General features: G+C 30.1%; 4 long non-coding RNA genes and 1 pseudogene across 7 annotated transcripts; 2 read left to right on the top strand and 3 right to left on the bottom strand.

Moving 5' to 3' along the window:
- The first annotated feature begins 16,557 nt into the window (after positions 1 to 16,557).
- LOC124957239 lies at positions 16,558 to 17,616 on the top strand (annotated as a pseudogene).
- A 15,004-nt stretch (positions 17,617 to 32,620) lies between these two features.
- LOC124957435 lies at positions 32,621 to 37,911 on the bottom strand. Its single transcript, XR_007103539.1, has 7 exons — positions 37,777 to 37,911; positions 37,083 to 37,194; positions 35,329 to 35,533; positions 35,033 to 35,134; positions 34,743 to 34,901; positions 34,471 to 34,615; positions 32,621 to 32,695 (listed from the first exon to the last, which is right to left on the bottom strand). It is a non-coding gene; the product is annotated as an uncharacterized LOC124957435 (long non-coding RNA).
- Positions 37,912 to 51,830: 13,919 nt separating this feature from the next.
- Positions 51,831 to 55,258, bottom strand: LOC124957265. Of its 2 annotated transcripts, XR_007103478.1 has the most exons (4): positions 54,644 to 55,258; positions 54,238 to 54,521; positions 53,597 to 53,691; positions 51,831 to 52,139 (listed from the first exon to the last, which is right to left on the bottom strand). It is a non-coding gene; the product is annotated as an uncharacterized LOC124957265 (long non-coding RNA). The 2 variants fall into 2 exon arrangements; XR_007103477.1 differs by having other exon boundaries at positions 54,238 to 55,258.
- A 7,807-nt stretch (positions 55,259 to 63,065) lies between these two features.
- Positions 63,066 to 65,430, bottom strand: LOC124957361. Its single transcript, XR_007103499.1, has 3 exons — positions 65,274 to 65,430; positions 64,671 to 64,885; positions 63,066 to 64,600 (listed from the first exon to the last, which is right to left on the bottom strand). It is a non-coding gene; the product is annotated as an uncharacterized LOC124957361 (long non-coding RNA).
- Positions 65,431 to 67,946: 2,516 nt separating this feature from the next.
- Positions 67,947 to 71,495, top strand: LOC124957362. Of its 3 annotated transcripts, XR_007103502.1 has the most exons (4): positions 68,035 to 68,554; positions 68,677 to 69,226; positions 69,401 to 69,614; positions 71,082 to 71,494. It is a non-coding gene; the product is annotated as an uncharacterized LOC124957362 (long non-coding RNA). The 3 variants fall into 3 exon arrangements; XR_007103500.1 differs by having other exon boundaries at positions 67,947 to 69,226; positions 71,082 to 71,495; XR_007103501.1 differs by having other exon boundaries at positions 68,035 to 68,960; positions 71,082 to 71,495.
- The last annotated feature ends 594 nt before the right edge of the window (positions 71,496 to 72,089 follow it).

The following is a 72,089-nucleotide window of genomic DNA, read 5'->3' as shown; positions in this document are numbered from 1 at the left end:
GAACGAATCTCGCGAATTAACCGATAATTACTCTATACGCGAGACTATGAATATCGTGCCACGATTCGACCGAAAGAATATGACTGTAAACACATTCATCCGTGCTTGTAGGAGAGCACGAGAAATGATGCCCTCGACTTTTGTAATCATAGCCACCAATGGTATGATCAATATGATCAATAACTCAAAAGGCGTAACATACACAACTATCGTGAACTGTGATATAGAAACTTTCTGTATAATAAACTTTCTGTGTAATAAACTTTCTGTGTAATAAACTTTCTGTGTAATAAACTTTCTCTGTAATAAACTTTCTGTGTAATAAACTTTCTGTGTAATAGATTACGTCAGATCTTCGGAACCTATCCTACGCATGAACATTATAGGTCAGAATCACGAAACATGCGTAATAACGAATCAATGACAGACTACATAGGACGAGTTAAAGATCTGTACCAAGCCTTGATAGATGAGATACGCAGTAGACAGGGAATAACCGAAGACAAACAATGCGAAATCGACGATCTCACCTTACAAAGTAATATAGTATATAATAATAACATCGTTTGATAATACCGCGTTTTTGTAGAAACCTCTCAGACGCATACGACCAGGCATTAGAGTTATACGCTATGATGGAATATGAGAAAGAATGTAGGAGAGATTTCTCGTTTCTTAGGAACGATATAACGAATCACGTTTTCGAAACAATAGAAATAAATCAACACGTGTCGTACACACGTCCTCTCCTCCTAAGGAATGTACATATTGTAAAAGGATAGAACACACACGGGAGGAATGCTTCAAATTTAACCCGTTGAGCGCCATGCCGATTTTGAAGGCAGTCCCCGTCAGGCCACGCGCGCCACTTAGAAGCGCTGGTATTGTAGGGCCAATGTCTCTTATCGCAGTAGAAGAGAGTTTACGTTTAGAACGACACGCCCATAGGCATTCATTCATTCGACACGTTACGCGCAAAGTCCGTTTTGTTTTCATTATGGAATCGTGGACGATATTTCTATTACGAATAAACCGTCTATTGCAGTCCTTGGCCTCGTGTAGACAAAAATTTTCTTTAGCCCTGACTGTCGAAATGTCAGTCCGAGAGTATGAAAGTGACAGCAGCAGTGAAATAAGGTTTCCAGACAAACGGCGTAGAGTGGATATATTTTTATCATTTAAGGAAGAGGAGGAGATTGTTGGAGAATAGCATGACCCGAGGGGCAATCAGCCTAAGATTGTGCCATTTACACATCCTCCTGGGTTTGTAAGTGAAAACTTATATAGGGGATCAGACATACCCGTAGAAAGCAGCTATCTATTATTTGTGCCGGATGAATTGTTCGAGAAAATTGCCGAACAAACAAACTTATATGCAGCAAAGAAATTAGAAAGTGGACACGTGCATCGCTTGACAATGTGAAGAAGAAACAAATAAATCTGAAATAAAGAGATTTTTTGGACTAATTCTATGGATGGGATTAGTAAAACTAACAGCTATACACCAATATTGGTCCAATGATCCTGCCTATATGCAAACATTCCCAAAAAAAGTGATGTCAAGGAACAGATTTGAACTGTTACTAAGAATGCTACATTTTGTAGACAACCACAACAGTAATGGTTCGTTTATTCAAAATACAAACAGTTATAGATACTTTGGAAACCAATTATCAAAAATATTACAATCCATCCGAGGACATATGTATTGATGAATCCTTGGTTCTCTTTCTTGGCCGCATTATATTCAGGCAATATTTGAAATAAAAGCGCCACAAATATGGAATCAAAATATTTAAATTGTTCTGTGGATCGGGATATACGTATGCTTTCCGTGTATACGAAGGGAAAAATTTAGAAAGAGAAAACATTACGCCCACTAACATCGTAATGTCTCTTTGCAGAGATCTATTCCATAAGGGACACACATTATACACTAATAAGTGGTACACGAGCCTAGAATTAGCGGAAAAATTGATCCACAAAAACACCCATTTTGTAGGAACATTGCGTTCAAATAGACAAGGAAATTCGCAGCAAGTTATATCAACAAAATTAAAACGAGCAGAAATCATAGCGAAAGAAAATAATCAAGGAATAACCATTTTGAAGTGGAGAGATAAAAAGGACATCCTAGTTCTATTGACAAGGCACTCGTCAGAAATGGTGAATGTTCAATGCCGATCAGGAAACAAGATCAAACCACGAATTATAGTAGATTACAACAGAGGAAAGGCAGCTGTCGATTTATCCGACCAAATGAACTCCTATAACAATCCGTTACGCAAGTCCACAAAATGGTGTAGAAAACTAACCTTCGAACTATTATTGAATACTACGGTTGTAAATTATTAAAAATTACAGAATTCCGGAAGAAATTAGCAGTATATCTTACAAATTGTGAAAAGAAGACATTCCATCGGACAATATTGCAAGAAGGTCTAGAAAACAACACCAACTACAAAGAAAACCTGGAAACGTTTCCAAAGTACGAAGATATTGTAAATCATGTTACGATAAAAATGTAACAATAGATAGTAGAGAAATGGCCAGGAAAAAAACTAAGCGAGTTGTCACATTTTGTAATATCTGTAAAGGAGAACCGTTTTTATGTTTACAGTGCTTCAATGAAATCCACTAATCCTGTAATGTGTCAAAATTAAGTAAATTTTGAATAAATTTTCTGCAATTCCATAAAACAGTGTAAATTTTATATAATTCTATATCATGTTACACGCTGTCAGCCAGCGGTGGTTGACGCGGCCTAAATGTAATTTCAGTGTCAGGCACCACTGGCTGACGCGGTCTAAACGGAAAGTTCAGTGTCAGCCACCGATGGCTGATGTGGCGCTCAACGTGTTAAGAAAGAACAAAGGACATAGAACATAGAAAGACCTTTCAGGAATAGTCACCCCCTCCTCGACTTCCGTATTCTCGTCAGCCTTCCACCTCCCGATCATTCCCTTACCGTTCCCCCACCACTCCAAACAAAACTACCTCAAAGAATGCCAATATTATAAAAACTTCGGACATGTAATAGAGAAATGCCGAAAGAATAAATGGTACGAACAACAACCGGAAAACGGCAGCCTCCCTTCGTTGAAGGACGCGACCTCGGAGGCGACCGCACAGATGCGTCCAAAAAGAACAGTAAAAGTGGACGAACCCTCCACGTCCGCACAATTAAGTTAAAAAATGACCCGAGTAATCCTTCTATCGCCATAGCTTCCAAGGACTTGAAAACGGAAACAGAATTTTTAGTAGATACGGAATCTGAACCAAACATCTTAAAAATAGATATGACCGATGACGATTTATTATGGGACGAGTCAAACAAAATAAAATTATCGATTTTTATGGCTATTCCGTGGAATTTCACCCCGTCCCAAACTCCTTTTCATATCCCTCATGGCGGCATAATATAGGCTCGGATTTCTTTAAAAATACAGCAAAGATATATTTCATAAAAGAACAAGTAGAATGGCACAGAATGATTATGCAATTTGTAAAACCGAGAGAGATAGTCATTGTGGCTCGCACTAGTAACATCCTAAAGATTAATATCAAGAATAATAAAAATAAAATGGGCTATGTGCCCGCAATCGATTTAGGAAAAAGAATATTTGCAGGAGAAGCTTTAGTTATAAATGACAACGGCAAAGCTCTTATGAAGGTTTCCAACACGAATGAGACAGACGTTAAAATTACGATACTAACGATCAAACTCAAAGAATTCGAGACGTGAATATCTTTTCAATCTTAGGGCATAAGAGGTCGTCTACGACAGATTTCAACGATTCAATCAAGTGATTCTAAGGAGAAATGCATAACACTAAGCGCTCAGCCACTCCAATCTCTCATCTTCCTACTCCTAGACTCGAGGCAAGCGAACTCGACACGCATTCCACATCTCTTCTAAAGCGAGATAAGGATGCCGAAAAACTTAAACAAACACACCTTGCACATACGATTGAGACAAAGAAAATCTCAGCTATTACAAAGGTCGTCGAAACCTCTCGTCTTTCCTCTCCTAACCACTACCACGGTACAAGTCCCAATAAATTCGAAGAACGCTACACGAAAGCTTTGCAAAATATCAAACTAGAATCAATCAATAAAAAAGAGAAGGAAATTGCACAAACTATGATAAAAAAATCATTAGAATTATTTCATTTACCTGGAGATAAACTCACGTAGACCTACACAATAACTCATAAAATCGAGACCACAGAATCTATTCCGGTCTCCGTACGGTAGTATCGTTTTCCTCCAATCCACGAGGAGGAAATAAATAAACAAATCAAGGAATTACTGAAGAATGACATCATCCAGCCTTTAGCATCGCCCTATAACTCTCCATTCTGAATCGTCCCGAAGGAAGCCGTCGCGAACTGTAACAAGAGATGGAGGCTCGTTATATACTATAGAATGTTAAACAAGCAAACAGTTAAGGACAGCTATTCCCTCTGCCCAATATTACTGAAATATTGGACCAATAAAGAAGCGCCAATACTTTAGTACTTTCGATCTCGCTTCAGGCCTACATCAAATCGCAATGAGTAAAGAGAACGCACCGAAGACGGTCTTCTCGATAACATACGGGCAGTATGAATTCACGCGGATGCTCTTTGGTTTGAAGAACGCCCCGTCGACCTTCCATGCCTCATGAATTCGATTTTTACGGGATTACAAAGAAACGAACTTTTTGTATATCTCGATGATCTTGTCATATATTCCAGCTTTCTCACCGAACAAATTGTAAAATACCGCAAGTTATGCGATCGTTTAATGCAAACAGGACTGAATTTACAACCGAAAAAAACAACTTCTTACGAAAAAATGTAACTTACCTAGGGCATATCATTATCTCCGCCGGAGTGAAGTCGAATCCAGGAAAAATAAGAGCGGTAAGAGATTTTCCTGTACCCAGAACACCAAAGAACATAATACAATTTTTAGGATTAACAAGCTACTGCAAACGGTTCATACCAAATTTTTCTGCCATGAGTAAATCACTAACAAATTTATTAAAAAAACAATCAAATGAAAAAACTTGATCGATTAAAAACGCGACAGCCCATGATTATTACAGACACGCCCGGGAAGGCGTTTGACAAAATCTTTTTAGACATCGTAGGTCCGATGCCCACTACGAGGGCAAAAAATAATTATATATTAACTATTCAAGATCTGCTTAGCAAATATTTTTTCGCGATTACTCTCCAGCAAGCTTCTTCAGAGGAAGTCACAGACGCATTCATTAAGAATGTAATATGCCGTTTTGGATCATTAAAAGGAATCTTGACTGACCAGGGCAGTGATTTTATTAGAACTAATGAAAGCAGTTGCGAAGAAGTTTCAAATAATTCATTATCACACTAACGCGAATCACTCGCAAACAAATGGCTTCATCGAACGTTCTCATCACGTACTCATCGAGTTCCTCAAGCACTTTATCACCGAAAATAACGATTGTGATAATTGGGTCGACATAGCAATGTTCTCCTCTAATACGAACGTGCACGAGGAACCGATGAACAATTATATTTGGTCAACTAGCTAGGACACCCAACGAGTCCATCTACAATGACTTACAGAATGAAACATACGCGAATTATTTGGGCGTATTAAACGAACAGTTCAACAAATCTCAAAAGGCAGCAAGACATAATTTAATCTGTTCAGAATATAAAGCAAAAACGTACTATGACAAAAAGCAAAGAGTCGTTAATTTTAAAGTATATGATAAACTGTATCTTTTAAAAGGAACGCAAAAGTGGAAATTCGATGATAGACATATAGGACTATTTGACGTCATAGAGATCAAGGAAAAAAATAATATAAAAATATATACCCACAAAGGCATTCGCATAGTACATACCAAATAATAGATAAAAACTCAGTAAGCTAGTTTAATTTCCAAGGTCGATAAGTCGACATTATGGAAATCTGCATCACCAACACGCGGTTTCAATAAGCGCAGCATGGCGCAACAGTCGCTCTCCTTTCCATGATGACGATCGATAAGGCGGCTCCCCACAACATCGATAGTCGATAAGAATTAGCATATAAGCAGCGCAAACAGGTGCGTCAGTATCAGTTGTTCTCTCCTACGAGACAAATCAAATATAAAACCTTCAGTCGAAACCATAAATATTCTTTTTATAATACTAACTTTAGTAAGAATAGCAGTGGTCTTAGTCGGATATGATTGTGCAACAATTTCATTAAATATCTCCACATTTTCTCTTCTGGATATAGCCGATTGTGAGATACCAAATCTACAAACTATCAACAACTCCGTCTACGTACAGCTATTACAAGCAGCCAACTACAATTCGGTAAAGTACTGCAGTGCAGAGTAGAAATCGACAGAACAATATTTCATTGTGGAATGCACTCCCACAAATCCATCGTCCATAATGGACGTTAGGAGTATTTATTCACATTAAATCACCATCTATGCCAACAAGTACATTCAACAGGAAGTCTCTCTTTGAGTCTAAATGCCTACATAAGAGAATTACTCAATGACAAGGCAGATACAATAAGTTTAACTATTAGCGGCACAATTACAATCGATGGAACATGCAAAGGATCTCAGTATAGCGACCCCTATGAAACTTGGGATGACGTGGTAGTTCAAGCCTCTCTCAGGATAAAGCTACGCGACTTATGCTACAGTCAAAGAAAAGACCATGTAATACATCTTGGAACGGGAACCGTCTGCGCATTGGATGAAGAAGCTCGCCTCAACTCGGACGGAAGCGAAAGCTATTGGTCGACTCTTCCAATCGACAGCTGTGGTTTCCACGAATACAAAGTACCATATGAAGGACCAGCAACGAAACTAGCACCTTCGAAATCGTCACAGGGTCCCATTCCTTACACAATATCCACTAAAGATATTACTTTCGCCCTGAGGAAAGCCAATGAATTTGTCTTATGCGGTTATTCCATAATCCGAACTCAACATCCAAATTTATTTATCACGGAAACATCGTTTGGGGAAATATTCAAAGGAAAACTTGGATACTTTTGCATACATGAACCCAAAGTTTATATACGTAGAGAGACATCTAAAGACACAGCGTACATCAGTATATATAGATATAACTAGATAGAAATTCATCCTCAAACAACAAGTACTCAAGGATCTACTCTCTCTAGTTACAATAGCACCAGATGAAATGGCATACACTCTTATGAAGCAACCAGGATACATGACAGTAATAGCTGCCGACGTAATATATAAATGTAATCCAGTACGAGTAAAAATCAGGCAGACCGAAGAATGATATAGGAAATTACCCATTTCCTATCGCAATAATTCATACTTTCGAGCGCATCATCTTAAAGGAAGCATCACCGAAGGATTTCAATGAACTATTACCAAATATGTATAATTTACATGGCAGCTGGTATAGAGTCACAACTAAATTAATAGAGTCAATACCTCTTCCGGTGATTAAACTCTTAACGAAACCAAAATGGAGATATATCGATCCTGAACATCTCGGAACGAGCTACTCCACTAAAGATTTAAGTAAACTACGGTCACACATAATGGAACCTGCAGAGAAACCTGCCATCCTCGACACCCTCGCCAGAGGAATCAGCGGCAGACAAATACCTTTAGAGAAAATATCTCTCTATAATTTCATGGACGACGAATCACTAGACAAGATTACGTCAAGCACAAGACAACGTCTATGGGGAGCATTCATAACCTTCGGATTGAGCAGTTAACTTTATCCGCGACTTTTCAAATCATTGTACTTTATAATTTTGTACTCGTTATACATTAATAAATACAGTTTTGTCCGTATTCGGTGTGGATATTTACTTGAATAATCCCGGTTGCGCGTATCGTAGTTCATTCGAGATTCTTCTAATCGTCTTAATTCAAACCTGTAAGGTTTCGTATCTCTCCGATTCGGGAATCGATTAATTAAGCGAACTCTTTACCGCGCAATCGACAAATTCTCTCACGTGGTATTCTTTCACACTTAACTATTCAACCTTAAAATCTCAAATTCATATTTTCGTTAGAGGTGCGTACGGCGTACGAATGATAACTTCCTATCAAATCCTTCACTAGTGATACATATGGTTCGCACGAGTATGTCCTTATCAGTCTTTCTCATAAGAATTCTCACAAATGCCGAGAATGCGTCATGCCGATAGAAAGTATCACTTGCGTCGACTTCCCGCGACATTACATGGTACCCACATGTACTTTACCGACGTCATTGGGATTTATCGTAACGAAGAAGCTAACAAGAAGAACGGGGTACCTTACCGCCTCATCCCGATCACGTTCGACAGGAAGGCTGTTCCAGTTCCTCATTTACCACACCCTGACCCGAGAACACCCAGGTATTTGAAGATCGAAGCATAATTCTTCACGAGGATCACCGAACAAGGTAAGGACATCCATTAATAAATCTCTGAAGTGCCGTGTCTCAAATCATTTTGTGTGTGCTTGTACCAATCCCGAGCCAAGAACTGCATATAGCAGGTAAGGGACAAAAAGGTACTAATCTAGCAAGAAGTATGAGTTCCTTGGAAAATTTGTAATATATTTTTTTGATGCCCGTACTGAGCGGGACGTAACAATACGTGCCTAGTCACGTAACGTGGAATCCTCTATGCCGTTGATTAGATTATTGATCAGTTCATTATCTTTATTTCCGCCAATAATTCTGTAGTTTGTAGTCTCGCATAGTCCGGTCTAGAATGAAACTATTCTTACGCCTTTCCTCTTAGTCAGGAAACGATTAATATTCAGTTAACACCCTCATGGAACCTATAATGTTCCCACAACGTAAGACCTTTTTTTTACACACCACGTAAAATTCTCTAATCCCTAAAGTAATTTAATAGGCCTGTAAAAGTTATAATGTTCATCCAAAGTGGTTCTGGGCTTAGTATGTTTACTGCCATCCGTTGCATAGATGTATACTCTTCTGTCCGTTGTGGTATTTGCATAATCTCGAACTCCCTTCACATAAGCTCTGTTTCACGCATTGATAATTCTTTTTCTTTATTTACCAATTTGATGTGTTGTAATATCAAGTCCATTTCGCTTTCGCTTCCATTCTCTTCTCCGTTTAACGGATCCATGGAACTACGTTTGCGGAGGCGTTGCATCGGCACTCACTTCGCTGACATCGTGTTCAATCAGTCTAGCCATTAATTCGTTTTTAGATTTCATAGTTGGAAGTGCTAGAATCTTACGGTTTTCTTTCGAACTGCGTCACGATGAACTTGTATAGATCTTTCGCTTCCATCACGCTATTAACTCATTATCATAAAATACAATCAAATTTATGCTTCACGCATAAACGTATCTTCATGATTGCATACCTGCTAATCCAAGATCCTGGTTGAACCCCAAATTGTAGGGAAAAATATTATTAATGTTATTGAAAATTGATTGCACCTTAAATTTTATCCTATTGATAGGCAGGCGCAATGCTGAAGAAAAGAACGCTGTTCTCAACCACTGGTTAAATATTGAAGAAATATTTAACAAAAGTAAAAGTATAAAAGAAACAATGTCACAAGCTGTTTGATGTTCGCTGACCCGTCAGTCATTTTGTTGTTTCGCTATTATTTGTTCTAGCTTGTTTCGCTGATACATCTCTCAAGAGAGTTGCACGTTCACTCTCGCTGTCGAAAATTAGTGTGGCGAAAAGTTAATACACAATTCGAAAAAAAGAATCTTCGAGCGAATCTAAAATATGGTGCCGAAGGGTTAATGTAAGGTGCTAGATTTCAACTACTGGAATAAGAAAACTTATTTTTATCGACGGTATTTTGAATAAAAGTAAATATTTAGACATCTTAAAAGAAAATTTAACACAAAGTGCAGTTAAAATGGGCATAAGTAATAGTTTTAAATTTTATCAGGACTATGATACGAAACACAAATCTCGGATCGTTTAAAAATATTTAATATATAATTGCTCCAAAATGTTACATCTTCCTCTACAGTTGCCGGACTTAAATCCCATTGAAAACCTATAGAATCTATTGAATCGCAACATTAAAATAACATTGATAAAAGCGAAAGAATACTTGAAAGCTCGTTTAATACAAGAGTGAGGACGTAAACTATAAAACTATTTAAAAACAATATTTTCTAATATGCCCACGCGCTTAAGAACAGTAATTAGACATAAGAAATAACCAACAAAATATTGAAAATTTGTTATAATGTAGTTTATGTATTATTAAATAGTTATGATCTGTTAAGTGTTTGTGTGAATCAAGTGAATCAAGGCTTCGCGGGAGAGCAATATCGCAATAACGGAAACAGTACTTTCATTCACAAAGATATCTCAATATATATATATAATATATAATATAACTGGCATTGTTTTTGTTTGAATGATACATCAAAAAATTTGATGTATCATCACTTGATGTATTCAAAAACAAGCAGGCACTCGTCTATTTCACGAAAATATATTTCAAAATTATTTCAAAAAGAAAATATATTTCAAAAAGAATATATTTCATTCAAGCGTATATATAAAAATCAGTAGATCTTTTTCTTTTTTGCCGCAGATTTCGAAGGCACCACTGAACATGACTTTTATCCTCATTATAAATATGGAAAAGTATACTTACACTAATAATAAGAATTTGCGTAACTCTTGATCAATTTTGATGAACTAGGTTTCTTTTTTAAAGAGAGACAACTATGATCTCTTTTTATCGTATTTTATATAGCGAAGAGAATATTATTCAAGCTCGGGGATATCAAATTTTATGGTAGAGATATGCTAGAGATAATCAATCGGACTATGAACAAACAGGACACTACTCTCAATCTACAAAAAAAAATCAAGAGTGAGAAGTGATTAATTCAGTTAGAAAAGATAAAGATAAAAAACAGAAAATCATTGAAAATAGATGATCATGAATCTATCAAAAAAAAAAAAAAACGCAATATCACGCCAATACAAATAAAAAGATAGATCTTTGACACTTCAATCTGACATATGCAGTATATATTAAATCAAATTCTGGGAACGTCTAACGATTAAAGAGACAATTTAATAGCAGAATGTATTTTTTGGAGATCATTCAAAATCCAGAAAAAAAATGTAACTTCTTATAGCATTTGCATTGAAAGAATAGGAACTCAATTAGTTTATAAACGTGCTATGGATAATATTAATTTACAAATAATAAAAGAAGACGTATGTAATCAGTTTTTAAAGACGTAAATACATAAATATCCGCATGTCACTCGATTTAACGCTTTAAACAATCATAGATATAGCTATACAATTTGAAAAATCTCTTAGATTATCATCTGATAATTGTAAAAGTTATAGAGATACGGTAAATCGCAAACATATACAACACTAATAATCTACTAATAAATCAAACTAGTTTGACCTAGACAATAGAGAAGAATATAAGGAACAGAAAATCAGTGAATGTACACGTACATTGTCTTTTTTATTAGTCTTCAAGTAAAATTTTTCAAGTAAATTCTGGTACAAGAGTATATATTAAGAAATATTAATTCTGACATAAGAATATATATTATTTTATTTTGGTCAGTATGTTCTTGAAAATTTGTTTTATGCATGAATTTATGAAAAATTGTCCTATGAGATAAGACTAAACCTTTTTCAATATTAAAGTAATAAGATATCTCTCTTGAGAACACATTTGGCTGTTTTGTTATATAGATAAATAATATTTTTTTATTGATCATTCTAATGAAAATTTAACTTCATTTTAATTTAAAGAAAGCTTTAGATCCTGTAGATGATCAGATTTTAACACAGAAATTGGCTGGCTACGGTTTTGATGGATATCTGTTTAGATAGATAAGTACTGGCATGCAATGTGTTAACTTTGATGAACATACTTATGAAGACATCGTGGACCTATCTTTAATGTCAAAATATTCTCTTATGACTTCAAAAATCTAGAAACTTTTTAAACTTTATATTATACACTAATCAGTTTTCTCTTGCACTCAGATCTGTGCACATCGCGATTCTCTTTTTTAAACGCAAAAGCTTATAAATTAATATTTTCGGTAATTTGATAATTATTTAAACAATTTTTATTGCACGCAGGATAGAATAGAGTAATATTTAAACAATAGTACAATTATTTGAGTATTCTTTTGCATTCTGTCTAGTGCACATTGGTACTCTCTATTCCTGATCGCGGAACTTAAAAATTAGTAATTTCGGTAATTTTTTAATTAATTAAACAATCCTTAACATAAACAGATCACAATAAAGCAATATTTAAACAATAGTAGGTTTGTTTAAACATTATAAAGAAAAAAAACCTAAAATAATGTTAATATAAAATACTGATACTTCAAAGATCTTATTTCTTAACGGCTGTGAGGGCGGAAGAACCTAATGGAGTCAACCACGAAAACAAAACATTTCAGACTAACAATCTGATCTTACTTTGGAATTTTATTCCTACCAGTGAAACACACAATTTCAATTGCAGAATGGAAAAGTCGCTGAAAGAAAGCACTAACCCAGGTGGCAGCTCAGAAGAGAAATCCACCATTGCGTTATGCAATGCATCAGGACCTAGGGTTCTGGGGAGTCCCAACATCTGCAATAAGGAAGAATCGGAGCATCCTTGGAATCCTTCCAGACTTAAGTTTAAACAGTTTTTTGCGGGCACTTTAAATGTAAATTCTTTGCTGAAGATTGGTAAACAAAAGGAATTAAAACTACTTCTGGATAGAAACGAAATTCAATCTGGATAGAAACGAAATTTTAGTAGTACAGGAGACGAGATTTTTGGATAAAAATGTGACAGAAACAAAGGATTATAGAATCTTTAAAGGCAAACCTACGATTCAAATTATGAAAGGAATGCCACTGTTGGGAAAAGCCTTTTATCTCCATAAAAGATTATTAGACAGTGTAACTGAATTCAAATCCCGCTCAGAAAGGATGTCTCTTTTGACAATGAAATGTAAAAATAAATTATATACTTTTATTAATTGTCATGTACCAACAAATGATAATAAGAAGAACTCAAATAAAGTAGAGGAATTCTGGAACCTGCTGGACGATGAAATGTCTAAAATTCCAAAATCAAATGTAGTCATATTACTTGGAGATTTCAATGCCCAAATAGGCCTCGCCTAGTGAATAGACATAAATTTGGACATTGTACTTTTCTGATTAAAAAGATCCATCATCAATTTTCAATACTTTTATGTTCATCTCTAGCAGTCCTATGAGTAAATTTGAATATAACTATGCGGCCATTATGCCGAAGTTTGATATCATTTCCTTTAAAAAGGGGCGCCTAGTTACCGACTTTATTATATTAATGTTAATAATAATAATAATAATACTAATAAATAAGTAAAAAAAATATTATCAAATTCTCAAGATATAATACAAATGCATGGGTTTTGTGACGTTAGTAGAAGAATACATGAGTGTGCATATACTTTTGGAATATCGATAATGGGGATAACACGAAGATGTTCCTCGTATCGTTTCTACTTTTAGTCGCATGTTTCTACTTTTAGGATATGTATATAATCAAGACTCGAACTTTGTGGAACACAATTATTAGCTTCGTTGTTAATTTCCGCGTGCAATGAGATTCATATGAAATTTGATAAATTTATTTTTTGGTCAAATTTGATCATTGTATCATAATGCCTCAATCCCTCTCCTCACATTCTGGAACAGATTGTGACAAATCGCGTGATAAAGATACAATCTATAAAAATCATCCGAGACTGGCGACATTTGAGATCTCAGGTAGAATACATTATCGCAGATACGCTATCACAAGGACTTTATTCTAATTATTTTTATGACAGCCTCTTTATAGCAATAAGATCAGAGCTTACATTATTCGCATTACACAAGAGAACTAATTATATGATATATATGTACAAATTGTAAACAAATTTTATGTCACGAATTCTACAGGTGACCGTACACAGCTTATGATCAGCGAAGATATGTTAAAAAAATTAGCCACAAAATTGATCTTCACCATAAATTTGAAGGTCAAATTTTTTGTTGTCTATTCTATTTAGTTGTTCCGAAAGTAATTTCGTTTTTTTCGTAACAGAGGCATTAATGTAAGCAGCTAACTTCATTCTAAACCGTATTATTATATATATTTTGACAGCTAACATTTGAAGGCATATATGTAAACAATTTTGTTTAATTTTGGTTTTTTGTTATTCTATCAAATGCAGAGAATCAAAAATATAATTTTCGAGATATTTTGCTTCTTTGTTATCGAAAAGGTAAAAATGCTGTTCAAGCAAGGAAAGAATTATTTATAAGGAAAAGTGACTCGTCTGGAGAAGATGTCTTAACAAAAAGTCAGAATTGCCAAAACTGGTATACAATTTCATTCCGGCAATTGTGATATTTAACTACCACGTTTTGAATGGTCAATTAAAATTGATAAAGACAAAATAAAGGTATTGATTGAATCAAACCATCAAATAAATACACGATAAATCGGTATGATTTATTTAAATTTATCAAATTCGATCATTTATGATCATGAAACGACTTGATTTCGTTTCAAAACTCGATACATGGAATTTACATATTCTTAAAGAAAGAGATGGACTCCGTTGCATTAATCTGTGATTTGCTTCTCAAGCATCAAGATAATTTCTACAGCGAATCATAACTGACAACGAGTCTGTAATAATGTCGAACAGACTCAATCATGGACCAAAAGAGATTGAACGTGTTGAGCTTGGATTCATTGAAGGAAAGAGTGATTGCATTTGCAATGAAAACAACTGATTGCATATGAGTTTACGTAGCATTCGACATCGGGTAGACATTTCGCATACCACCAAACAATGCATAATTCGTGAAGAAGGTTTACATCCATGTCATCTTCGATAAGTACAAGCATTTCACAATGATAATCGTCCTCTATAACGTAATTTTTGATTATGTTATATGTTGAAGAAATTAAAACGAAATCCACAATTTTTGCGAAACGTGTTCTTCATAGATGAAAATAATTTTTCCAACACGAATATTCAGAATTCACAGAATACTATAATGTAGGTATAATAAAAATTCTCAGACAATGGTTAAAATATTTTATCAAGGCCGTTTTTCGATCAACGTATGGGTAGGAATCATTGTCGATAATATTATCGGTCCATTTTATTCGCCCAATTCTTTAACCGGAGCACATTATTTTAATTTCCTTCGGTCGTATCTCATACGACAATTAACACGTTCGTCGCCTAGTGCGATTTGGCTGAGTTACTCGCCGGATCCAAAAATCCGACTGTCGGACGCCGGAACGTAAATAAGCAATAACACTAAAGGTACCGAGCCCAATCATTTGATCTTTTTTCAAATTTAATCATGAATTTTTCACTTATATTATTTTTTCCAGTCATCATTAACTATTCCTGAATTTTTAGATTCTCAGATTAATTAGTTTCTCACTTTTGGTTTTTTTTTCTTTGTTTTCTTCGGAGAAACATTCATCGCTTACGTTTCTTACCATAGCTGGTCATTTGACCGGCATTGTACAAATCTTTTATCATTTTCTAAATTTTTCGATCAGGATCTTATGTGTGGATTTAAGTATGACAACTATAGATAGTTATGTACATCTTAGCATTTAGAATATAGATTTTTTTTTATCGTAAGCTGAGACTTAATATCTGGCAGAGCCGATATCAAGTATAGCCTCAAAATCTTATCGGTCCTTTTGTATTCAAGGAACAAAATGCGTATTTTTTTTGTGCTTTTGTTCTCTAATAAGAATATTCTATTCTAATTGACATCTAAATTTAGTATTCTTTTGAAAATCGCAGAGTACAGATCGAAGAATAGGTATATATGATAGGCGCGTACATTGTCGATTATCTAATGCTACAGAGCCTTCGGTTTTTTGTAAAGAATAAAGTGTATAATTCCAAAATGTGGAAAGCGAGAAGATTATCAGTTAGAGGACTGCCTGGGATCTCACTGCAGTTATCCCAGATCCTTCATTTAGTCGAGAAACATACTTTTTTTTAGACGCACATCAGTGATTTTTTTATCCTGAAAATGTTCATTACATAAAAGTATAATTGAAAGTGAGGAAAGTAGTGATGACGAAGTAGTGAGTTTTAGAGGAAAAGTGATAAATAGAATTTCATTGAGTTTAGACTCCGATACTACGGAATCATATGCAAGTGAAGACCTTGACGACATGTTGACAGAACTTGCTATAGACGAAGAAGAGGAACTGAAGACTTTTGATAATTCATTGAACAATATCTAGTGGAATGAATTTGCTAACATTAGGTAACAATCATTTCCGTTTACTGGAAAAGGTAGGCTTCTGATGGATTTGCCGTCTGATATTAGCGAAGTGAAGTGCTTGAAGCTCTTTTTAGACGAAAAAGTGATAAGCCTTTTAGTGATAGAAACTAATAAATATGCAGAACAAAAATTGCATCAACATAAAATGACTAATCATGCTCGACTGAACAAATAGAAACTTTTCACTTCTGAAGAAATTACATAATTTTTCGGACTGATGATTTGGATGGGTCTACTACAGACACCATTCGTTAAATGTTGCTCAACGGACTCTATATACAACTTTCCATTTCCGCACAGCATCGTGTCCAGTAATCGTTTTCAATTACTGTTAGCAAACTTACATCTTGCAAATAACGAAATGATATAAGAGAGTAACAGACTTGGACAAGTTTTACTACTCCTAAACATATTGACAAACAATTATCAAAAATTCTTTTTTCCAGGCAAAGATATTGTAGACGACGAGACAATGATTCCTTGGAGGGGATGACTAATATTCAGGTAATACATACCAACTAAATCGCATAAGTATGTTATAAAACTTTTCAAACTGTGCTCCACCAAAGGGTATACATGATCTACGAAAATATATTCTGAACGAGATACCAGCGAAAGAAAGCAAGTTGGCATAGCCAAAAACGTCTGCATTGAACTTGCAGATAAATTACTAAATGAAGGACGAACTTTGTTTGTCGATAACTTTTACACGAGCTATAAATTAGCAGTCAAATTGTGAAAATTCAAAACGCAAGTCGTTGAAACTGTACGGTACAACAAAAAATTTATGCCACGTTTTGTAATGTCGTACACATTGAAGAGAGGTGAAATGATAGCACGAGAAGATGACAACGGTATTGTGGTGGTAAAATGGAGGGATGATAAAAGCATGCACCTATTATGATTTCAAGCTCGAATTCTACTCATCGTGATCGTCCTCCGAAACAAAAACCTTTGGCGATACTAGCATATAATAGTGGAAAAATGTGGCATTGACAAAAGTGACCAGATGATGTCATATGCAACAACGATACGGAAAAGTATCAAGTGGTATTGGAAATTAGCACTACATTTGCTCTTAGGAACAAGTATAGTAAATGCTCACACCGTGTAGCAGAGAGCCACCAATAAAAAAATAGAAATTAGAAAATTTCGAGAACTTCTCCTTATTGAATGGTTGTCCTTGAAAAATGCTATGCCCGACAATAGAAATAAAACAAGGAGGAACGTGCCCACCATTTAGAAATTCGTAAGAATCAGCAGGGTAACCCTATAAGAAGGATGTACGCCCAATGTTACCAGAATAATAGGCAAAGTGGTGAACGAAGTGAGGAAAAGTGTAAAAAAAACTACGACCTATTGTCCGAATTGTCCAAAATCACCTTAAATATGTTTAGAGTGTTTTCACGAACATCAAGCGACATAGTATTAGGATATCTCATGAGTCTTTTCCGCGCCACGCTATGTATGAGCCGACTATGTTAGTAAACATAGTCGTTTATGGGATCAATTTCAATCTATAACCTTTATTATAACCCTATCAAAATACGTTTTGTTAATGACAAAGTCTCTTTTACAATCTTTTTCTATGCCGTTCAATACGGATAGCCAAAAGAAGCATTTGCGGCATGTTATGCTTCATTGCTTTGAAAAAGGAAGTAGTGCAAAGAACACTGCAGATGAGATTTGCATCGTTTATAGGAGTGGTACTACGACTATTAGAAACGTCCACAATTGGTTTACAAAATTTAAAGCTGAGAATTTTTATTTGAAAGATGAAGACTGCAGCGGTCGCCCAGCAACGACCTCATACGGACCTCATCAAGAGTATGCTCGCTGAAAATCCACGATATAATGTGCGCGAGATAGTGGATACCACTAACATTCCCAGAACAATGATACATAATCAAGTAATCAAGATGGAATATGTGAATCGGTATGAAGTTTGAGTTTTACGCCAATTGACGGAGACCTACCTTATGAACTGCATCTCTACGTGCGATTTGGTTTTTCAGCAATATGAAAAACATTCTTTTTTAAAGAAACTTGTTACTGGAAACGAGACTTGGATTTTATATCAAAATGTGTATCGAAAATGCACTTGGTGTAAGGAAAATCGACTTTCAACTGTTGCAAGACCAAAATTTCATCCAAAAAAAGTTCTTTTGTGCATTTGATGGGACTGAAAAATATACTACGAGCTCCTTCCAGAAGATAAAACGATCAATTCTGCAAAATACTGCAATCAACTCGATAAACTGAAAGCCGCCATAGCCAAAAAACGGCAAGAATTTGTGAACCGACGAGGTGTCGTTTTTCATCACGGCAACGCAAGACCGCCTGTTGCGTTGGTCGTAAGACAGAAACTCTTACAATTTGATTGGAACTTTCTACCTCATTCTCCGTACTCCCCAGACCTTGCCCCATCCGATTATTACTTTCTTCTTTCGTTAAAAAATTCTCTCCGTGATAAATATCACGAAAAAATCTGAAAACGAAATAAAAATCCACCTCAATGAATATTTTGTAAATAAATCTCAACAATTTTGAAAAGATTGCATAATGAGGCTTCCTGAGCGATAGAAGAAAGTAATAGAGCAGAACGATTCATATATAACACAGTAAATCAATCTTACACAACAAATATCGTCTATTGATTTCGCATCAAAAAAAGGAATAATATAATGTGTATATTTTTAGTATTTTTATGTTGTATATTCTATATTTATATTTCATTGCTTATTTCATTGAATTTCTTTTAAAAATCCAACTGAAAACCCCATTAACTTGAACAAGAAGAGAGTCACTCAGATATGGGGTGACGTAGCGACGAACGTCGGAAATTATACCTATGGAAATTATACCATATTATAGTTGCTGCCAAATTTTTTTATGCACGATGGTGTATCGCCGCATTTTATTAGACCAGTACGAGAATTGTTAACAGAAATATTCGAAACATGTTGGATAAAACGTAGACCTGCCTCAGAAAACAATCACCATTGCTAATAAGCATAAATATTGATGGTTCTGTGTTATGACTAAGAAGAAGAAACCTAAGACAAAAAAGAGACCGATAAAAAATTTTCCATAATTTTTGGGAAGAATGTTTTGAAAGACAATGTAAAAAATAGTCAATTACTGATATTTTATAAAGGAGGAGGAATATTTTATAGATGTATACATTGAATATGTGCAAATATTACTGGACTTGAGAAACATGGAAAATCCAGGGATATTCTATCGTATTGTCGCATTTAGTAATTATATCTATTAACAGAAATTAGTAAATTATTATTTCACTCTTGAGTCAACTCTGAAATTATTTGCTTCTACTAAACAGTATAATCAGGATATAAGATAAAGAAAATGGGACAATAAATTGCTAGGCTAACATATATTTAACTAGCAAAAGGATCGTTTTTATCTACATATTTATAATAAAGAACATAACAGAGAAATAACATGTCTAGAGGATGTAATAAATTTATTCAAAGAAATGCCAAAATTGAAGGTGTCACCTTTGTCCTCTATATGCATATAATAACAATCAAATTTATACGTGTAATAACAATCAGATTTATTTCATGAAAAATCTGACTTTAACAAATCTTTGTTATCCTGAATATTTCAAAGTTCTATGCATGTATCAAACGCTTATTCCAATTATTTTCATAATTCACTCGAGAAGGAATTTTATGAATCTTTAATAAATGCTGATAAGTTGATAAATTTGATGAACAGTATGAATGAGAAATTGCTCGACAATATTACCCCACAGTACGTTTATATCTGGGAGTATCGATTACTTAGTTTGATATTTATTTATAAAAAATATGAAATGAATAGATAATGTGCTTAATTAAATTCACACAGTTGTTTGATCATAAATTATGCGGAATATGGTCAAATATTTATGTTTTCACAGCGTGAAAACAGACGCAGAGAATTTTCCACACTGACTCTGGATAACGATTGAAATATTTTTTCTTCGAATTGGTTATTATCAACACAATCCTTGTCAAACAAGATAATAAATAATGTAATTAATTAATGTAATCTTTCTAATAATATTCACGTATCAGAAAACTATTCAAGGATGGATCGATAGCATGTATGGAACAGTAGAAATCACAGGAAGTGTTCTAATGAAACTAATACAAACTCACCTTTACAATGGATCGATAAAAGTGGACTTTATACCTGAAGATCTAACTTTTCTACTAATGGGATAATTGCTAACGTATGGGATATTTCAAAAAATCGAAAGTAATATCAAATGATCTGGTTTATTAGAAAAAATATTTTCACGATAAAATCAAACGCAGATATTAGAATAAATTAAATTAATCCGTTTTTAATAGAATACATAATCTTTCAGATCCAAGGAAGACTTTTCTATATAGAATTACATATCTAATTATAATTCAATCATTTACGGGGAATTTATAGAAATGATACTTGAGTATGGAGAATTGATAACATCTAAAATGTCAATATGATGCCACAGCATTAAAATAACGAAGTATCGACTAATCCATCTTTTCTATGTATAATTTCTACATTTACTTATAATCGATACGATCACGTCGTGTTTGTATAAACAACCAAGGTAAATGTCTTTGATCTTATTTTCTGGAGGGAAAGTATAAGAACGAAAAAAAGAGATAAAAATTTCATGCAAGCAATATTCCCTTTTCTTCGAAATTACTCCAAATATATGATAAAATTCACAAAATGTCGAATTTACTTATTCATTTTTCTATGATCGAATGCTATTTTACGTATAATAGATGAAACGAACTAACGAGGAAATTAAGATCTGAAGGTCGTGAATTATTTTTTATATAAAATATCTCGTTTGGGATAGTTATTTTCAAATTTATATCTTAGTGATAAGAATATATATTTTAAAGGATTCCCTTGAAACGTTCATGCTAACTCGTATAAAATGGCGAAGATATTTTCTTTTTTTGATTTTTACATCATTGTCCGTCTGTCGTTAATAATCATTTCCAAATGATACCCATTTTTTGAATTTTCAAAGCTTTATTGGATGTATCAAGCATGGGGACTTATTATAGCTTATTTTTTTCATAATCATAATTTACGCTTTCATTTATGTTCGGATCAATTATTTTTCGTATTTGATGGATCTTGATTAATTGGTAAGGAGATAGAAATAAAGTACAGATATTTCGTAAAATCTCGAACAAATATTAGGGCAGATAGATTTTTTTTCATACACTATGCTACTTACAAAAAATATGTTTATCTTTTTAGTTTTAATTTTTATCGTGAACGAATATTTCGTCACAAATTAAAATACTACAAAATTTATATTTTTAGGAGAAAATGCATCACTATTACAAGATTTGCCCTACGATATTTATTGCAAAGCAGTTAGAAATTAATAATGCAATAATTTAAAGTCGAATCAACATATTTGTACATCTAGTCATAATTGCAGAATTTTGTTGGCGAAGAATTTATAAATACCATTTCATTTTTACCTGTAAATTCATTATTTTTGATTTTTTATGAACTGTATCCGCAAGTTAATAAAAGTTTTTTTGGTAAATATCATCTTGTGAGTTAGTAATAACAATTAGAAATTTTCAACCTATGTATTTATTTATATTTTTTATTAGAACAATAGCAAAAAGTTAAAACATGAATGAATCTCATGACACAAGTAGCAGTGAAGATGAGCTCCAAATAGATGTTTATACAGATATGTTAGAATGACTAACTGTAGAAGAAAACGATACAGTGATAATGATATCGTCCAAGCAACAAGGCAACGAAGAGACTACATAGATAGCGATAGCGATGAAAGTGGTACGGAAGAAAACACACCGCAACATGACGCTTTTTTTGGGGGTTGGAAATGTGTGTCATTAACTCATACATTATTTATCATATCTCAAAATAAACAAATAATGAAACGCCAATGACGCGTCACAAGTTTGTCAAAGCACTCATTGACCAGTTGAAGGGTGATTTTCGTGAATCGAGAATGCGTCCATCCACATCTTCTGCGGACTAATAGATTAGAGAATAAACTACATATTCCTGATGTGGGACAAAGAAAACGGGATTGCATTGTTTGTTCTAACAGGAAAACATCTGGTGGCAGGCGTCAAACAACTTATTATTGTCAAACGTGCACTAATTAGCCTGCAATGCATTTTGGGGAGTATTTTAAAATTTATCACACTGTACAAAATTATAACAAATAAAATTTTTTTGCAAATATATATTTCTCGATCTCAACCACTTCATATAAGTCCAATATCATTATAATATGTTAATTAGTTCCAAAACCATACTAAATAATACGAGGGTCTGTAAATGCACGTTTCTACCACAAAGTAACGCTGAGTAGCTGATAGCCAACGTCCAGAATGGTTCGGAGTGCAAAGGTTTAAAGATAGTTTGAAGGAAATAAGATAGCAACTTATTGAATTGAAGTTGTATAACAAAATTATTCAAAACACAATGAAAATCGATTGCATGCCACAGTGGCAGGCAAAATAAGGGTAAATACTAAAATAAATAACATACTGAAAATGTCCACTATAAATGTGAACTCACTTTGCTCGTTAAAAAAAAGATTAGATTTACAAAAATACTTAGATGAGTATAGATATGATATTGTAACGATATCAGAAACTAAACTAAATAATAAATATAAACTAAAATTTAACAATTATGACATAATCAGATCGGATAGAGCAATAAATTCCTATGAAGGTGGTACAGCAATAGCAATAAAAAATAATATCAAATATGTAAACATCACGCAGCCAAAGAAATACAAGATAATAGAATACTCAGCTGTGAGAATAATGGTAAACACAAATAAATCACTACTCATATTCGGCATATATGCAACACAATCATCAAAAAATACATTTATAACAGAACTAGATGAATTATTTAAAGACTTCAAATTAGATGACAACGACCTATACTTCATCATTGCGGGAGACTTAAATGCAAGAAATACATATTGGGAGATAAGACTACATAAACGATAGAGGTAGAGGCCTACATCAATGGGAACAAAATAATGGTATTCAATTCAAAACAACAATCTATTCGGCGGTCAATCCCACATACATTAGAAGCAGCTCCTATTTTGACTACTGCATCGCTGACAGCAGAATAGAGATTCTGGATTTAATAAATAACAAAATAAAAACTAATTCATATGACAGTGACCACAACGCATTAACCTTTAACACGTTGACTGGGGCGCGAATTTTACGTGACTTGCGCAAGGCGCGAACATAAATTTTTTAATATGCGATGCATATTATGTTCAAATATTATTTACAGCAAGATGAGTTGTATAAACGTGTCTTATGCAATTTTCATGGTCGGAGTCACCGGTGGCCTCCATGGCGCTGTAACCAAGTCGAGTGCCGGTCATCGATGACCCCCACGGCAAGCAACGTGATAAAATAGATATAGATACGCTTTTCAAAGGCGTACCACTGGAACCATCCAGATCATCCACCTACAATTTCTATTCAAAAAAACGAATTGGTGTAAGTTTGCTAAACATATTGACTCGAAATTACAGAATAATAACCAGCTGCTCACAAATAGAAATCTCCCAATAGAAAAAATAAATGAAAGCATTATGAATCTCGAACAAGTAATTACCAAATCCATTATGGAAATTCAAAACAAAAACTAATTCAGATTGGTAGAAAAATGCCGCAATTAGTTTATGAAAATGAAATACATATCACTGATCTAATGATAAAATTAGAGGTCATGGGCACGTACCTAGAAAAAAACAAATCGCCAAGATACACTAATGAAAATACCATCATTAAAAATAAAGCAAATGATACCGTACACAAATACCATGATATTTTACGAAGAATAGGGAATACCAAATCTACCTTCATGATTTTTTCTGATCAATTTCCAGCACATGATCCACTACAAAACAAGAATGAAATAAAATATTTCATCTCGTTCACCAAAGTCGGAACAATTATCAGGAATTTAAAAAATAAAATTTCTTATTGTCTTGACAAAATACTATCAATAATCATCAAAAATTTACCACTATCAATAATTGTCAAGTACACAATTATTTTCAGCAACGCCATAAATCACGTATACTATCCAAATAGATGGAAATAAGCAAAAGTTCTACCGACTTTAAAAAAGGGAAAAATTCAGAAGAACCACAAAGTTACAGACCTATTAGTCTTATTATGAACATAAGTGAAATATTCGAAAAAATTACCAAGAAAAACATTATGGATCACATTAATACTTATAAAATCATTCCGAATAATCAATTTAGATTTAAATCTATTTATCCACTTATCTATATCGAGTACTACGCTATAAATAAACTAACTTCTGACCTGAATAACTATTTACATAATAAATACTCCATTGATGTTGTACTGTTGGATTTAGAAAAAGCGTTCGATTCTATATGGAAAAACGGACTTATACATAAGGTAGACAACTATAAATTTCTAGTGGGTTTAATTCTACTGATTGCTAACATGATTGAGGGAAAGACATTTCGTACGTGTGACAGCATCAATTTCTCATTGAAGTCCTTCAAAATAATAAAGGGATTACAGCAAGGAACCGTCACATCACCAATCCTATTCAACAGTGAACCAATCAACAAGTTTGGCATAAACAACTCTGATAAATTACACTCAATCGCTTATGCAAACGACTTAATAATTTATAAAGCAGTCAAAGACATAGATAAAATCAGATACACATTGCAGGCAATTGTCAACGATATCAATAGTTATTACAAAAACTGAAATTTAAAAATCAACCCAAGTAAAAGCGAATTAATTTTTTTCAAAAGATCAGTTAAACAAATCTAATACTCTGCAGTTAAAAAAAAAGACAGTTTAAAATTAACAACTATTGATATCCACACCAACGGATTAACTGAGATACCGAAGAAACGCATCGTAAATATTTGGGAGTTCATCTAGATCATTTGTTAAGACAATAAACACTACTAGATTCAATTAGATAAAGCAAAAAATGCTTTCAAGCTGAACTTGAGAATTCTTTACAATAAAAATCTTGCTACTAAAGCCAAAATGAACTACTAGTGAGATCTATTTTAACTTATGCGGCTCCTATATTATGAAATACAGGTCCAACTATAATTGAAAAAATAAGAAGACTTGAAAGATTCGCTTGAGATCATGCCTAAGAACGCACAGAACCGCTAAATCAGATTATAAAAAGAGAATAAAAAACGAGACCATTTACAACAATGCCAACATCAATAGAATTGACTGTTTTTCGCTCAAAACAACCAGAAAGTACTGTAGCAACATTGAACGTACAAACAATAGCATAATTACAGACCTTATTTCATAAGAAGACTCAATTCTGAGTAAATTAAACTCAGGCTACATTTCACCGGAACTATTCATTTATTGTGACAAAAATGGTCTAATCGAAGACCACAATAATGTTCCCCTGAAATATCACCACCGAAGACATGCAGCAAGAAAACAAATTAATAGTATCGATGATAAAGATAATCAGGAGAACTACGTTTTCTCGGAAGTACTACCAAATAGAGACGTGAAAATAGACACTTCAATTGCATTGGATGTAAATAATGGCAATGAATCACAACTAAATCTTTTTAATACTATTCCAACCCATGCAGAAATAAATGAAGGGAACAAAGATGATATCGATAAAGAAGCGGAAAACAACATCAAAGATGAAGCCGTATGCGAATTGATAAAGAGGCAGCGGCACCTGTATCAAGTAGAGGATGCGAATGACCTCGACTAATAAGAACCGGATCTAGATAATTTAATAATAATAAACGATAAAAGAATTCTGCTTTTTTTTTCTTTCTCCTTTTGTTTAATGCAACTCAAAATGCATTTTCATAAACAAATTTTACTTCGATAGATATTAACAGGAGGACAAGCTAATAAACGTAATTCAAATCGAATCGTCAAAATTGTAGATGCTTCGTGATTAATCCATTTAACGATCATACAGATCATCATGGGAAAGTTAGACTCTTCAATATCCACATTAGATGAACACTTCATTAGTACTTCTAATCGAGTTAGCAAAGAGAAGAAAAACTAATCGTTTAACGGGAACATAATAATAGGCAATCCGAAGGACAACGTAACTCGCTAAATCATTAATTATATTTAGAAGTAAACCTTTTACGCTTGTGAAATGCGTATAAACTTATACGCATAATTTTAAACTAGCTTATTGAATCGATACTTATCTTTTTCCGCTTTACCTTCGAGTTCTGCATTAAAAATAATGCACCTTAATCAAATTATTAGAGGCAAATCAATTCGTTCTTTCGATAAATTTAAGTTGGAAAACTGATCGAATCGATTCTTTTATTTCAGATGGAGAATCAAGGCTTCGAGGGAGAGCAATATCTCAATAACGGAAGCAGTACTTTCATTCACAAAGATTTCTCAATACATCTTGATGTTCACATTTACGAGATATCCTAGTAAATCATCTCGTAAATGTGAACGTCCAAGTTGCGAGAAATTCTGTAGAATTCCTTCTGACTTCCTTGAAGAGTCAGCTCATTTGAGGGTCGAATAAAATGGTCATTAATTTATAACTTTGAATATTAAGAACGACGGGTCCGAAGGAATCTTCTCAATCAATTTATTTCAAAAGAAATTTAACTTTTTAACTTCCTTCTTCGCCGAGGATTTTTATCGTCAATTCCGTCTCCTTCGGCGAATTACTCCATGTGCGAAAAAATAGATAGCAAAGAAAGGAAGGATCGTTCATTGGAAACAAATCTTTCTGATGATCTACTTTTGAAGGAGAATAATGGAAATAAAACTTGTACATTACCAAGATTGCGAAAAAAGGATGTCAGCACAAGCAAAAAACGCAGGATGTAAGCATTGTAGAAACAAAGGTAACTCTGTGAACTTTGAGAAGATAAATTCGAATGATGAGTAGGAATCATCAGGCCCTTATCTATTGAACAAAACGTTTTCCAACACAATGACAAGTTCATTCCATTTCGTCATTCATTGTTCAAGATTACAAAAGAATCCAGGAGACTATTTCTAGGCAAAATATTATTCTATTTCGGAAAAAAATTCTTTTTCCATTCCGATATTTTCAATCGCAGAGAAGGTTCAACAACAAAAATAAGAGCAAAAGCAATAACATCATCACTATCGTCATCATTAAAAACAGCAGCACTTACCATTGAGAACACTCGAGTACAGTGCAGTTTGATAGAAATGACGATAAGATAAAGCTGCTCCACGTGGTGGAAACTAACGAAGATAAAGTGCTCATTATAACGACCAAATGTAAGGATAAATTCCATTTACACGTATAACCATTGATATGCCATGAAACCTATAATATTTTTCACAAATTTTAAGGATTCAAGTGATTCTCAGGTGAACAATACACGTTAATTTCGTTAAAGAAAAGGTGATACTGAGAACAATAATGACGACAGCGATATAATAATTTATCGAAGACGAAAGGTACGGGACTATTCAATCTTACACCAATAATAACGCAAGCATTTCAAAGGAAGATGACTGGGTCAGTATTACAGAGAATGAATACATGCCACTTAGAGTAAATTCAGTTTTTCAAACTGTTTTTCACGAACCAGCTAGTCGATGAAATAATAAAGGAAATAAACAACTATGCAAAATCTTGTTATTGTTGTTATTTATCTTGTTATAGTTGTTAAAATCTAACTAAAGACTCCATATGGCCAGCATGGCATGATGTAAGTAAAGATGAATTTTGGATCTTCATTAATTCATTCTAAATACAATATACATTCTATGCACAATACCTATTTCTATATTAGTCAACTGAACATAACAGTAGAATTCTTATTACGGATATATTTACAAGAACTCGGATATATTTACGAAAAAAATTCAAGTTTTTAGATAAGAAAACTTGTTTGTAACTTGTTGTAAAAAAGGAAAAATCACATTTTTAGCCTGGAAGGACAAGGGAATTGTGTAACTTTTAAGTTATTGGAATGATGCTGGAATGATGAATTCAAAAAGAATTCTATGAAGAGATACAAAATGTCTAGAATTAGAAAGCACACTGTAGTTGCCAGCAGCATAACTTACGTGGGAGGGCATTGATCGAGTTGATCTATACGTATCTATTTATTGTTTCATTCTATTCGCTAAATTTTTACAGGATAGGCGTATTACTCGTGACTTGTTTTTGTTTATAGTTCTTGTAACGTACATTAACGACTTCTTGTAGTATCTCGGCGCGGTGAGACAGTAGGCGTACATCGTATGGTCGCTGGCTCAAATATGCCACCAATAAACCTAAAAGTCTCAATATTGGGAGACACCTACACCATACGGAACACATCAAATAACGAAGTAAAGGATGTCTACATGTCCACTAACGCTTCAATCTACCGAGCTGAGTTTCTATCTACTAGCAAAATGAGGGAATCTAATACAATTGCAGATATGTCAAATTCACACACGTTCCATCAATTCGAAATGTGGCTACAAGATATACCGACACACAACTCATACAGTATACTCTCTGAAACTGATTCTACACCAACAGTTAACACCAAAACAAATAAACAAAATAAATCTCCTCCTATTTACATTCAGGGTCAAGATTCATATGAATAAGACTAAATCCTTCTCGAATGTTGGAGTCAATTATTATGGTCCTTTTCACACTAAAAATTGCATTAAGAGTTTTCACTAAGAGGTTTTCTGCTAACTTCTCCATATCATAAACCTTCGACTCTAGAATTCCTCATTGACAACACCTGCTTATTTGTTAAATCATTCGTATTTCAAATTTCTTTGTCCTAATAACCAAGTCATCAAGGACTTCGGCAAAATTCGTCTCTTAGCTTTATCTCCGGCAGAAGTCCTTTTTTAGGCTCTTTCCCTCTTATTTTTTCCATCATTTGGAATACCATTGGCATGGGGAGGTGGTAGACTGCCATTATCATTTCCCAACTGATGAGCGATTTGGCATTCACCCGCAGCATGAATCCACTTCGCTTGGAAAGAAAACTATGGCCTAAAAAATCCCAAGGAATTTGCAGTATCCAATTGAGTGCTCTATCCTTTTCCTTCTTTCTTCGACTGTTTGATCCAGAGACAAATTTCTTCTTCGAATAAATTACCCAACTCGGTCAAGACTTCAAAATTTCTTTGCTTCAGAAAGCTTTTCGCAACGAATAATTTCGCACCACGAGAATTTTTTTCTAAAGAAGAAAAAATCTATTCCTCCACTTTGTTCTACTATAAAATTTGATTCATTACTCAAGCCGAATGTTTGTCTTCACGAAATATATTATCTTGCCTATTACAAATTAATCGACATCAGTTCAGCCACATAACTCACTTATCTCTCTCTCATCTTCCGGAACGATCAGAACTACTAAAGGCAGATTCCATCCCTGATAGAGAAGACAACTAAGTCAGAACATATGACGCTTCATTCATGCAAAGGTGTTAATCACTCGTAGATTTGTCCCTACGTTTTTCTACCGTTTTACCTAGTTCCTTTATTAACGTTAGACTATCTACATGATCAATTTTCTTTTTCTTTCTTAAAGATTTTCTTATTTCTTTCTTGAAGATTTTTCCTCGAAGTGTACACCACATCGTTGATTTTCTTCGTAATTTTATATGGGCTTTCCCAATTGCTCTTGAGCTTCTTCGTTTTGCCTCTTCTGTATTGAGAGTCGAACATACCTTCTGATCCTTTAATAAGTTTTTCTTCAAGTAAAACTTCATCTCTATCCGCTTCTTTATAGTTCTATGGATTTCGTCTAGCTTCGTATTAAGCTTCGGGACATAAGTTTTAATGTGTATCTCCCTTTTCTATACGGATGGACAACAAAGAAAATCTAATAGCATTTTTAAGTCATTTCTAGTTAACATTTTTGCTAAAATCTTATGCCTTGCGGATTTATAAATTAAATAATATAATAGAATCCACTGATCCTAATCTTTCTGGTCCTAACGAATTTTGCCAGATGATCAATCAAGTCCGTCTTGTTGCAGATATAACGCCGTCGACCTAACTTTTTGGAATCCTAACAACACCCAAACGCGTATCGACAACTTTCTCTTTTTTCCTTTCAAATGAAAAATCCTCCAAGAAACTCATTTTATAGAGAATCGGTTAGGTCTATGATATGTTCAACAATTCCGCAATTTCTTGCGAATTCTTTTGAAAATTCTTCAAAGAATTTTGGAAAATCCTTTTCTTGCTCTATCGAGAAATTCCTAGAATTTTCCTGAAGCACGTTATTCAAACTATTAATCAATTCTCATGAAAACCTCACTACTGAACCCGAACTTTGTAATACAACTCACCGTAATAGCTTCATCAAATCTATCTTTCACAAAAGTCGCGCCTTAAGATGCAATCATCTGCAATATTAGGGAACAGTTTCCCTGAAAACTTCCCTGACTCCACCAAAATTTAAATAGTCTGGAATACTTACGAGTCACATTCTCTCAAAATGTCTTGAGTCTAAGACAAAAATATACCCAATATTTATCGTCAAAACAGTTTTGATGTATAGTAATGACATCAATTCTAAACCCGCTCGTAACAGTATGTAACTATATTTACTGATTGTAGACATTCAAAATGAGATTTTATAATAATAATAGAGTATTTTTTCAGTAATATACTAAAAAAATACCACAATACTCACAAGAGTTACAATGCAGACGAATGTGTGTAGTTGTATTGTATGCAAATATGTATGTGTATGTGTATGTATATTTTTTCAACAGACTTCTGTTGAAAGTCTGTAATCGAAAAGTAACCATCTAAAAGATAATATATTTCTTAAATTGAAAGTCTACAGTTAATAAAAATGTTAAACTTTGCGCTATTTGTTTGCAATAGCGAAAAGAAGAAATACAATATTATTTCATAAATCATCTAGTAGTAAAGAAGAAACCTATGGATTTTACAAAAATTTGCATAGCAATGATAGAAAAGATTTAGATTTTTCCAAAAAGAAAAACAAATAAAATTGTATGCATCGGATTTTGATTTGGATATTGATGATTGAATAATTGTGATAATTAACTTGATACTATATAAATATATAGTAAGATGCTGTTCAACAGATCTTATAAGAATTAATTATTAAGGAAGATATCGAAGATGATAATGCCGAGGAAACTGCAATTAAGTGCGCTAGGTAGATTGAATTTCGTGGACGTCAGAAATTGTTTACTTTTACTCGAACAACCGACATCAACAACTATTTATACTATACTTCATATGATGTATTTTCTTTAATTGTTAATAACAAATTGATAAATTTGCTCATAGAACAAATAAACAGAATAAAAATTAAATAAAGCCACATTAATTAAATTTGCACGAATGCATCAATAGATATAAACTAATCCAGATGAAATAAGAAAATTATTGAGATCAACTCTGTGATATAAGAGTCAACTCAATAAACAATTATTGCTAAAAAGCACATTGTATAATTTTGATTTACCGCGTACCATCATGTCACAGCACAGATTCGAAAGATGCTTCTCAGCAACTTTCAGTTTGCTGATAACACTACTATTATTAGTAATGGACTTGGAAAGCTATTTCGACTGTGGGATGAAAAAAAAAACAAAAGAAGTATCAAAAAATATTTAAAGTAGGAAAAAATATCATCATTGAGGAAACATTAATTTCATGGTATAAAATATTGATAATTAAGTAATATATTCCACATAAAGCCCATAAATAGGGAATAAAATAATTTAAATTATGATCTCCTAAAGGATATATATGGATATAATAAGTATCTATAGTGAAAAGCCAACTACATTTTGCGACAATACAATAGGACACCCCTAAATTTTTTATATTTCTCAAGTCCCATGGTATTAACATAGTGATATCAGAGAAACTGGATTGGCATATAATGTATGTCTGCAACTTAGAGGAAAGTTTATCAACCAGGGATGAACATTATACATTGACAATTTTTATACCTACTATGAATTAACTATATCGTGTCGTCTAAAACAAAAGACTCAAATAGTTGAAACAATTAAAAATAATAAAAAATTTATTCGAAGACATTTTTCAGCATACCAATGAGTTACTGGTATGTGAGTCATCTTCAACAACTGTGTCAAAAGGCATTAAAATCTGCCTTCACTTATACTTACGAAAGTTCCTGCGAGAATTCTTACGACCATGATCGCGAACGAATTCGCACTTAGAATAATTTTATTCGCGTAAAAGTTTCCATCCGCGCATCCATGGCTTATCACTCCTCGTTAGGAAAACGGACTCTGAAGAATGTTTTTTCTTCGAAGAAATCTTCACGTTCGCAGGAGTTTGAATTTTGCAGCTGCACATGGATTGTTTCAGCAGTAATTACAGAAGAGATTCATCAGTTTGTACATCAGATACAATTAGATATCCTGTTACTGCAAAAGTCTTAAGTTCAAAAACAAAACACGGGCTTCACCTTAATCAGTTTAGGAATTAAAAGAAAGCTTGCAGCATTGCCCGCTCAAAAATAGCGGATAAGTCCTTAGAAAACTTGATTAAAAAATTAATCAAGTATAGCAAATGACAAATTCAGTCATTTATGTGTCTCTGTTTAAGGACCGATGAACGCCACCGGACTTTTAATTTTATAACTCTGTTTCTTCAATGATTTTTACGAGACGTAAAAGAAAAGCATTGGAATCAGCAAAAAAAGGAAGATATCGGCTTAAATGTCCAGACTAAAAAAGTAAACTACATAAAATTACCCAATTCTAAGCTGTGAGTCGTAGTAATAGAATGAATAACTTATTTAGTCTTTGGTGAGCCAACTTACAATAACTAGTCACACTTTGATATACAAAACAACATAGATAAAAGTCGTAGAAGCAACTTAACATGTCATGAAACTTCATTAAAATCAGATGATCAATGATAGCTATTGAAATAGCAGCGAGTATAGTTTGCGAAGCAATAACTAGATATTTCCAACAGATGTGTCTACATCACATGCTAAACAATACAAGTGACAATATCGTGCTCTGTATGATGCATCCGAGCCCATTTAAAAGGAGAATGATTATCTTCTTTTATGAATATCACGAGATGGCAACTGAGTGCTGCGTTGTTGTAACATGTGGAGATATTCCTGGTATGCAATCGGCATAGTTGAATCGATACGAATCGGCAAGTTGGCAATAATGTCGTGTAGCAAGGACACATAATTACTGATCCATTTTTCATAAAAAGATGCTGCAGCTATCAGCTAACGACCAAGAGACTCTTCGATGATGTCAGCTTTTCTTAAAATGTCATCGACAATTCTTAATAAATATCTTAAGACTTAACACTTTCGCGAACTCTGGATGAATGGCTTTTTCATCCTAGGTCGATCATACGAAGAACCAAGAAGATAGTAGAAGAAATACAATAATTGACGCTGTTCACTCGATAATATCATTATCGAAAATAGCCATACGATACAAAGAGCTAATAGTTCCGTTGGCTTAACACTGTTACATCTTACGTACATTTATTTTTTTCACTACTCACGCTTAATATTTTTATAAATTACATATTCGTGATATATATTTATAACTCCATACACGTGATTGTTCTAATAAAAAAAACAATGTCACGATCTACCATTTGAATTCCCGAATCTATGCATCACTGTCTTCTTTTCGTTCAGGTTTTGGTACTTCGATATCGAAATATCGTAGTATCAAATGATATCAGGTAAATGAATGCTCGATTTCACGACTAATACCGTGAACATACATAAACAAAAGAAGAATTAATTAAATGAATCATTAATTAATAATACAATTAAATTGTATCGCTCTAATCGATAATACAAAATTCTATTTTAAGCTAATAAAATAGGTAAAGATATTAAGAAAAAAATGAAAACATTAAAAAATGTACTACTTATGAGTAAATCCAAAAAAAGAATTGTTAATGGTCATGTTCGTTAATAATTGATTGAAAAAATTACAACCAGTAACTCGTACCAATTCGGATTTTTTGTCCGCAACATAATAAGTACTGAAGAAATACAATTTTGTTCACTCACTTATTTAAGAAATTCCACGGTCCAAAACATTCATCCTTATTGTAGGTTGAAATTAGAGTAGGTTGACTCGTAATAAGTCAAAAATAAGATAGATTTACATCAAAGTAAATTGAAAATGAAGTAGGTTGAAGTTGCAGTAGATTGACTTGGTAAATTGATTTGAGAATGCAATGATGATATGAAAACAGATGGAAAAAAAAATTGATATTAAATTTTTTGTAATAAAATGAATTGTAAAATTATATGACTATAAAATTTCAACATTTACTTACTACCATTGTTCTATAGAAGAAATATACTAGTTTCTTGATCGTCTTCCATGGTGCATTGACTTTAATACGCGATAATTATTTATCAGATATAATGATCAAGAGACAGGCAATAAATTTAATTCAATTGGATGTTTCACATAAAAAGTATAGTCTATCGACCTGTAAAAAAACAAAAAACAAACATTAATAAAACTTTATACGAACAAACACTGACTTAATGACTGCTTTGTTAACAATCTATTCAAATACACATGCATCTTAAAATTTAATTAAAATCACAAAATACAAACGAATGCAAATTAACAATAAAACTCTAAATCGATTTCACTTCTTTTATTTTATCGAAACAAAGATTGATTCATCCATGACTCCATAAATTGTGCAATAATAATCTGAAATAAAATACAAACAATATCATTAGTATCAATAAAAAAAAATCATTAAAAAATATAAACAGAAAATAAGAGGTTACTTGAGTTTTTACTAATAAAAAGTAACAATGAAATAAACAAAAATATTACAAAAAAGATTTAATAAACATTAACTATTACCTACAATTTATTAACTTATTAATATTAATTATTACCTAAAACAGAACAACTTCTCTTCCATTAGCTGCATGATCAACAACCGTGTCAATCAATTTATTTCTCCACTATATAAATTTACTAGTCCTAATTTCATGCTCCGCATTCATCAAAACTATGCTTAAGAATTACGCCTGTTTTCATTATTGATCTAAATACTGTTTTTCATATTTTTCGCTGCGAAAAAGTTTCATACAGTAACACCTGCAAAAAAGAAAAAGTTCATATCCCCATTACTGAGATCCAATAATAGAGGACGTCTTCTTCCATCTTAACAGAACAAATAATTACATAAAGAGCCACATCTCAAACTGCCAATTGCCTATCCTTGACCAACAAAATATTAATAATGTTTATAGTGCCAATAATTTTATAATAAAAGTACATAGTTTATAATAAATCACAATTATTAATAAATTAATAATTAATTTATTATTAATAATATTATTTATAATTAATAATATTATTTATCTATAAAAGCTAAGTCCGAAGTAGGTTTTCCGAAAATAGCTTTTCCGAAGTAGGTATCCTATTACTTTGAAATAAAAATTATTTAATCCTACCCCACGGACAATCTTTCATAAATTCATCTATGAAGACAAATTTCCTAAAGCATACTGACTAAAATAGAATAATATATATTCTTATAATATATCTTAATATATATTCTTATACCAGAATTTATTTGCAAATTTTTAATAGATACATGTAACATATTTTCAGTTACATACGAAAACTAGTAAAAAAAGACACTGTACGTGTGAGGTTGTCTATTCGTACTATGTTATGTATTAAAACTTATTCGTCGCAAATGCTTCTAGGATTTAATAAAACTATGTATTATAACGTAAAATAAATGAGCTTTATGCATAAATATAAAGCTTTTTCAAATATTCAAAAAATCGAGGTCGTAGATAAAACCTTCCTCCTTAAAATAAGACCGCGTTCATAAATAACGATTAAAAATTACTCTTGTTCTCAGTATAAATGCTGTTTTTCATATTTGTCACGAAGAGAAAGTTTCGTACAGTGGTCACCCTCGAAATCTGTGGCAAAAAAGAAAAAGCTCATATCCCCATTACTGATTATCATAAATATTATTAAATTTAAAAAAAAATTGTAATTTGTTTTTTATTTTATAAACTGGAAATGAAGAGATTTTATAAATAATGTGTAGCATATTAGTAAGCGTCTAAATTCGTAATTTATAGTTATGAAGCTAATGATTCCGTTGGTACCTTTTTTGATTTTATCGATAAAAATAATTAATAACTTTATTTACTTTTGCTTATTTGATAATTTAATAAGATATTACTATCCAATCTCTTATATTTATTTCTCCTACTTGATGCAAGTTTCGGGATAACCTATTCTATATAGAACAAAGGCAGAGGTACAATTTTGCTAGATGACAAATGTATATAAAGTATATATATATATATATATATACATTCGTCGATTATTTTTTCTAATGTAATAATTAGTGAAAATATACACTTATATATTATATTTTTCTCTAGCATAGATTATTATGAGACTTTTTTTGTATACCATCATTAAAAAAGATATAAAAAAATTCAACAGAAAATATGATGTAATAATTTCACGATCTAGACGGCAATTTCATTTTCGCGAATATCTTTTAAACGCAACATTTTCCAAATTTGCGAACATTACACTAGAGAAATTGCATGTTTTGCTATCGATTAATATATTGGACGAAATTGTAACTTAGAAAAAAAAAGTTAATTACCTGTAAATAGAAGGACGATGAAGCCCCATGAAAAGCTCTTGGCGCATTGGAACCCAAAATGAGAGCAATGGTAGAGAAACCGGTAGAGACTTGTACTTTTAGTGGAACTCATCTGGCAACAGCGGAAAAGATGTTCTCAACCTTGTTCTCAACTTCGTTCTCTTATGATAATAAATAAATACGAAAATACAATGAAACAAATAATAAATAAATCTGTGTAATAAATTTCCGTTCCACAAATATTTTAAAGAAACAATATTTATCTCTATCTATTCATTGTTATCTATAAATTTCTAATAATATAGAATTTATAATTAAAATGAAATATCACGAATCGTTAGAAATCAGGAATCATTGAAAATGTTCGTTCATTGTTTAGAAAGAAGAAATTTGCGGCGAAGAAATAATTTGGAATAAATAACTAATATATAAAAAACTAATACATAAATAATACATAAAAAACTAATTGACAATGAAGGTTTTTACACCAAACCTTCACTATATATATATATATATTTGTCTCGATCATTAATTTTCTTACTGAAAGAGTGGGAGAGAGAGGGAGGGGGAAGAGGGAGAAAGGGAAAGTAATTGTTTTCCTAAATTAATATTTAAGCAAATGTTTAAAGTAGAAACTCATAGATAAGAACAAAAAAAGCAAAATATAATTTTCAAATAACAAAATTTAACTTACAATACTCATTGTATATATAAAACTAGCTCTCTTCTTGATACTTCACATTCGTCAACAGGTCTTAGAACATGCTTCCAAAAATATATATAGTAAAAAAGTCTTGACATTATCTCCTTTTCTCTGTTTATTCCCATTTACTTTAAACTCTCTCTTTGTATTGTACCTATAGCAGAACAAAGAACTAATAACCTTACAAGATGTTTTTATTTATTTACTCAAGTCTATTGTTCTAACTTGTGCTTGAATATTTCCTTTTTACCTTATTCCTCGTTACCTTACATATTTACATACACATACGTTTACACAGAGAAAAACTTTTAAATGAAAACAAGTAAATATTTCCAGTATTTATGAATGTATAGAAAAAATGTTCAGAACAAAGTCACCTTTCAAAGGACGCCTATTATGATGGAAAGAATTTTTTCTAAAGGTTTAATTTTTTTAAGAAATTTCAAGATCATAAATATTTTATTAAATCTACGATTATATAAATTAATTTCTCTTGCCATTCTGAATAAAAAAGATTAAACTACAATTTCGAAAAATAATTAGTTTGCGAGATATTTTGAAAAAACTATTTATGGTAGGCAACACAGTCGCAATCATACATATGAATAATGAAAAATGTAGAAAAATTAATTATAGATCAATATAGGAAGATTAATTCTCTCTCTCTCTCTCTCTCTCTCTCTCTCTCTCTCTCTCTCTCTCTCTCTCTCTCTACCCCCCTCGCAATACACCCATCGATATACACAAACAAACACATATATATTCAGAGATTAATTTTACCTCTTTGGCTGTACTTGACACCAAAAAAATGACGTAATACATATCTACATATAAAGTATATATATACATATATACTTCAGCATTTTCAAAGTATAATTTTATAAATTTGAGAATCTTCTTTTGTCAATATCAATCCACTATAATGGGTTATAGCCACTGTTGGAAGTTTTGAAAAGTACGGTAAATTGAATTTGTAATTTTTACTTTGTAATATTACAATTAAAGAATTTTTTATCAGATTATAATTTTTATCAGATTATTCTTTATTAGACCCAACACAGATAGTAATTCTCAAAAAAAAGCTATCCCATTTCAATAGACAAATTAAAAATCTTACACCAAGAGAAAGATTATGACGACTTCGATAGCGTTAGAGCATGGTGAAATTAATAGTTACTATTACAGTGTCGCTTAAGTCAATTATTTTTCACTAAGCAAAATAAAAATCTTCGTATAATACACGTATATATATGATATATGGATATACATATATACGTATATATATAATACAATTAACTATATAAGTTTATATTATGTCTAGATATAATTAAAAAAAAATAGTTTACAAGGCATTAGCACACATTTAAATATTGTACTTGCATTAAGGACTCAATTAAATAGTATTAATCATGATGATATGTGAACTTGTCAATGTAATATTTTTCTAACCTCTTCAGCTTAGTATTTTAATCATTGTGAAATCTACACATAGACGATTACTATTAATTATTTCATTTAAAAATAGAATCTTAATGTTTTCTTGAAATATATGAAAATGAAGAACAAGCAGACATGTCATAAATGGAAAGATATATTTCAGATATTGATAAAGTGAATATTGTTTTCTCATAAAATTATTTAATACTATTTTTTAATATTGCATTATAAAATAATTTCTAAAAAATATTTTTCATTGTGCAGCATACAGATATGGAAAACGTGATAAAGAAATGGAAATGTATTTTCATAAAATCCTTTAAGAACAGAATCTCCTGAAACAAATAAAGTTTTATTTTAATTTCAAAAGACAAGCAGCATAAAATTGTTATACTCCTTAAATTACTGAAGAAAAGCAATGTGTCATTAATTTACTTTTAGAACATATAAAGAAACAAGATGTTCTTCTTGGACAACTTGAACACTGATATAAATATTGCATTTAATACAGACAAGATATATGTGTTAGTGATAATTACATGATAATTGTATGTTTCAGATCAATACTAGCCTTAGTAAAAAATCTATAAAAAGATTTTTAAGTATTTTCCTCAGCTTTTGAATGAATTAGTTTAATTTCTATAGCAATATTTAATCAAGAACGTAAGAACAGTTTTGAATTTATTGTCAATTTTATCTGACATTTACCTAGATTATATTTACAATTTTACTTAACAACATTCTGTATTTGTTATTCAAATTCAAATAAAGGATTTGCTATTATAATATTAAAAAATATTTAACATGGGTCTGCTGACTATTGAAGTAATATATAATACTGGTTCAATTTTATTCCTTTAATGATCAGATGCATTTATTTTATTTTAACACTTTAAAAAGAAGAAGAATTTTTAAATAAAGATCTAGTATCACTCAATGCAATTAAATGTATTGTATCATTTAAATAAATTCAGAAGAAATATTCAATTTCGCAAATAATATTTCCATGAAAAATTGGATATTTCTATGTGAACAAATCTCTAAAAATAATGAAAAAGAATATGAATATAAAAATAATATTTACATTAATAAAAATAGAAAAAACGAATGGATATGAAATTAACTAATAAAAATATTGCATATCAAAAGTTATAAGTGAAGTAATAGACGCGTACTTGTCTGAAATGCAAAGACAAATTGTACTTTCATAATATAGAGCAAAATGAGTAATATCTATATGTAATATTTAATAAGTAATGTCATATGAATTTATAATGCAATGAATCCGTTATGAAAAAGAATCGTCAAGAAAGTATACGTAAAACCAACGAGAAAAAAATTGTAGATATAGTAGAATAAGATCTAATAAGATTTTTTATTCCATTAACATTTGTTAGATTATTACAAATTCTTCCCGAAGATATCTTAGATTTCAAGTTAAGGATATATATTTTCGTAATATAAATAAAAAATAATTATTCATAATTATATATTATTTATTTACCTACACATGTGTAGGTTTATTTAAGAATTTCACAACTGACCAATTTTATATTGTTTTTATCCTCAGATTGTGAAACTTATAGACAACTCTGATAAGGATTATATCATTTCTAATCTCATTGATACTTTATAAAATTTGACTTTAGTTCCAAATGCACAATTACAACTACATTTATTTTCATATTATTTTTCTTGATACGAGAAATGTCCACAACTGAAGTAGCATACACTATTTTGCGACAATTTATATAGAAGATAGTTTTTATAACAAAAAAGAATATGCAACGCAAAATATATAAGATTTCTTAGTGAAATACTATAAAAGCTCCCATAGGAGAGAAACGAAGTAATAAAAATTACATTTTGACCGGGTAAAATATTGCAATTAATTATTAGAATTAATCACAAACTAATAATCTAAATATTCTCCTTTTTCTTTTTAGTTTAATTACCATCATAGATATCTGCTCGTTTATTTAATGAATTTATAATTGCAGTTTGTGAAAGATTCAAAATTTCTGACAATAGAAGAATAAGAATAAAAATAAGATGTTATATAATGTGAGGTGTAAACAAATTCCAAGAAAGAGGAAAATCAACTTCGAAGATATTTAATTATATGTATATATTTCTCCAAATAATTTTTAAATATCATTTCTTTTAAATTTAATTGTATAACACTTGCATATCTCATTTAAGCTGCACTTTCCTCTCATTATCACTTCCAACATCTCAGGCTTCTCTCTTCTTTTCATAAACAAATGTATTTCACAAAGAGTAAATCATATTTTTGTTCGACCTTCGATCAACTTGCACACACAGACATATACACAACTAATTAAGACTAGAACCATCCATTCTATATATATGAAGGTATGAAAGGCAATGTAGATAATCATACAAGTTCGTAATAAAAGCGTACGTGTATGAATTTATATTTGAGATAATGGAAACTATAAAGGTGCGAAGGAAATGATCCAGTAAATTAGAATAGTGATTCCATGTTACTTATATTTCCTAGATAAGTAGATTATCAGCATGGTTTCTCATTTCTCTCAATGGATTCTTATCTCAATGAGGTAGAAGGACAACGTTTAATAAGATGTAAGAGAAAATACAGATCGTTCAACTTATTGCAGAATTAGTGATTTTTAGATAAAGTCTTATAAATTTATTACTGTTGGTTTCATAGAATGCAGAATACAGAATGCAGAATTAAGTTCTGGTTTCACAGAATACAGAAAATTTAAGATTTAATCAAAGATTTATTAATTGGGCTTAGAGAACGACAAATACTGACTGACTTTTTTGTAACTTTTAATAATTGTCACTTTCTAACTTCCCTTTCTTTAAATGAATCTAGCTTATCGTTTAAGGATCTTGCTAAAGATAAAAAATCTGCTCCTTCTTTTTCCTATTGGATAAAAATGTTAACGTCTACAATTCTGATTAATTTAATTTTTAGAGATTTAATAAGGAATCTATTTTATTACGAAGAGAAGTTTAGCAAATTCAAGATTAGAAGAATTTAATAGAATACATTTCTATAAACATTTCTATTTGAAATAGTTTCTGTTTTGTTAATATCTTCAGAGACGACGTTAGGTGACAGCATGAGTTGCCTAAATTTTGAAAAGTTATAATGTATCGAGAATACAGATTTTAAAGCATTCATAATTTTTAATGAGGAAAATACTAAACGTCAGAAAAGAAAGAAATAAACTTATACAGGATGTAATAATATATTTGAAATTAGAAATAATAATTTCATGTTTGATAAAAATGTAGTTCATTCGTTATATGTAAAATTATTTCTAATTTTTAAAGATTTATCCTTAGAAATATTATTATAGAAAGAAAATAAGTTAAATATTTGTACTTTATAATAAAGATTAAATACATAAGTATATTGTAAATATTTTGGTTATTATATAAATATAATTAATTTTTGGTTATTATATAACTAAATAATTATATTATTATATAACTATACGATTATAATTGCGAAAAGGTTAAAAAGGACGATTTGTATTAAAGATTATTATTCTATAATGTTTATCGGATATATCGAAATAATAGAGTTGATAATTTTTTCATTTGTTCTCAATCACTATAAGCTAACTGTTTATCTTTTAATTCACTGAAATTTTTTTACTTTATCGAGTTAATAGAATGAACTTTTTTTTTGTAATATATATTGTTCTGATTTGTTTTTCGACTCGCTAATATTTTTATAACCGATTGCTTATAATAAATTCCTTATCTTAATGTAATTATATTATTTCAATTCGTCATTTTTATAAATATTTAACAATTGTATATACGTTCTTATACTATAGTATTTTATATAACCTTTTATTTCTATGTCATTTGATCATATATATATTTTACATTATTAGTATTTTAGACTTATAATAAATTGTTCGATATATTAATTTCTATATTCAAGTCAAAGTATCGGAATCGAATAAAGGTTTAATGATAAAAGATAAATAATAATGGAAGTGTTGTATCTTCGTAGATATGTGCCAGATAATTTCTTTTAAATTAGTTTATTGCTAATCATAAATAAACATCTTTCCTTTATTCTTTATTTTTCACGTAACATTGCCATTATTTTCTTAATTTAATTTTAAGTAAAATATATGGTTTATACAGTTTGGTTTGTGGCTATAATAAATATGATGAGAATATTGGTAGAAAATGAAATAGTTTACAACGATCAAACCAGAATGTGTTAATTATATAAGAACGATGTTAGTAAATTATTTTTATTTTACGATAATTTATTTGTTAAGTTAATAGATTCTTACGGTTATTGATTTATTATTTTATAAGATTAGTTAATATCTATAATCGTTATTGTATATAAAATAAAAAATTCATATTTATTGATATTCGTTAAGAATTATAATATTTACATAATTAGTTTGAAAAAGTAATAACAAATCGAAATTATTTAATTTTCTTTAAAATTTTCAATTACTTAATATTCTTAATAAGGGAACTATATATTATGTTTTTTATATTAATTTAAAGCAAATAATGTGTTTTACATAGCAAGTGTATTTCGTACATTATTACACGTAATTATATGTCCTAATAGATTAATAATATTTTCTTTATTTTTACTACTATAGGATAAAAGTTTTTTTTTTAATATTTTTAAGTAATTTTAAATCAAATCTGATTCCAGGAAAAGATTGTGTCAAGCTTGCATCAGCATTGTATAATATGAAAATTGATGAATCCCTGATATACTTACATATGAGACCTGACACGACACTAACGCGTTTCTACGCAACATCATAGTGCTTTATGACAAACTATTGTAAAGGTTCGGTGTTAAACTCAGAATTTTAATTTAAAAGTAAATAAACTTTTTAATTCCTTTTAATAATATTTCGACAATTTTATGTATTCCTATGAAATGTTAGAACATTTAATACTTGAAATAGCAATTATGGCTTATCTATTTTTTAATATATCTAATGTATATATACAATTTTAATAAATAAGCAATTAATATTGACTGTTTAACATGATCGTGCGTTATTTAAAAGTATATATATATATACTTTATATATATATATATTAATAATAATTATTTTATATAATATATAATATTCTGCTTACTCAATATTATTCATTATTATCTGATATCCTTCTTTTGAAAAATTCTAATACTGCTAAACAATTAGATTGAAAATTATATTAATTACGATTGAAGACGTAAATAATTTATTGTCTTAGAAAATCAATGGTCACCCTTTTATAGTAAGTAAAATTGAATGTTATACTAACTTATGCGATAATTTTGTCAGATGCTTAATATAAATGTTAAATGACTATCCTCAGTTTTTAACGAACGTTCAATTAGTTAAGTTCAATATAATCACGTAGGTTCGAAACGAATAAGTACAAAGAATTCTGAAAATTAACTCTTCACAACATCACGTAATTTTTAAATTTCATTTTTATATATCTACTTTTTAACAAATTTGATTTTAGCTTTATATCCAAAATTGCAATTGTGTTTTAAATATACATTATGATTGGTATAGTGTAACTATATTAACATAAATAAAATTAAGATTTTTTTTAAATAATTTTTATATAAATAGTAAATATTGCGCCTGAAAGAAGGCTTCACTTTGTACTTTTGTAATACTTGTACTTTCAAGAGGGATCGATCAGTAAAAAATGTTAATTGTGTAATAAGGCAGCAAGCATATTATAGCAGCATAAGAATGTTTCTTATTCAACTTTGAGCAATAATTTGAGTAATAATTACATTATTATTTTACGCATAAAAGTTTTGAAAAGTTTTGAAAAAACTTAATTTTATATATCTCTTACTAAATTAACTTTTTGCATTTAGTTATTTATCTTAAATTACTCCTTTTATACAAAAACTACATCACATTCAAATAGAAAATGTCAGTGATTCATAACAATGACTCATAAAAAAGATTTTGATACAGTAGTTTGTATTCATATTAGGGGGACCGGAAAATAATGTTGCTTACTTAAACTAAATTCAAACGAATAAATTTTTAACAAGTTTTTATTTTTAATCAATAACGTACTCACCTTCGTTATCAACAACATTTTGCCATCTAGTGTGCAAATTTTCAATGCCGATAAAAATCAATTGGTTTTTGAGTAAAATATCTCGAGATGGCATTTTGGACATCATCCAAATTTTCAAATTTTTTCCCACTAAGAAAATGTTGTAGCGATCGGAATAAATGAAAATGCGAGGATGCGATATCGGGCGAGTATGATGGGTGAGGCAGTACCTCTCACCTCGATTCATTAATTTTTTCCAAGGTTCGTCTTGCACAGTGCGGTCTTGCATTGTCGTGTTGCAAAATAACGCCTTTTCTGTTGACAATCGTCGGATACTTTTCGATTAAAGATTGGTTCACTCGATCCAATTGTTCACAATAAAGATCTGCATTAACAGTTTGTCCAGGTTTCAGCATTTCAAAATGAACAATTCCGCGTATACTCCACCAAACACACAGAAGCGCCTTTTTGAGATGTAAACCCACCCGGCTTCGCAGTACTTCGTGGTGATTCATTTGGAGAAAGGCACTGCCTTTTGCGTTTTGGATTATCATATAAGACCCATTTTTCGTTTCCAGTGATCAAGCGATCAAAAAACGGTTCTGTATGGTGCCGTTGAAGCAATACGTTGCATGTGATGGATCGGTTGGCTTTGTTCTCTTCGGACAGATTATGGGGGACCCAAACACCTGCTGTGCTTATTTTTCCAATTTGTTGCAAATGTTCTTAGATAGTCGACCAAGGTTGATTAAGGATGTTTGAGAGTTCCTCGAATGTCTGACATAGATTTGCTTCCACTTCTGCCCTTAGCATGTCGTTGTCTAATGTTATTGGTCTTCCTGATAGGAGTCAGAGAGATCAAACTAACCGGATCTGAACTTAGAGCACCATCTTTAGCATTTACGAGCGTCTAATGTACTTGGATAAACATCGCAAATGTTTTTGATCGCAACTGTTGCGTTACTACCCTTGCGAAACTCAAAAAGCATACAATGTCGGATATACTCTTCTGGTATTTGGCTGGCCATTTCACCCCAATATCGGAACTGCAAAAAAAGTCTAATATTTAATTATTTAGAAGTGAACAAGTCACAATAACTTTAAGTTTTTGCTGTAGAAATAGAACATCTCACTTGTCTAAATATTTTAAAAATAAATCAATGACATAACACTTCTTACTAAGCAATTGATATAACAAATTCTCTTACTTGTCTTTTTAAATTCCAATAACTCTCTCTTAGATTCAGGAGATTTCTTTTTTGAAGCCATTTTTCATTTCATGAAAAAAGGTTTTGATTTCAGCATTGTCCTGCCTTCTGTAACTTATACAATAAAAGATATTAATATCTATTCTGTTGACTCTTTTAGAAAATTATTTGAATTATAATATAAAATATAAAATTAAAAAATATTATAATTAAAAATATAATTAAAAAACAGAAAACAATATTAAATAATATATAATATTATGAAAAATCACATTTATTTTTGAATAATATCTGAAATGTATCTCTGCCTTTATGACGTGTTGACTTGTTCTTCATTTTGAAAAAGTATTTAAAAATTGTATTTAGTGATTCTAATTTCAATTCATATTTTGTAACACAGGCTACTTTACTTATTAATTAATATATATTATAGTTTATGCATAGATTCCATAATGATCAATAAATATGAAACTTAAGAGATTAGAAAAATATAAACCTGGATAAATTTATGATTATTAATATTTGCTTGAGTCCTTAAAACATTTACAATAATGTGATGATACATTGATGCCTTTTACATTATTTTCTTCACTCTGTTTAAGCCTTTCTATTTTGATTAGCAGAAAAAATAAAACAACTGATTTAAGCGACATTGCGTTAGTAACTCGTACTCTTACCATGGTGGCGCTCTTGTATTATTCTAATTTTCGCAGGATGTTCGATTCATATTTGTTTTTCATAATCCGATTTCATAATCTTTTCCAATTTTTAGAAGTAGAACTTTCTGATTTATTGACACTTATGTATAAATCACATTTATGTACTCGATTGATAATTTCTGTCGTACTTACGCACAATATAAAGGGTGTAAGGATAATTTCGAGATCGTAGTTGAATGAATAACATAAAATAAATAAATTAAACAAGTAATTCTATGCTGTTATTTCTATAATTTTTATATTTGTGATATTTATGATTATATATATTTTTATATTGTGGGTTTATATTGTATATTTTTATTTGCACAAAAAACTTTTTTCAGTCCAGTTTGGTAACTTATTGACTTTATAATCTGTAGTCGCTTTCTTCATTGATCTTGATTTTTTAAAAATAATTATCAATTTTATCTTCAAAGTACGTATTATTAAGTAGTCTTTGATATCGACATCTTTTTAAAAATACAAAACTGAGAGCGGTTAACGCAGTAGTACATCTTTCTTAAATAAGCATAAGAATAGTAAAAAATAAAGAAAAAATGCTTTGCCTATATATAAAGTTTAGTAAATAAAAGTAAAGTAGTAGTTTATAATTATTTTTCGAATATCTGAAGTTTTATAATTCTAAATCTGTTTGAAATAAAGGGTTGTTCGGAAAGTAATTTCGTTTTTTTTTTTTTGTGAAAATGAATTTTCGTATAATGAACAAATATTTTATTGAATTATATATTGGCCATTCTGGTCCAATACCTTTTGCCATCTCTTTGGTAGTAGCATGATCCCACGCTTATAAAATTTTCGGTCTTTGCTGGCAAAAAACTAATCGAGGTGGTTTGTGACCTCTTCATTTGAAGTGAAGGTTTTACCGTCTAAAAAATTTTGCAATGACCGGAACAAATAATAATCCGAAGGTGCCAGATCTGGAGAATATGGTGGGTGTGACATTGTATCCCATTCAAGCTGTAAAAGCTTTTGGCGAGTGACCAAACTTGTATGAGGTCCAGCATTATCTTGAAGGAACACTACACTTTTTCTGTTGATTAATTCTAGCCTTTTCTATTGAAGTGCATCATTTAGTTTGTCCAGCTGATGACAGTAGCCTTCCGAATTAATTGTTGTATTATCTGGTAAAATGTAAAAAAAAAACGATTCCTTTAAAATCCCATCGAACAGACAGCATTACTTTTTTTTTTATGGATATTGGCTTTGGAAAAGCTTTGAGCCGGTTTATCTTTTTTGCTCCATGATCTCTTGCGTTTGACATTGTTATATACAATGCATTTTTCGTCCCCAATAATGATGCGCTTCAAAAATGGATCATTTTCGTGACGTTTAAGAAGCGAATCACATACGTCAACGCGACGACACAAATTTCTCGCCGTGAGAACATGCAGAACCCATGTATGAGCTTCGATGTTAAACCCTCGAAGAGGGTTTCAAGTTGTCATAAACAGTTGAATTTAATAAATTTAAACTCTCACCAATCTCACGTGTTGTTATTCGGCGGTTTGCATCAATGCTTTTAATCGTGTCTTATCAGCTTTAACTGGCCTTCCAGAACGTGGTGCATCTTCGACATCAAAATTGCCGCATCGAAATTTTGCAAACCAGTTGTGGCACTGGCGTACTGTCAACACATCTTCTCCATATACATTGGATAATTTCATTCTGGCTTGAACATCATTTTTACCTTTTTTATAGTAAAAAAGTATAATATGTCGAAAGTGCTGCTTATTGCTCTCCATATTTATAAGGGCACCAACCAAAAACTACTGCGTAAAATCAATTGGACTTTTTCACACACAAGCCTTGCTATATCAGCTCTCAAAACGTATAATGATTACGCGGCTTATGTGTAAAGTTGGGTGCAAAAAAAAAATACAATTAAATCCTCTGTCGGGAAAAAAAACGAAATTACTTTCCGAACAACCCATTATTTGTAAATGTAACAATTAATTCAGAACAACACCATGAAACTATGAAATCACCGTCACTTATTTCTTATTAGTGAATTAGACGTTGATTTCTATTTTTGATATTTATGAAAATATTTCAACGTGTCTTATCTTCGATATAACTTGATTTCTAAAATAGCAATTATTCGTCTTTTACTTGTTACTTGTAAGAATAATAATAGAAGTAAAAAATCTATATGCTTTTTTAACTTTTTCTTAAAAGTAATATGAAGGAGCGACATGCTTCTTAAAGAATTCTCTTTCCTCGAATCGAATTTCTAGGCGTCACAAAATTGGAATGCTTTTCACCGAATATTTTGATACGGTCAAACTATTTCCTTTAATTTTAATATTATAGACGATAGACGACAATAAGAAGAATCAGAAATTCGTGGTCTGATGAATCGATGGCAAGGACAATAGAAACATTGAAAAAAATGAAAATTATATGGAAGGAAGATGCTAAAACATTTAAATTCGTTAATTTGTGTTAACCTAATAAAAAATACAGAGGAAAATAAATATATATGTGATATTTACAAAAAAAAACTGAAAATGAAGTTTTAAAATTTAACTTTATTATATTCAATTTTCTAACTATTTTTATGTTTCAAAATATACCTCTGCTTAAATAAATCATTCTATTGCATAATCAAAGTGTATTTCGATTTTCTATATATAAAAAAAATAAAAAATACATAAATGAATTAGTCAGTCTTAATATGTAAGAATTAGAATGTCCGCATATTGACAACTTTTTCTAAGATATCTTTTTTGACGTTTCTTCCTAAATTCAAAATTGCTTTCCATCGTAATTTTTTACACGAATTTTGTTCTGCTGGTTTTTAGATAAATAATTAGAGAATCCTTTGTAGTTAACAACTTAATATTAACATTAACATCGAGAAAGTTATTAAAAAGAAACTCGTTAATAATATTCCAAATTCTTTCAACTAAAATATTTTTTTAATTTTCTTTCGGTTCAGATGGGAAAAAAATATTTATTACAATAACTCCGAAATAAACCGAATGCCTTAATTAATTGGTTTTTGTCTCGTACCTTCGTATAATTCATTAACCTATTTAACTATTTAAAATTTTCACATAATTCTTTGTTTAAATTTCCGTAAAAGAATTTTATTAAATTTTTATAACGTATCTTATAATAATTTTTTTTCAATATATACTTATATAAATTTTACATACTTTCAGAATTATTTTCCGTATTGCGAGAATTAAAACAGACCGATATAGCTATCAGTAAAATGTTAAATGTTTGAAGTAAAATTCTTTCCTTATTTTTATGTTAGTTACAGAAATAGATCGAACGAAGCTCACTTTCAAACTGAAACATAAAATCAACCAAAAGCAATTAATTTTTTTCTCCGCCACAATTCAATACTCAACTCTTTCATTTCTTCGACAACTTTGCATTTTTGCGCATATTAACAGGTGATAAGAGGTTTCAATGCTTAATGCATCCTATAAAACCTTGAAAATTCGAAAAATAAGTATCATTTAAAAGTGTCTGTTAATGATAAATGAATAACGAAGGAAGAAGATCGGAAAAAGGATATCTTAGTCATTTTTATACATGTTTGTAAAAACTTTTCAATAGCATCCTTTATGACATGTATTATGTTCTTATCATTAGAAGATACGTTTGATAGAAAGTAACTTAAATATTACGAATGAGATTGTTTACATCGCGTATGAATATCTTAAGATCTACAATCGTTAACTTCCTTCGTCAGTTTGTTTTTCATTTTTTATTCGTTTTATTTACCGTTTATTATCTATTATTTATATAATTTCATTCAACTACAGAAAAGTTACCGCATAGGTCCGACATTTTGTGAATTTTCAATAATTTTTCGAAAGAAAAGGAATAAAAGAGATCGAATGTCAATGAATAAAAATTGATTCTTATTTAATTTATTAAATAAAATATAGAGAAAACATGGAGGATTAAGAAATGCGTACAGTGTACCGTTTTGTATCCGTTTCTATACCGTTCAATTCGTTTGGTCCTCAAGCTTTTCGATATTTTTACGATAGTGCTTATCACATAGGTGAAATTAAATAGATTATAAGTAGGATCGAATCTAACTGGATAGTTTCGATTGTTCCACAAATATTTCAATAATAAAAAATAATACTTTTAAATCGAAGTTCCAGACACCGTGAGAACTTATCGATCAATATAAATGTGAATAAATATAGAAAGTAAGCGCAGAAAAAAGTTTAACTGGCCGATATTTCGTCGTCCTAACGCTACAATATCAAATAGGTTTTTTTTCCCGGCATTAATATCTTTCAATTTGTCTTATGATGAAATGTAATTGCAAATGGAAATATTTTCATTGAATCTAAAAGATGATCTAATTCGAGTAAGCACGTAATGATTTAATTTTTTCTATAAATCTTTATTTGAGAACAAAATTTGACGCTATCTTCGATTATTAATGCATCATGAATGCATTATTAGGCATATCTAGAAGTATTATGTTCACTTATCGATTCATTGCAATGACAAGTCCGAATTATTTCGTAACAAGGAACATTTATTATTTTATTCTACAAAGATTACGTTATATTACAACAAGCACCAAAATTAATATTTCAGTTCGTATGAAGGTCCACTGCCTCCTATTTTTACGATATTTTCATTATCTGATTTTATATTCGGTCATATTATCGCAAGTATTCTAAAATGTATTTTTAATTAAAAATTATTTTTTGTCTTAATAAATTTTTAATCAATATATTTGTAAAGTTGATATAAACGTGCAAACGACACTCCAAGATAAACGTATTGCGGTATAATCTCGAATAATTCATCGAGGTATTTCTCGTTCATATAATTCATCAAATTTATCAACTTGTCTGCATACATTGGTGCATCCATCATGAAATTTCTCATCGATCGGATTGTTGAGACTGATTGATGGCTGAGATTGAAGCTGTGGATAGATAAACAAAATTCTGAAATATTATTAAGAACATTTAGTAGGTTCAAATGTTTCATTGCAAAATTATGATTGTCATTGATACATGCAAAATATAACTGAATGAATCTGTTAGAAAATAATAAACTCTTTTACTTTTAATGATAAAAGAAAATGTCGAATAAACGAATCATTTGATTCGAAGGGCATACACTGCGATTTCAGTATATATTTTACTCAAGATCGTTCTTTCAGAGATTTTATAATGTTCGAAGTTTTTTTTGCATAGGAGTACATATTACCGCCACCGCAACATAATAGCTAAGGTACATCGAACGAGTTATGATACTACGGACTATCGATGAATTTGAGTGAAAACAAAATTATATAATTTGAGCAATTTATGGAAGTAATGAAATTACAATGATATAAAAATTAATGTTAAAAATATATAACAAAAGTAAAAAATTATTTATCGATTATTTTTCGTTCGATATGTTACGAAAACAGATTGATAACATTAGATGAAGGAATCTTCGTTGATATTCCTGTACAACAGTTAGAGCAGTTCCGTTAATAAAATCATAAATAAAATATGTATTGGCATATTAATGATTTAAAAACTTACGCGGTATATTGATATAGTATATACATTATGATTACTGATTTTAACAGAATTAATTTCTATTAATCTCCAATTAATTACATTAACCTCTTCAACGATCTCAAGTAATAAACATAGCATTTCTAAAGATATTAGATAACTACCGTCAATCTATTAATATGATATACATTATATAAAACGAAAACTAGTTCTTTGTTGTTTCCTGTTATTGTTTTATGTTTATAAAGAAACATTTTGAAGCCTATATTTACGTGACATTTTTCTTTTATTTGAATTCGTAGAATAAACTGACGTCGTCATGTGGAAAAAAGAAAGGACATTATATACACGAACATATTGTTTTTGTTTATTTCTGTTCGTTTCGTTCTCTGAAATTAAACACACCGATCACATTCTAATAACGAAATCTTCTATTATACAGTATTCATACAGTAATTGATAATGGCAATAACCATCATAAATATCTTTCTATAATTGCAATTAATCGTTACTATGTGGTCATATGAATATAAAAATAAAAAAGCAAAGAAATCTGACTGGAAAGTACATAAAAGATAATCCGATTTGCGGTATTGATCCTTTTGAAAGGAAATGAAAATTTAACGCGTTAGCGGACGAATAAAAGTCGTAGGAAAGTAAAGATAAAAAAAGGATCAAAATCAATGTGTATGATGAAAATGTTTTTAAAATTACTCGAAATTCCCTGGATTCGACAATTTTCTTTTTCACGTAATCAAATAGGCATTGATTTAAAGACTCCTAGTAATCAATCATCATAATTTTTCTGGAACTCTTGTCCAGCATTTGTCTGAAAAGCAATATGGACATAAGTTTTCGATTCGAATACCTTTATATGTCATATTCTGGATTTCTCCTTTGCCCAGGCATCATGCGGTGTCATTTTCTCAGGATCATCGTATTCCATTTGATTAAGCGAGTAAACTGCAATGTATATCGATTCCGGATATAACATCCTGGGCAGATTTTATTGTTCTGTTTGGTGCCACTAATCAGTATCACTCCGTTTCGTAAAATTTCGACAAAATTTTCTTCGAAACTAACTAAGAAAACTTTCGATTACCAATTGTAAATACCAATTGAATATAAGATTTTGTTTAATTTCGTATTAAGAGTTATATTATTTACTCATACATTGTCCCATATTTATTATTAATGAACTTTTTAATTCTAATTATCGAAAAACAGCAAACTTGTGTGATAGCACGAATTCTTACCAAAATATAATTCGTCTTAATTCAGAAAATCATTCAAGGCTGTGCAAAATTTAGCGAGATCCAATATTGTCGGTAACTTAAGCATCTACATTATCTGTCTATTGTATCTAGGATATCATTTTTTGTTGATTGATACCGTCAGTGATAACGAAAACGTTAATCGATTCGTCATCTATCAGTTTATACTCCTTTTTTCTTATTATTTCCCGAAATTGTTTGTTTGATTATTCGCTCATAAAGAATTTATTTTTACCTGTTCGTATCATAACTTTCTTCTTTGCCTTCCATTTTCAGTTTTTGTTTTCTTTTGTCATTTCATTGTCGCTGTCGCTGACAAGGTACTTCTCCCTTTCATTTCTTACACCCTCTGATTCTTTTATGAATTTATCCCGGAATTTTTTGATCATTTGATCACTTACTGTAATGCTATCACCTGTTATTTGTGTTATATCGTTGGCAAATTGTCTTCAAAATCATAACAAGTTCGATAACTTTCTTGCTCAGATCTCTCTCGTTTGATGTGACCTTTCTTTGACCCTTGACAGGTGAAACATAACAGAATGAAACTTCTTCATTAGCGTCAAATTATTTGAGTTTATTTTCATTTCATAAATAAAATAATTATTTCTTTATTTATGAAATTTTTGTAATTCACATACATTTAAGTTCCTAATCAAATATTCCAGTGTGCGTTAGTCGATTGAAGACAAAATAAGAGACACGATACGCACGTTATTTTTTATCCATAGCCTTGTCGTTTGATTTTCCGAATCGTCAGTTTACCTTTGAATCAAATCTTACCATCAGGTCTTCAATTCCATATTCAGAAATAGCTTTCTGTTGAGATTTCCAAAATAGAAAATCATTCCTGTTAAATTGATCCCGTTCTTCGCGAGATATCATCTTTGACCATTTTGTAACTGATTCCCGCACGTGTCGTTTCTTTTTGCCGATTTAACTCGCGAAATTAATGTGTATTTTGTTATTTATATGACAAAAATATTGATCGAATAATCTGTTACGAATATTGAAGAAGGAAATAATAACTTTATATACATCGATTAAAGAAATAAACCATATAATTAAATGGATAAGATAACAATATTTATAAGGACACAGAAATACGTTGTGGAATGTACTCTTACACTTACTCACGCCTAATATCATTACACTCACAGATGTCACTCGCATACGGCGCGTTAATAAAAAGATATTCAAATAATAGCCAAGTTTTTAACGTACGCTTTCCAGTTTTGTTAGCACGAATTTTTGTTTTATCGATAACTAGCGGTCACAATAATTGGTTTCAATGACCACTAATGGCTTAATGTGTGCTTTCTAATTACTGAAAGGCTTATAAGAGGCGCAATTAGAATTCCGAAATCATATAGTCACAATCAAGGGTGGTTATGGTATATCGTCGATTTTCGGTATCTCAATAAAATAATTTAAACTAGAAGAAGAAATCGACGAAAGCTATCAATTATTCGAAGTCTGAAGAATGTAACAAACTTGTCAAAGGGAACGCGAAAATTGAAGATACCATCTTTATCCTATATATGTTTTAATGACTTGTCAAGATCTTTTAATGAAATGTCTGATTTTATTAAACGTTCATTATCTTTGAGGTAGAAAAGTTTTGTCCTTGCATCAACAGCTTAATGTTTTCATATTCCGATCGAGAAATTTTATGATTTATCGATAAGTTGATTAAGTTGATGGATTACATAATCGAAAAACGCTTCTATAATATTAAATCGCGCTACGTTTATTTTTTCCGAGTATCGATCGTCTATACTAGTTTCACATTTATTTACAAAAAAAATTAATTGAATAGATTCTATGTGTTGGTTGATAAGATATAGAATTTTTGGATTTTAGATTACTTCGAATATATTTACTTATTTACGAAATCAATTGCTGAAAATTTTGTAAAGATGCATGTTGACTCAATAACTTAATAACAAATATTTGAATATTTCGTCCAGAAATAGGTCGTTTAAGATAATAACGTAAGCCTTGTAGAACAAGACAACAAATAATTTACATTTAGTTAGCGTAATATTTCTAGTAATATCAACGGATCGAGAATTTATTTGAGAATGAGTACGGACTAATAGGAATTACAGTTGTTCTAATGAGATTAATGCGAATTCAATATTGTTATTTATATCGTAATGTATAAATTATTCTCTTAGAGGAGATCCATTTACATATATGCAATAAATGGAACCATTTACCGAAAACTGGATTCTCTCTTCCATCCTCAGTCACGAATTAGATTTAATACATTTCTTAAAAATTAAACATGATTCGATAGATTTATTGAAAAATTGCTCCTTCTTCAGTGTGAAAAGTAACTGCAAACAGCACATTGAAATAATCGTAAATCTTTCTTGCTTCATTAAGCCATACCATAAATATCTATTATTCCAAAGATGGAGACTTTTTGTAAATTCATATTGCATCAGAATAATAATTTATTTCCATAATTTCTTTCTTTTTTTATCTACTAAGTACTAAATATTTAATAGAAGCAGATAATTTCAGAATACAAACAGGTTAAAATAGTAATATACTAATATCTATATGTACACTATATATGCAATCATATATATACTATACTAAAAAGTATAATATATTAAAACGTTTAATCAGTAATAGATTAATAGATAAGTTTCATATCTATTGATCATTATAGAATCTATGCATAAACTACCATATATATTAATTAATAAGTAAAGTAGCCTGTGTTACAAAATATAAATTTGAAATTAGAATCACTAAATACAATTTTTAAATACCTTTTCAAAATGAAGAACAAGTCAGCTCATCATAAAGACAGAGATACATTTTAGATATTATTAAAAAATAAATGTGATTTTTCATAATATTATATATTATTTAATATTGTTTTCTATTTTTTAATTATATTTTTAATTATAATATTTTTTAATTTTATATTTTATATTATAATTCAAATGATTTTCTAAAAGAGTCAACAGAATAGATATTAATGTCTTTTATTGTATAAGTTACAGAAGGCAGGACAATGCTGAAATCAAAACCTTTTTTCATGAAATGAAAAATGGCTTCAAAAAAGAAATCTCCTGAATCTAAGAGAGAGTTATTGGAATTTAAAAAGATAAGTAAGAGAATTTGTTATATCAATTGCTTAGTAAGAAGTGTTATGTCATTGATTTATTTTTAAAATATTTTTTAAGTGAGATGTTCTATTTCTACAGCTACTATTGGAGTAAGTATTTTAAACGGCATATTTAATATATCTATTTTAATTATATTAGCATAACAATTTTATGTTTTAGATAAATAGCGACAAATCTATGAAATGATTTTTTAAAGATATTTTTATCAATTTTTAAAGGCTATAATGAGTGTTATGATCAAAAAATATAAAAGAAATAGAATAAGTATTCATGAGTTGCCAACTAATTCAAATATCTATGCCGATATTAAATCTAAAATGTAAAAACACTTTTAGATTTGCTTTCATCACTTTTACTCGACCCAATCATCTTATATTAATAGTATTGGTACAGAAAGTTTTATCTTCATTGTCAAAATTAATTAAGATTTACTGCGATTTCTGTTGAAGATATTGTAAGATTAATTAATATGAAATTACTGACTTTAGAAGGTTTATGTTTGAAGATCTAATACAGTAGTATATCAATTTAATCCTTTTGGAAATCAGATCTTGTAACATTATTATAACATTTTAAAAGATGAATTTATAAATCAAGATCTAGTATATACTTACGTGCAACTAATGTTGTTATATCACTGGAAAATATTATTTATACAAATTAAAAAGAAATAGTTAATTTCGAAGACAATCTATAAAGAAATAATCAGAATGATCTATAACCGAAAATAAGTTTAAAAAAACAATAAAGTTTAATTAAATTAAAAAGATTACTATGTCAATAATATGGAATCATCACAGCAAGGAATCATCAAGTTCCAAGATCAGAGAAAAGTTCTTTATAAATATAGAAAAATAAAATTTAATGAGATCTCCTATCGCATTAGCATTTGTTATATTATTAAAAAATCTTCCAGAAGATATTTTAAATTTGTATCTATTAAGGTAAATATATATATTTTTCTTAAGTAAATAAAAATTAATTATTTGCAATTGTACTTTATATTCTTATTAAATTTTTCTTTGTAGAAAACAGTTCACCTTTATTGGCACATACTCATATATAGAGAAATTCGCAACAAATTAATTTTATACTTTCCGTTTTTGACATTGACAAAGTTGTGATACTTGTATACAACTTGATAAACGTCCAACGGTAAAAAAATTGTCAATTCTAATCTCATTGATTCTTTACAGAGTTCGATTTTAGTCCTGATCACACAAGTATAACTACATATTATCTTTATATAACTAGCAAGCACAAACTGTTAAAAACTTGATATTCTTTGCATAGACTTTCTTACAAGTTAGAAATCATAATAATATTAATTCACAATGTAGATAAATAGAAAAATATTTTACTGTTGAAATGATTAAAAAAATTATAAATATAGAAATAATTTCAACAATTAATTTGATATCATTAATAAATATCATTATATTTAATACAAATATTATCAATCTCTATGCTCGATATAGAAATTTATTGTTTTCAGAAAAACAAAGTATCCAAATGGTTCATCAATATAGTGACTATTATACAAATAGAAGAACTAAATACAATACTTTTTAATGTCATGACTCGGTTAGCATGAGAAATGTTCATGATTGAAGAATCATCTATCATTTCGTATCAATTAATAAAAAAAATTCTATAACGAAATAAATATATAATAAAGAATATATGAAATTTCTTAGTGAAATACAACAAAATTTTCATAGAAAAAAAATGAAATATCAAAAGATACATAAACAGCAGGTAATTATTATATTTTACTTAGAAGAAATTAATTCTAGAGTAAACTATAAATTAATCATCTATATAATCTTCTTTTTATTTTTAATAAATTATTATCATCAATATTTACTCATATATTTAATGAATTTATAATTGCAGTTTAAACAGAGAAACCTAAAATTTATGGCAAAATCTAAAATCATGAAGACAACGAAAGAAGAAACCAAATAATAAGAAAAGTTAGAAATGTAAAAAAAATTACAAGGAAGAAAGAATCAACTTTTCTCTACAAAATGTATAAATATGATTTTTTTTAAATTCAGTGGCATAACGCTCTTAATAGTTGAGGTAAAAACATCTAACTCGTTAAAAGTAGTTTTAAAAATTAAAATGCTTAACATGCAATTAAATATAAGTTTATGAAAATATTTTCTTTTTAAATAATTTAAAATTTAAATACTTTATTTTTAAATAATTTTAATATATAAACGAAGAGATATATATATTAAGAGAATATTTGGAAAAATTTTATAAAATATATATAAATTAAAAAGTCAATTATAATAAAAAAAATTGAAATATAAATTATTGAGAATACATTCTACGGTTATCCAGATGAAACCTAACATCGTTAAGAATTGAAAATTATTGTTCTTACATAATAAACTTTCAAGGGTAGTAGTAATGAAACGTCCTTATGTCACATTGGAGTCATATTATTTTTAATTAAGATTATTGAAGCCACATTATTAGTCAATGGAGAATAAAATTAAATCCAACCAAAACAGAAATAATAATACTGAGAAAGAAAAAGGAAAAAAAACAATACAATAATATAATGGTATACAAAACAAAACTATTAAAATAGTAAAATACTTAGGAGTGTATCTTGTGTCTAAATTAATCTTCAAAAATCTTATAAAAAATTTAATCAAGAAAGTTCAAGCAATATTAAGCAAGTTATATTCGCTAATGATATATGATTAGCCAATATATCTCAATACAACAAAAAACTCATATATAAAATGATAATAAAACAAATATTAATATATTCAGCACCTGTCTGTGTAAGGGTGCGCCGATCAATATATTCTATATTATTATAAATAATACGAGAATAAACGCTCAAGTTTGATACTGTTAATCGATATATGCTTGTAAGAAATCTGCATGAATTTATAACAAAAATAAAATATATAAGTGAATATATAACAAACTTGACTGATAATCCTTACAAAAGTCAATTGAATAACATTTTGTTAATAGAAGATATCAACAAACATAAGATATCACAATTCCCTATAAAATATTAGGTGGACCGGAAAGTAATGTCGTTTCTGCGCATTTCGATATTTAATTGTTATTTGTCAGCTCATTGTCTACTTCGAAGTCGTGTCAAAAACTTAAGGTTATTGTGACTTGTTCACTTCTAAATAATTAAATATTAGACTTTTTTTTGCAATTCCGATATTGGGGTGAAATGGCCAGCCAAATACCAGAAGAGCATATCCGACATTATATGCTTTTTGAGTTTCGCAAGGGTAGTAACGCAACAGTTGCGATCAAAAACATTTGCGATGTTTATCCAAGTACATTAGACGCTCGTAAATGCTAAAGATGGTGCTCTAAGTTCAGATCCGGTTAGTTTGATCTCTCTGACTCCTATAAATCAGGAAGACTAACAACATTAGACAACGACATGCTAAGGGCAGAAGTGGAAGCAAATCTATGTCAGACATTCGAGGAACTCTCAAACATCCTTAATCAACCTTGGTCGACCATCTAAGAACATTTGCAACAAATTGGAAAAATAAGCAGAGCAGGTGTTTGGGTCCCCCATAATCTGTCCGAAGAGAACAAAGCCAACCGATCCATCACATGCAACGTATTGCTTCAACGGCACCATACAGAACCGTTTTTTGATCGCTTGATCACTGGAAACGAAAAATGGGTCTTATATGATAATCCAAAACGCAAAAGGCAGTGCCTTTCTCCAAATGAATCACCACGAAGTACTGCGAAGCCGGGTGGGTTTACATCTCAAAAAGGCGCTTCTGTGTGTTTGGTGGAGTATATGCGGAATTGTTCATTTTGAAATGCTGAAACCTGGACAAAACTTTGCAACACGACAATGCAAGACCGCAAGACGAACCTTGGAACAAATTAATGAATCGAGGTGGGAGGTACTGCCTCACCCACCATACTCGCCCGATATCGCATCCTCGCATTTCCATTTATTCCGATCGCTACAACATTTTCTTAGTGGCAAAAAATTTGAAAATTTGGATGATGTCCAAAATGCCATCTCGAGATATTTTACTCAAAAACCAATTGATTTTTATCGGCATTGAAAATTTGCACACTAGATGGCAAAATGTTGTTGATAACGAAGGTGAGTACGTTATTGATTAAAAATAAAAACTTGTTAAAAATTTATTCGTTTGAATTTAGTTTAAGTAAGCAACATTATTTTCCGGTCCCCCTAATATGAATACAAACTACTGTATCAAAATCTTTTTTATGAGTCATTGTTATGAATCACTGACATTTTCTATTTGAATGTGATATAGTTTTTGTATAAAAGGAGTAATTTAAGATAAATAACTAAATGCAAAAAGTTAATTTAGTAAGAGATATATAAAATTAAGTTTTTTCAAAACTTTTCAAAACTTTTATGCGTAAAATAATAATGTAATTATTACTCAAATTATTGCTCAAAGTTGAATAAGAAACATTCTTATGCTGCTATAATATGCTTGCTGCCTTATAAAACAATTAACATTTTTTACTGATCGATCCCTCTTGAAAGTACAAGTATTACAAAAGTACAAAGTGAAGCCTTCTTTCAGGCGCAATATTTACTATTTATATAAAAATTATTAAAAAAAAATCTTAATTTTATTTATGTTAATATAATTACACTATACCAATCATAATGTATATTTAAAACACAATTGCAATTTTGGATATAAAGCTAAAATCAAATTTGTTAAAAAGTAGATATATAAAAATGAAATTTAAAGATTACGTGATGTTGTGAAGAGTTAATTTTCAGAATTCTTTGTACTTATTTGTTTCGAACCTACGTGATTATATTGAACTTAACTAATTGAACGTTCGTTAAAAACTGAGGATAGTCATTTAACATTTATATTAAGCATCTGACAAAATTATCGCATAAGTTAGTATAACATTCAATTTTACTTACTATAAAAGGGTGACCATTGATTTTCTAAGACAATAAATTATTTACGTCTTCAATCGTAATTAATATAATTTTCAATCTAATTGTTTAGCAGTATTAGAATTTTTCAAAAGAAGGATATCAGATAATAATGAATAATATTGAATAAGCAGAATATTATATATTATATAAAATAATTATTATTAATATATATATATATAAAGTATATATATATATACTTTTAAATAACGCACGATCATGTTAAACAGTCAATATTAATTACTTATTTATTAAAATTGTATATATACATTAGATATATTAAAAAATAGATAAGCCATAATTGCTATTTCAAGTATTAAATGTTCTAACATTTCATAGGATTACATAAAATTGTCGAAATATTATTAAAAGGAATTAAAAAGTTTATTTACTTTTAAATTAAAATTCTGAGTTTAACACCGAACCTTTACAATAGTTTGTCATAATGATGTTGCGTAGAAACGCGTTAGTGTCGTGTCAGGTCTCATATGTAAGTATATCAGGGATTCATCAACTTTCATATTATATAATGCTGATGCAAACCTGATACAGTCTTTTCCTAGAATCAGATTTGATTTAAAATTACTTAAAAATATTAAAAAAAAACTTTTATCCTATAGTAGTAAAAATAAAGAAAATATTATTAATCTATTAGGACATATAATTACGTGTAATAATGTACGAAGTACACTTGCTATGTAAAACATATTATTTGCTTTAAATTAATATAAAAAACATAATATATAGTTTCTTTATTAAGAATATTAAGTATTTGAAAATTTAAAAAAAAATTAAATAATTTCGATTTGTTATTACTTTTTCAAACTAATTATGTAAATATTATAATTCTTAACGAATATCAATAAATATGAATTTTTTATTTATGATTAGCAATAGGATGTTTATTTATGATTAACAATAAACTAATTCAAAAGAAATTATCTGGCACATATCTACAAAGATACAACACTTTTATTATTATTTATTGTTTATCATTAAACATTTATTCGATTCCAATACTTTGACTTGAATATAGAAATTAATATATTGAACAATTTATTATAAGTCTAAAATACTAATAATGGAAAATATATATATGATCAAATGGCAGAAAAAGAAAGATTATATAAAATACTATAATATCAAAACTTATATACAATTGTTAGATATTTATAAAAATGACGAATTGAATCGATATAATTACATTAAGATAAGGAATTTATTATAAGTAATCGGTTATAAAAATAATAGCGAGTCGAAAAACAAATCAGAACAATATATATTACAAAAAAAAAGTCCATTCTATTAACTCGATATAAAGTAAAAAAATCTCAGTGAATTAATCCTCTATGGACCGAACTATTGTTTTAAATCCAAAAAAATTGGGGGAAGGAAAAATCAGCAATCATAAACCTACATATAAAAATGAAAAAAAAAATTTCTGTTCAAATAATTTCATTGCAGTATATTCACTATGTGACTTTCAGGTTACAACGGCCTATAATGTTCCCACTTTTGTGTGTGAAAACTTAAGCGTGGAATTTTACAAAACAGTTTGCACTTGGCATTAAACATAAATGAATATTACATTTGTAACATTTAATTTTCGGAACTGCTTTACATCCTGCAACGTCTTCTGTTATCCGAAGAAATTGACCAATGTTTTAGTCATCTTTTCGCACGTTTCTACAGCGTTGTATTTGGTCTCTTTTCTTTTTTTATTTTGCAATTGTTTATATATCTCATTTGAAGTAGGATGTTCCCTTTTCTATTGGGTTCCTTTGTGTTCCTGACATAAACAAGATGCAATGTCAGTTTTAAATTTCAATAAACTATACTGACGGCCGGGGCTTACAGAATACAATGATCAATCTCGCTTATATAAGAGCCAAGCATTGACCACCATCAAATCTAAGAGGTGAAACATAATGCGGTGGTAGCACTTCTTTGATCGAATTTTGATTCTTATATATTCTTAAATTCGATACAACGCTATCAATGAATCAACCAAATCTACCTCACCCATGTGTTGGTTGTATGTTTTCACTATATTTGATCGTTGTACATTGATTATTCTGTTTATTTTTTTGTCCCACCTTTTCACTATGTCTACTGGTTCAACTTCGCGAAACGTGTTCATCGAATGAACGGCCTCATTGTCGTACCACTTTACCGCATTTATGGTGACCTTGTCAATAGACGTAGAAAGTATCGCAGTAAATCTTAATTAATTCTGACAATGAAGACAAAACTTTCTGTACCAATACTATTAATATAAGATGATTGGGTCGAGTAAAAGTGATGAAAGCAAATCTAAAAGTGTTTTTACATTTTAGATTTAATATCGGCATAGATATTTGAATTAGTTGGCAACTCATGAATACTTGTTCTATTTCTTTTATATTTTTTGATCATAACACTCATTATAGCTTTTAAAAATTGATAAAAATATCTTTAAAAAATACTTTCATAGATTTGTCGCTATTTATCTAAAACATAAAATTGTTATGCAAGTATAATTAAAATAGATATATTAAGTATGCCGTTTAAAATACTTACTCCAATAGTAGCTGTAGAAATAGAACATCTCACTTAAAAAATATTTTAAAAATAAATCAATGACATAACACTTCTTACTAAGCAATTGATATAACAAATTCTCTTATTTATCTTTTTAAATTCCAATAACTCTCTCTTAGATTCAGGAGATTTCTTTTTTGAAGCCATTTTTCATTTCATGAAAAAAGGTTTTGATTTCAGCATTGTCCTGCCTTCTGTAACTTATACAATAAAAGACATTAATATCTATTCTGTTGACTCTTTTAGAAAATCATTTGAATTATAATATAAAATATAAAATTAAAAAATATTATAATTAAAAATATAATTAAAAAATAGAAAACAATATTAAATAATATATAATATTATGAAAAATCACATTTATTCTTTAATAATATCTAAAATGTATCTCTGTCTTTATGATGTGCTGACTTGTTCTTCATTTTGAAAAAGTATTTAAAAATTGTATTTAGTGATTCTAATTTCGAATTATATTTTGTAACACAGGTTACTTTACTTATTAATTAATATATATGGTAGTTTATGCATAGATTCTATAATAATCAATAGATATGAAACTTAAGAGATAAGAAATATATAAACCTGGGTAAATTTATGATTATTAATATTTGCTTGAGTCCTTAAAACATTTACAATAATGTGATAATACATTGATCCCTTTTAGATTTTTTTTCTTCATTCTGTTTAAGCCTTTCTATTTTGATTAGCAGAAAAAATAAACAACTGACTTAAGCGACATTGCGGTAGTAACTCGTACTCTTACCATGGTGGCGCTCTTGTATTATTCTAGTTTTCGCGGCATGTTCGATTCATATTTGTTTTTCATAATCCGATTTCATAATCTTTTCCAATTTTTAGAAGTAGAACTTTCTGATTTATTGACACTTATGTATTAATCATATTTATGTACCCGATAAATAATTTCTGTCGTACTTACACACAATATAAAGGGTGTAAGGACAATTTCGAGATCGTAGCTGAATTAATAACATAAAATAAATAAATTAAACAAATAATTCTATGCTGTTATTTCTATAATTTTTATATTTGTGATATTTATGATTATATATATTTTTATATTGTGGGTTTATATTGTATATTTTTATTTGCACAAAAAACTTTTTTCAGTCCAGTTTGGTAACTTATTGGCTTTATAATCTGTAGTCGCTCTCTTCATTGATCTTGATTTTTTAAAATAATTATCAATTTTATCTTCAAAGTACGTTTTATTAAGTAATCTTTGATATCGACATCTTTTTAAAAATACAAAACTGAGAGCGGTTAACGCAGTAGTACATCTTTCTTAAATAAGCATAAGAATAGTAAAAAATAAAGAAAAAATGCTTTGCCTTTAAGTAAAGTTTAACAAATAAAAGTAAAGTAGAAGTTTATAATTATTTTTCGAATATCTGAAGTTTTATAATTCTAAATCTGTTTGAAATATTAATCTAATTCTTAAGAATGGTTGAAAGAACTCGAAAAGTAAAAAGAACTAGTACGATAGAGGAATAATAAAGATCTTTAAGTTCATATTTACGTTTAGATTTACAAATCGATTGGAAAGGTAGAAATGATTCGAGAGATGTCAAATAAACGAAATATTACTTTATGGACTTGGAACCATTCGTCGAGAACGTTCACGCGTTCGCGCCAATTCGAAAGTTCTACGTCAGAGTATTTTTCAAATACTCACAGTGAAACAGGATTTATAGGAAAACTATTGACCGAGAAATTATTAACAGTATGTATCGGCATTAGGTACATTTATATTTGGTATGTTCGAAAAAAAGAATTAGATGCTTCAATGTACGAAGAAATTCATGGGAGATTTAGTGAGTTGTTTATTTTCATTGATTATTATATTGATTAAACGTTTTAATATATTATACTTTTTAGTATAGTATATATATGATTGCATATATAGTGTACATATAGGTATTAGTATATTACTATTTTAACCTGTTTGTATTCTGAAATTATCTGCTTCTATTAAATATTTAGTACTTAGTAGATAAAAAAAGAAAGAAATTATGGAAATAAATTATTATTCTGATGCACTATGAATTTACAAAAAGTCTCCATCTTTGGAATAATAGATATTTATGGTATGGCTTAGTGAAGCAAGAAAGATTTACGATTATTTCAATGTGCTGTTTGCAGTTACTTTTCACGCTGAAGAAGGAGCAATTTTTCAATAAATCTATCGAATCATGTTTAATTTTTAAGAAATGTATTAAATCTAATTCGTGACTGAGGATGGAAGAGAGAATCCAGTTTTCGGTAAATGGTCCCATTTATTGCACATATGTAAATGGATCTCCTCTAAGAGAATAATTTATACATTACGATATAAATAACAATATTGAATTCGCATTAATCTCATTAGAACAACTGTAATTCCTATTAGTCCGTACTCATTCTCAAATAAATTCTCGATCCGTTGATATTACTAGAAATATTACGCTAACTAAATGTAAATTATTTGTTGTCTTGTTCTACAAGGCTTACGTTATTATCTTAAACAACTTATTTCTGGACGAAATGTTCAAATATTTGTTATTAAGTTATTGAGTCAACATGCATCTTTACAAAATTTTCAGCAATTGATTTCGTAAATAAGTAAATATATTCGAAGTAATCTAAAATCCAAAAATTCTATATCTTATCAACCGACACATAGAATCTATTCAATTAATATTTTTTGTAAATAAATGTGAAACTAGTATAGACGATCGATACTCGGAAAAAATAAACGTAGCGCGATTTAATATTATAGAAGCGTTTTTCGATTATGTAATCCATCAACTTAATCAACTTATCGATAAATCATAAAATTTCTCGATCGGAATATGAAAACATTAAGCTGTTGATGCAAGGACAAAACTTTTCTACCTCAAATATAATGAACGTTTAATAAAATCAGACATTTCATTAAAAGATCTTGACAAGTCATTAAAACATATATAGGATAAAGATGGCACCTTCAATTTACGCGTTCCCTTTGACAAGTTTATTGCATTCTTCAGACCTCGAATAATTGATAGCTTCCGTCGATTGCTTCTTCTAGTTTAAATTATTTTATTGAGATATCGAAAATCGACGATATATCATAACCACACTTGATTGTGACTATATGATTTCGGAATTCTAATTGCTCCTCTTGTAAGCCTTTCAGTAATTAGAAAGCACACATTAAGCCATTAGTGGTCATTGAAACCAATTATTGTGACCGTTAGTTATCGATAAAACAAAAATTCGTGCTAACAAAACTGGAAAGCGTACGTTAAAAACTTGGCTATTATTTGAATATCTTTTTATTAACGCGCCGTATGCGAGTGACATCTGTGAGTGTAATGAAATTAGGCGTGAGTAAGTGTAAGAGTACATTCCACAACGTATTTCTGTGTCCTTATAAATATTGTTATCTTATCCATTTAATTATATGGTTTATTTCTTTAATCGATGTATATAAAGTTATTATTTCCTTCTTCAATATTCGTAACAGATTATTCGATCAAAATTTTTGTCATATAAATAACAAAATACACATTAATTTCGCGAGTTAAATCGGCAAAAAGAAACGACACGTGCGGGAATCAGTTACAAAATGGTCAAAGATGATATCTCGCGAAGAACGGGATATCAATTAAACAGGAATGATTTTCTATTTTGGAAATCTCAACAGAAAACTATTTCTGAATATGGAATTGAATACCTGATGGTAAGATTTGATTCAAAGGTAAGCTGACGATTCGGAAAATCAAACGACAAGACTATGGATAAAAAATAACGTGCGTATCGTGTTTCTTATTTTGTCTTCAATCGACTAACGCACACTGGAATATTTGATTAGGAACTTAAATGTATGTGAATTACAAAAATTTCATAAATAAAGAAATAATTATTTTATTTATGAAATGAAAATAAACTCAAATAATTTGACGCTAATGAAGAAGTTTCATTCTGTTATGTTTCACCTGTCAAGGGTCAAAGAAAGGTCACATCAAACGAGAGAGATCTGAGCAAGAAAGTTATCGAACTTGTTATGATTTTGAAGACAATTTGCCAACGATATAACACAAATAACAGGTGATAGCATTACAGTAAGTGATCAAATGATCAAAAAATTCCGGGATAAATTCATAAAAGAATCAGAGGGTGTAAGAAATGAAAGAGACAAGTACCTTGTCAGCGACAACGACAATGAAATGACAAAACAAAACAAAAACTGAAAATGGAAGGCAAAGAAGAAAGTTATGATACGAACAGGTAAAAATAAATTCTTTATGTGCGAATAATCAAACAAACAATTTCGGGAAATAATAAGAAAAAAGGAGTATAAACTGATAGATGACGAATCGATTAACGTTTTCGTTATCACTAACGGTATCAATCAACGAAGGAACGTTCAAAAAGGGTCGGTAAAATGATATCCTAGATACAATAGACAGATAATGTAGATGCTTGAGTTACCGACAATATTGGATCTCGCTAAATTTTGCACAGCTTTGAATGATTTTCTGAATTATATTTTGGTAAGAATTCGTACTATCACACAAGTTTGCTGTTTTTCGATAATTAGAATTAAAAAGTTCATTAATAATAAATATGGTACAATGTACGAGTAAATAATATAACTCTTAATACGAAATTAAACAAAATCTTATATTCAATTGGTATTTACAATTGGTAATCGAAAGTTTTCTTAGTTAGTTTCGAAGAAAATTTTGTCGAAATTTTACGAAACGGAGTGATACTGATTAGTGGCACCAAACAGAACAATAAAATCTGCCCAGGATGTTATATCCGGAACCGATATACATTGCAGTTTACTCGCTTAATCAAATGGAATACGATGATCCTGAGAAAATGACACCGCATGATGCCTGGGCAAAGGAGAAATCCAGAATATGACATATAAAGGTATTCGAATCGAAAACTTATGTCCATATTGCTTTTCAGACAAATGCTGGACAAGAGTTCCAGAAAAATTATGATGATTGATTACTAGGAGTCTTTAAATCAATGCCTATTTGATTACGTGAAAAAGAAAATTGTCGAATCCAGGGAATTTCGAGCAATTTTAAAAACATTTTCATCATACACATTGATTTTGATCCTTTTTTTATCTTTACTTTCCTACGACTTTTATTCGTCCGCTAACGCGTTAAATTTTCATTTCCTTTCAAAAGGATCAATACCGCAAATCGGATTATCTTTTATGTACTTTCCAGTCAGATTTCTTTGCTTTTTTATTTTTATATTCATATGACCACATAGTAACGATTAATTGCAATTATAGAAAGATATTTATGATGGTTATTGCCATTATCAATTACTGTATAAATACTGTATAATAGAAGATTTCGTTATTAGAATGTGATCGGTGTGTTTAATTTCAGAGAACGAAACGAACAGAAATAAACAAAAACAATATGTTCGTGTATATAATGTCCTTTCTTTTTTCCACATGACGACGTCAGTTTATTCTACGAATTCAAATAAAGGAAAAATGTCACGTAAATATAGGCTTCAAAATGTTTCTTTATAAACATAAAACAATAACAGGAAACAACAACGAACTAGTTTTCGTTTTATATAATGTATATCATATTAATAGATTGACGGTAGTTATCTAATCTCTTTAGAAATGCTATGTTTATTACTTGAGATCGTTGAAGAGGTTAATGTAATTAATTGGAGATTAATAGAAATTAATTCTGTTAAAATCAGTAATCATAATGTATATACTATATCAATATACCGCGTAAGTTTTTAAATCATTAATATGCCAATACATATTTTATTTATGATTTTATTAACGGAACTGCTCTAACTGTTGTACAGGAATATCAACGAAGATTCCTTCATCGAATTATCCTGGATGTTATCAATCTGTTTTCGTAACATATCGAACGAAAAATAATCGATAAATAATTTTTTACTTTTGTTATATATTTTTAACATTAATTTTTATATCATTGTAATTTCATTACTTCCATAAATTGCTCAAATTATATAATTTTGTTTTCACTCAAATTCATCCATAGGCCGTAGTATCATAACTCGTTCGATGTACCTTAGCTATTATGTTGCGGTGGCGATAATATGTACTCCTATGCAAAAAAAACTTCGAACATTATAAAATCTCTGAAAGAACGATCTTGAGTAAAATATATACTGAAATCGCAGTGTATGCCCTTCGAATCAAATGATTCGTTTATTCGACATTTTCTTTTATCATTAAAAGTAAAAGAGTTTATTATTTTCTAACAGATTCATTCAGTTATATTTTGCATGTATCAATGACAATCATAATTTTGCAATGAAACATTTGAACCTACTAAATGTTCTTAATAATATTTCAGAATTTTGTTTATCTATCCACAGCTTCAATCTCAGCCATCAATCAGTCTCAACAATCCGATCGATGAGAAATTTCATGATGGATGCACCAATGTATGCAGACAAGTTGATAAATTTGATGAATTATATGAACGAGAAATACCTCGATGAATTATTCGAGATTATACCGCAATACGTTTATCTTGGAGTGTCGTTTGCACGTTTATATCAACTTTACAAATATATTGATTAAAAATTTATTAAGACAAAAAATAATTTTTAATTAAAAATACATTTTAGAATACTTGCGATAATATGACCGAATATAAAATCAGATAATGAAAATATCGTAAAAATAGGAGGCAGCGGACCTTCATACGAACTGAAATATTAATTTTGGTGCTTGTTGTAATATAACGTAATCTTTGTAGAATAAAATAATAAATGTTCCTTGTTACGAAATAATTCGGACTTGTCATTGCAATGAATCGATAAGTGAACATAATACTTCTAGATATGCCTAATAATGCATTCATGATGCATTAATAATCGAAGATAGCGTCAAATTTTGTTCTCAAATAAAGATTTATAGAAAAAATTAAATCATTACATGCTTACTCGAATTAGATCATTTTTTAAATTCAATGAAAATATTTCCATTTACAATTACATTTCATCATAAGACAAATTGAAAGATATTAATGCCGGGAAAAAAAACCTATTTGATATTGTAGCGTTAGGACGACGAAATATCGGTCAGTTAAACTTTTTTCTGCGCTTACTTTCTATATTTATTAACATTTATTATAATCGAAATTTTGCAAACCAGTTGTGGCACTGGCGTACTGTCAACAGATCTTCTCCATACACATTGGATAATTTCTTTCTTGCTTGAACAGCATTTTTACCTTTTCTATAATAAAAAAGTAAAATATGTCGTAAATGCTGCTTATTGCTCTCCATATTTAAAAGGGCACCAACGAAAAACTACTGCGTAGAATCAATTGCACTTTTTTATACACAAGCCTTGGTATATCAGCTCTCAAAACATAT

This window comes from Vespa velutina, chromosome 25 (genome assembly GCF_912470025.1).
Source record: "Vespa velutina chromosome 25, iVesVel2.1, whole genome shotgun sequence".
Classification (NCBI taxonomy): domain Eukaryota; kingdom Metazoa; phylum Arthropoda; class Insecta; order Hymenoptera; family Vespidae; genus Vespa; species Vespa velutina.
Note: the sequence above shows the minus strand (reverse complement) of the source record. Positions and strands in the feature narration are given on the sequence as shown.